This window comes from Manihot esculenta, chromosome 14 (genome assembly GCF_001659605.2).
Source record: "Manihot esculenta cultivar AM560-2 chromosome 14, M.esculenta_v8, whole genome shotgun sequence".
NCBI lineage: Eukaryota > Viridiplantae > Streptophyta > Magnoliopsida > Malpighiales > Euphorbiaceae > Manihot > Manihot esculenta.
In genome coordinates, this window is record NC_035174.2 from 4,587,967 (window position 1) to 4,660,055 (window position 72,089).

Below are 72,089 nucleotides of genomic sequence, written 5' to 3' on the forward strand. Positions count from 1 at the left end.
ACCAGGTTAGATTTCAGTACTGCCTTCCATCCCCAGACTGATGGACAGTCAGAGAGGACCATCCAGACTATAGAGGATATGCTCAGAATGTGTGTGCTAGATTTTGGCGGTTCTTGGAGGCAACATCTACCCTTGGTGGAGTTCGCCTACAATAACAGCTATCATGCTAGCATCGGGATGGCTCCATATGAAGCTTTGTATGGGAGGAAGTGCAGATCACCCGTCTGTTGGGAAGAAGTAGGAGAGAAGGCCCTGGCAGGGCCTGAGTTAGTAGAGATCACCAGCAGGGTGGTGCCCATTATCAGAGAGAGAATCAAGACTGCTACAAGCAGGCAGAAGAATTATGCAGACATCCGCAGGAAACAGGTAGAGTTTCAGGAGGGGGATCTGGTATTGCTTAAGGTGTCTCCGATGAAAGGAGTGGTTCGGTTCGGGAAAAAGGTAAGCTAGCTCCACGATACATCGGACCCTTCGAAATCTTGCAAAAGGTCGGGAATGTGTCGTACAAGCTGGATTTACCTGCTTCAATGCAAAGAATCCATCCGGTTTTCCATGTTTCCATGTTGAGGAAGTTTGTGTCAGATCCGGGCAAGGTTCTTAGCGAGCCTGATGTAGAGATCCAAGAGGATCTCACCTATGTAGAACAGCCAGTACGGATTCTTGACACTCAGATCAGAAAGCTAAGGAACAAGGAAATCCCGATGGTGAAAGTCCTTTGGAACCACCACAATATAGAAGAATGCACCTGGGAGACACGGGAGTCCATGCTCCAGCAATATCCCCATCTCTTTTAGAGGTTAGTATCCTTGTGTGCTAGGTGTTATGTATGTATGTTATGTTATTTTGCTATGCATGTACTAGTTGAGGAACATTCGGGGACGAATGTTCTTAAGGGGGGGAGAATGTAATACCCGGCTAGACTCTGGTATCGGAATTCCTACCGTCCGGTGGAATCTCGGATGTCAAAAACCTCTAGAAGGGTAAAAGTATGTTTTTTATGATATGTTTTCATGTTTTTAATAATTTTAAGTATGTTTTTACATGAGTTTTGTATGAAAAGTCTTTGGAGGAAAACCCAGGTTCGGCCGCCGAAAGTCAAGTTCGGCCGCCGAACATGCATGCGTTTTGGAGGCACGTTAGGCCCCCGAAAGCATGAGAAAAGGGGAGTCCAGGTTCGGCCGCCGAAACTCAAGTTCGGCCGCCGAACATGGCATGCATGCGGAGGCACATTCGGCCCCCGAACGTGGCCTGGCCAGCCACCTATAAAAGGGGCACTTAGCCGAAATGGGGGAGCTTTCTCCCATTTTCGGCCACAGCTAGCTTCCGACCTCCCTCTCCCCAAATCTTGTGTTCTTTCTTCAAATCTCCTCCATTTTTCTTGAGTTTTAACCTCACATTGCAAGTTTTGAGCATTTTAAACAAGTTTGGAGCTTTGGAAACTCAGGAGCTCATTTGCTTGGATCTCCGAGTTTTGGTCGTCTCTTTCTCGATCTTCAAGAGGTAAGAGTCGATCTTAAGCTCAATGTATGTTTTAAACAAGTTTTATGAAGTTTTATGGGGTAGAAATGCATGTTTAAGTTAGTTGAGCTATGTTAGGTTTTATGTGATTTATGGACAATGTATGTTGTTGATGTGTGTTTGAAGTGTTGTAGTTGGGGTATATGCTAGTTTGAGACCCCTAGGTGTAATGTATGATATGTATGCATGTTTTAGAACAAGTTTATGCATGATTTGAGGCTTGGGGATGCAAGAGGCTCGTTTGAGCCAAGTTTCTGCCCATTTGGGAGAAACCAGGTTCGGCAGCCGAAGGAACTTTCGGCCGCCGAACCCCCCCTTGTGGAGGCAGCATTCGGCTGCCGAAGCTTGCCCCCGAAAGAGGACTTTAGGATCTGTCTGGGACTTTTGGCCGCCGAAGGTGCCGCCGAAAGTGCCTGACTTTCGGATCTGTCTGGGACTTTCGGCCGCCGAAGGTGCCGCCGAAAGTGCCCTATTCAGCCATTTCATGCATGTTCTTCTATGGATGTTTCATGATGTTTTAGGGGGTTTTTGGGGACTATATTAGAGTTATGTTTATGTATGTTGGTCCCTCATTGGAGTCCACCTGTGTCGGTTCGGACCCGAGGAACCGAGGACCCCAGCAGTGAGCCAGCTGCTACAGAGTTGTCAGAGCTAGCCAGAGGTGAGTGGAATAAACCTTAAGTTTTTAAATAAATGAAATATAACTTTTTGAGCATGTTCATGCATCATATATGCCATGTGATATTATAGGGTGTTTGCATTAGTAATCACGAATGTGTTGCATTGCATAATATGATGTGGATGTGGATTGGTTATTGGATGATCCTCTAGTCCTCTTATGTTATGATATGATGATGTCATGGTAGAGAAAGACCAGTGAGGCCCATTCTACGCCCCTGGCACAGAGTAAGAGAAAGACCAGTGAGGCCCATTCTACGCCCCTGGCATATTGGAATGTTATGTTACGTTATGTTATGTAAGAGAAAGACCAGTGAGGCCCATTCTACGCCCCTGGCACGTTTGGATTATGTTGAGGACTACAGGTGACAATACCATCCTTATGTGATATGTTTGTGATGTGTTGCATTTCATGAAAGCATGAAATTTTAGTATATGTTTTCTTTATTCTGCTCACTGGGCTTTGTAGCTCACCCCTCTCCCCTAACCCCAGATGTGCAGGTACAGGGTAGACCAGGAGGTTAGCCAGAGTTTGAAGTATGATTGTGTAATAGCTAGTTTATGGACATGACATTTGTATTATGATGTAATGTAAGATATTATAGTATGTTATGTAATTTGGATATTGAGGATAGAGTTGTGCTTGACCAATATATGTTGTTATCCCACTTTTATATACATGATCCAGAGATATGTTTATGATGTTATGATTCAACCAAGCTTTATGTTATGATGAGATACCCCATTGGAGCTTTTGATGAGGGCTCCAGTGGTGGTTTATGTTTATGATAATGTAATGTACAGGTTGAGTTTGGTTGACATATGAGAATGTTTACAGAATTCTTTTGAGATTGTTTGATCATGTATGGGATTTACAGGTTTACAGATTATATGTCAGGCTTGCTACGGGTCCCGGCGGCCTTACGCCGATCTGGATCCTAGCGCCGGTAGCGGTCCGGATTTCTGGGCTGTTACACCCCTGTCACGGACTCACTACGTTGTATTTTTGGTGGTGAAGTTACCTTGAGTTACAGTGCCATTCTAGGAAGAACGATACTCTATGACTTTGAAGCAGTAATCAGCATTCGATATCTAACCATGAAATTTCCAACAAAGGCAAGGACTGGAGTCATTCGGGGAAGACATGAGGAGGCTAAAGTTTTATACCTGACCATAGTGGAGGAACAATGCGCCCAAACAGAAGAAATAAGCCCCAAAGTTATGGAGGTTCGAGATGAAAAGAAGGAGACCATAACTGAGCATGTGGACAAGTTAGAGACCTTCCCATTATCCAAAAAAGAAAGCGATAAGGTCTTCAACATATAATCAAGTTTAGAAGAAAGCCAGAAGGAAGCTGCGATGACCCTAATCTGGGGGCACGACTCAAGCTTTTCCTGGAAGCCTTCGGATATGTCAGGAATTGATCCAGAAGTAATGAACCACAAGCTGAACATCCTCCCCGGAGCCAAGCCAGTGAAACAAAAAAAAAAGAGTCTTCGGGAAGGAGAAATAACAGGCTACGAGGGAAGAGGTAGAGAAGTTAGAGGGAGCCGGGTTTATTAGGAAAGTGATGTATCCATAATGATTAGCTAACCCTGTGTTAGTGAAAAAAGCCAATAGGAAGTATAGAATGTGTATAAACTTCACTGATTTAAACCAGACGTGCCCAAAAGATTGTTTAATTCCCTCTCAGATATTAATAAAATAGTTGACTCTATGGTCGGTTTTGATTACTTATCGTCTTTAGATGCAATGTCAGAGTATCATCAAATCTCTATAGACAGGTTGGATAAAGAAAAGACTTCCTTCATAACTGAAGATATGACATATTGCTACAATGCTATGCCTTTTGGGTTGAAAAACGCTGAGGCAACATACCAACGGTTGATGAATAAAATCTTCAAAGATCAGATAGGGAGAAATGTGAAGGTATACGTTGATTACATGGTAGTTAAAAGCTAAATTTTCTAGCAACACCTGATTGACTTAGAAGAGGTCTTCCGGGTACTACAGCGATATAGAATGAGGTTGAACCTAGCGAAATGTGCTTCTTTATCAAAGAAGGAAAATTTTTAGGGTACATGGTCAATGGGAAATGCATAAAATCAAACCCAGAAAAGGTACAAGCCATTTTGAGTATGCTCGAGCCGACTTGTGTAAAGGATGTATAGAGACTTACGGAAAGAGTGGTAGCTCTTAACAGATTTGTGTCTAAGTCAACGGAGAGATGTGTACCCTTCTTTAGTAGCTACGGAAAGTCCTAAACTTTGAGTGGTCAGAGGATTGCCGAAAGGCCTTCAAAAGTCTTAAGGAATATCTCAGCTCTCCCCATGTGCTTAGCAGTCCCCTCGCAGGAGAAGAGTTGTTGATCTACTTAGTCGCATCCGAACAGACAATAAATGTCGTGCTAGTGAGGGAAAAGGTGGGGACCCAGAAGCCCATCTTTTACGTCAGTAAGGTACCTAAAAACACCAAGATCAGGTATATGAATATTGAGAAATTAGCATTTGCTCTGTTATGACTGATTAGCCCTTGAAATCAAAAGCGCAACATGTAGAGCAACAGGTGAAATCAAAACCGCAAGTTTAAAATAGGTAAAGGCGAAAAGGAGATGTTTTGACAAGAACTCTCTTAGAGTTGTGCAGTAATAATTGGAGTTTTGGGATTTACCCCCTCATTAATCATGAAATAATTAATGAGCAGATAAAAGAGCACTTGATGATAACCGGACCTGGACACCCTGGCTCAGGCTAGCCTCATGCTGGAAAGGCCAAACCTCAACTCTATTAAGACCCAACAGTTAGATCTGCCTCACGTATAAGCCTAGAACTCGCGTTGACAAGCTAGACCGGCCTCAAAGTTATGCGCGGGAGGCCTTACCCTGTTCATCTCTCTGGTCCCGTGAGATAATAAATCCCGTGACTTCGGGGATCGCGTCCACATGGCGCCGGATGGATTTAAACAGCCACCTGACGATGGAAAAATACATACAGCTTATGTGACTGTGGTGGGAGAATACAAACGCATTACTAGAAAACAAAAAAAATAAATAAATAAAGAAAATAAAGAAGACACACCCGACCAAACTTACCAAAATACCCCTTACTAATTTCAGAACATCACCACTAAAGCCAAGAAAAGTGAGAAGCATGCCATCCTTTGCTAGAGTCGAGGAAGAGAACGAGGAGAAAATTTTGTTGGTCATCGAGCCATCCATACATCTGAAGGATCGATCATTGGCCATCCATGCGCCTGAAGAATCGACTTCCTGGAAGAGAAACTACATGCTAATAATAGTAGTTAGTATTCTATTAATCCATCATTTCTTTCATTTTCCTTCTTAGGTAGGACTAAAGAATTTCTTTCCGCATAATAATTAATTATACTGTCTTCAAGAAGGAAACAGGTTGAACCTTATATGATTCTTAAATTCATATCTAATTTAATCACCTTGTATTAGATTGCCAATGTCATGAGTCTCAGTCCATAGAAAAAAAAAATAAAGGAAAAAATTGCTTGTCAAGTAAATTAATTGATTCTCTATGCATCATTCTCATAAGCTAGCAGGATATCCTCATTTTCCACCTTTAGCAACTCTTTTGCCATTTATATCCATGCAAAAATAAAGTATAAAATTAAAAATTAGGGTTTCCTTATCCAAGCAGGGAAGGGTAGATATATTTCTGTATTGTAGAATAGTGTCGTGTTCTACTGTTTCTAGATCTAGTCCAATTCTTGGATACGCAAAAGTTTGCACCAACCTAATCTAGGCATAGCGACCTTTGCAGAGTGAGATGCTCCAGCTGTCCATCAACACGTGGCAGAAACCCAATTAATTAAGGGGATTGAGAACAAGGTTCAAGGAGTGGTAAATATTTTAATATTTTGATGTGTTGGAATATGATTGGTTGCAGATGCTGAAATCATGAAATGGGGGACAACCTTCTAGCTAAATATGGGAAGCACTAACCTAAAATAATCAACAAAAGCTGTGCTTTTGTGTCCTATTCCTTTTGTTTAATGAAATATTTAAGGTTGGAATAATCAATGTCTTTATCTTACATATATGCATAGTATGAAACTTTTGCCTATATTTGACATAGACCATTTTTAAAATTATTTTTAACTTCTATTATTAGAATGATGGAGTATAATGTGATTTTCCTATAATAACTAAGATTATAGCTAAGAGATAAACTCATTTCATGGATTGATAGATAAGTCTGATCCTAGTTACTTCATGGGTCCTACCTAATGTTTTCATTTTTATTTTATTCTCAAGCATTAATCAATTAATTTCAAACCTAACCTAACTCTGTCCTATTTTCATGATAGATATACTATTTAATCAAATGTATTTTTTATTGTAATTCATTTATTTTTTTATAAAAAAAAAGAGTACCGAGAGGAGGTTTGATCCTGAAATCTCAAAATTAATATAAATGCCCGTTAGCCATCTAAATTAAAAGGCAGTAGGCTATTTTTCATTCACTTGAACCAAATTCAATCAGAAAAATAGGTAGAAAACCATACTCAAAACGCGAGACAAAGCATACCCACCAATTCATAAAAGTCATACAGATTTGATCTTAATTCAAGAAGAGGATGTTGATTGAAGATAACTAAGCTAATCCATCAACGTATGTATTTTGAACAAACACAACTCTTTTAAGTCTAAGATGCTTAGCTAAAAACATGGAGTGGCCTCCACAGTTAATTGCTTATGAAGCACGCAGTTGTTCTTCAATGAAGCAAACAAGGTCATGTATAAACAAGAAAGTGAATAGGAAACTCATTGGAAGCAAAATGAAGATTAATTGATGACTTTACTAGGGCACAGAAAAACTTGCTAATCATGGTAATTAAACAATTGAAATTAGCCAACTCAAAAGTTGAGGGACACAATCAAATGGGTGCCATGTGGGTGGCAAAGACTCGAGGACAAAGGTTGTTCTCATTCATCTAATTAAATCCACACATGATCAGATTAATTTAATTAATGCCCTTATCTTTATCATCATCTTCAGAGGTAGATTAAGCATTTTGGCTGTGAACATTGCTAAAGCGACCTGTACCAATTAGTATGGATTATTAGTTGGAGAGATTCATGTCCCTAGCCGATGCAATGCTTGCATCTTTGATGTTATATATATCTTCCTTTTTATATATACTTTATTATTATTGGAATTTCATACCAAGCTGTCTCTCTCTATAGGAAACTTCAATTATCTAGACCTAAGTATTTGAAAATAAATTTCTGTTATAATTAGTCCTTACTAATGGGCTACAATCTATTGGTATTCCCGTCGTTTTAAGGGTAATAAAGTCTCAAGTTTGAATTATAAATAATATAAGGTAGAAGTGTATGGCATTATTAAAGATTGATACCTCATGCTGCTGGGATGGGAATATAGAAAAGGAAAGGTTGATGGATAGATAGATCACAAGTCTTTCCCTTCCCTTTGGGGTGGACGAACCATTTATGTGAAAGGTGACCTAAATTTATTGGCACAAATTCTAAAGAATAGACATGGAGATGATCTTGTCTCTTCCAAATCTAAACATGTCATTATCACTTTTCTTTAGATGCCACTCAACGTTGGTCAATCGCATCCCCTTTTGTTTTTCAATAACAAGCTACTCCGTAATCATGGACTTTCTGATTTTTATTTAACTTGAATTCAGTTTAATTTTCATTTTTCAGCTTATAGTCATTATTAAATGATCTAATCTGATTTGATTGAATTGAATTGGGTTTTATAAATTAATATTAAAAATAATAAATTAACTAATTGAAATGTAAAATTTAACAATATTAAGTTATTTATTTATAAAATCTATTCATTACCAAAAGAAATTAAATAATACAACTATCATTCTTTTTCCCAATAGTTGTAATGGCAATGGTAAGGACGTTTTTCCTCTTAGTTATGCGTGATATGATAGAATCTTTGAATAATCATATACACATAATCAATGTAGGCAACCTACACATAATCAACTCTTCTTGGTCCTAATTAATTTCATTTTCTAATCAATATTGCTTAATTAAGTAAAGTTTTTGGCAAATAAAGGAGAAAAATAATATGGAGATTAATTTATGACTTTTTAATGGATTTTTTATATAAAGTTATCTAATCAAATGTCTATTCAAATATTTTACTGATTAATTAAAGATTTAATAATTATATATTTTAATTTTGAAAAAAAAAAGGTTGAAGTGTCTAATAATGGTCAAAAAAAGGCCTAGTATCAAAAACTGTTTTTGGCAGAGAAAATAATTAATCTAGATGTGAATGATGTTGAATGAGTGGACCAGATTGAACACATACATGACAGATCACGATCAGTGGCTAGCATTAGTTTCAAGGGTTGCAAGTTATTAATTTGTTTGCATACGTGTACTTCAAAAAGGGGTCCACCAGAAAATGTTTTTCCATACACGAATCATTGAATAAGGTGTGTGTGGCTGTGTTGGAGCAGAGCTCTTGAAAATTTCAAAAAGCTGATGTTACCTATACAAACGTGAGGGAGAGTTAATTTCCAGGGTGCCACCACGAGGACACGTGTTCATCTCAAACGTACGAATGATTCACATGACTTGGCTAAATCCCATTTGATGGAAGCAAAGGAATTCTGCTTTTCTGTTTGGAAGGAAAGAAAATCCACCCGAGTAGTCCTCATAGAGGTGGCCACTGGCCAGCACTCTCAAAATCATGGAGTGGTGGGAGGGTAGGGTAACTTTTTCTCCATATGCTTTTATTCACACAAGAAATAAAGCATTGGCCAAAAGAAAGAGGCACATAAAAATAACATGTGATTTGAAATTTTGTACCATATATAGTTAACAATGTCATAGTCTCCTAGATACATATAAATAAATAAATTTGAGTTTGTAACTTCCCATTATGTTGCATTGTATGATGGCATTTGCCTTTGCTAGATTCTTTGAGATCATGCATCAACTCTACCTGAATATATACGGTTTGTCTAATTATATAATAATTTTAAATCGCTCTCAAATTAAAGCTTGGTGTATGTTAGATTTTTTTAATGTAATAGTTAAATAAATTGATAGTCGACGTTCTCGTAAGAAAATAGAAAATTTATAATTTTTAATATTATAAATTGAAGGATATATTATAGTCAACCAATTAAAAAAAATCATTAATGTTAATATTTATGCATGTGGTAAACAACAATAATTAATGTTGAATGTTAATATGTATGGATAGATATTAAGGATTTATTAATATAGAAAAGTCATCAATAAGAAGGATGGTGGACTTGGAACATCAGGAGAATGGAAACGTGGATGGATAAATATTATGATATGATAAGGCATCAATGGTTGGATGAGTTCATAGCATTACCAATCACATTGCTTCCTTTCTCTTCTACTTCTAGCTTTGCTTGTAACGTGATTGACATTACATTCTTTATTCTTATTGAATTGCCAATTTATTATTATATATTTGTCCGTTGCATAATTTATGTATAATTTTCTTCCAAACACTAAAATATTAAAAGAAATTAAGTAAATTCAATAATTAAAATACATGTTAATCAAATGCATATAGATGTACGTGTTTGTGTATCATATACTTACATTCAAAGTTGTTTTTAGCAATTTTAAGCTTTTAGAGTTTGTGTATGTGTTTGTTCTGATGTTAGTTCAAATTTTTTACTTAATATTTGGAGTTTTAAGTTTGGTGTATATGGAGAAATCTGCTGGTTTTGGATACTTTTAAGTCTGATATGTTAATTTTTTTTTAGATTTTTATTAAATAAAATATATAATTTTTAAAAAATATATTAATAATATCATTAATCAATATTTTCATGAAAATATCGTGTACATATATTTATTTTTAAAATTTAATGGACAAATTTGGTAAATAAATGACAATATTAATAATTTAATTAAATTTGTGATTTTTATATAGCACAAGTTGATGGTGTTAAATGTGAATGTTGAATAAATGTTGACGCTCAACTCCAGAAGCAAGACCAACACATCAGCAATCGCAGGGCAGGCTAGCTAGGGAGCTGCTAAGTAATGGCATTTTCGTGAATGTGAGCATTAACACCAGGGCATTTACGTACTCCTAACACTGGGACTCCAGATAAATATCCACTTTCTCTCTCTTCCTCGTGATGACGTCACCGGTATCCCACGTCTCAGACCCGAGATCCGTGTCAACGCCAACCGTCCAGGTGGCGCCATCTTCATCCCTGCAAAATTAACATTCGTCTTTATTCATATCAAAATACAATTGGCCCACGTGTCTTCCTTCTCGAACTATCAGGGATAACCTATGTTCTTTGTTTGGTTGAAGTAAGAATGGTAGAAGAGAATGGAAGAGAAAAAAATGATGGATGCAAAATTTTGGTTTTTTTTTTTAATCGGATGAGTTGGCAAAAATATATTCTTTTTATTATAAAGAATAATGAATAAATAAGAGGAAATTATTACTTTATCTTCACATTTTTAATTTCATTTCAAAATCCATAAAATACATTTATAAATGTATAAAATATTTTCTTCTTAAAAAAACATATAATTATTTATTTACTACTTTATTTTTCATTCCAAATATATATTTTCTTCCTCCATCACGAGTAATACCAAACAAAATGTTTAAAAAAATAAAAAACTGAAAAACAGCAAAGAGAAAGCCCCCTCTGAAGCATTACACATAGCACGAGGTCAGATGTATACGTGCCCCCCTAATGGCGCCAGTAGTCGACACTCCTAGCGATCCCATTGGTTTTACGGTGGGGCCCATTCAGAAATCCTCACATTCAGCGGGTCCCGCTGGAAACCGCAACACCACGTTACTGATTTCAGCCAATCCCCTTTCTGTGCTGTTAAACCCTACTGATATACACGTGTCGGAGATCCACACGCGTCGAGCCCACAGCTCTTATAAATATAGTCCTTCTCTTGGAGCCTTTAGGCTGAACGTGTGCCTATCGTCGTTAAATTAGCGGGACGGAAAAAAATAGAGGGGAGGAGAGAAGGTAGAAGCTGAGGGTGTCGGGGGTTCACCGAGAGAGAGAAAAAAAAGTGCAAAATGGACGGTAGGGGAGGTTGCTGCATAGCGAGGTACGGTGGGGGTGCATATGATATGTCGAAAGTTGATCGAATAATGATGAGATTCCGGCCGATTGCTCCCAAACCGGCCAACGTCGGTTCAGTCTCATGTGGATCATCGCCGGAGATGAGTGAGGCTGGTTCCAGATCTGGCAGAGGGAGGAGAAGGTTTACCTCCGCAAACGGGAGTAATAGTAAGAGGTGTAACAATGGGAGCAATAATAGAAAAAGAAAAGGTTTGAGCGAGGAGAACGTGGATGCGGTGGTGACTCTTCCTCTCCTACCGGAGACTCCTGACTGTAAGGACAGTCCCGGAAGAGAAACACCGGTGCAGCTGCTTTCACCAAAGCAAGCAAAGAGCGTTCCCACCTGGCTTAGCTTTGGTACCAATGGGAAGGATCATGACCGGATGGTGATATCCGGAGGTTTTGGCATGTCAGATTATCAGACGGTTGTGACGCCACATGTGATGAGGGTGGTTGTTGGGTCATGTGTAACTGTAGAATGTATTACGGACGCGTGGGTGGATGCTGATGGGCTGGGGTGTACGGACGATGAGAGGAGGACGAATCTGGAGAGGGACACGTGTCCCGGTATGATATCTGATGGTTTTGGGAGGGTAACATGGACGAACGAGGCATACAGGAAGATGGTGGGAGGAGGAGAAGGCGGAAGGGGAGAAGTGGTAGTGTGGCTGGTGATGAAGGATAAAGCGCCGGTGACAGCGGCGCTAGGGAGCAAGCGAGCGTTCACGTGCAGGGTGAGGGTGCAAAACCACAAGGCTTGTGGAAATGGGAAGGAGAGAAGCTCTATCACAGTACCATGTGACGTGTGGAGAATGGAGGGTGGTGGCTTTGCATGGAGATTAGACGTGAAGGCTGCTCTTTCTTTGGGCCGGTAATAATAATAAGGGAAGAGAGGCGGCGGTTTCGTGGCCATCTGTCTATGCAGGTCACGGTATGATGGGTTTGGTTATGCATATATATTAGCTTATTAATCTGATAACATATCCTTAACCCCGACATTGTGAATATTAAGCTTTGCTTTTGAACTCTTCACTGTTGTTCATTGACGTTCCTCGCGCTCTCTCTGTCTCTGTCTGTGTCTCTGTCTCTATGTGCGGTTGTGGGGTGTGACGTTCAGTGATTTATAATTTGTTAAAAGATTATAAAAGCAAGTACGGTGAAGTAATGATATAAAGTTAAATGGTTACTTTTATTAGTGTTTTGTTCTTAAATTAGTTAAGAGGATGGATTGAAGAGAGAAAGAGAGGGGCAGAAAGACTTGAAGTTAAAATGGGAGGGGATTGATGGAGTATGGAGAGGTGGAGGGGACCAAACAGGGTTCCTCGTGTCTCTTAGAATTTACACCTCTGTGAGGAGCATGTATGTGGTGTTATTTGTGGTTGGAGACAAATGGGGGACATGTGTGGGCACAGGTGGAGAGAGGCGTACATTGATGACGAGTTGATATTCTTCCACTTTGTGTTTGGTATTATTGTCCTGGCTGTGATAGTAAATATCCTTGTTTAGCAGCTTTTGCATGCAGCAGCCCGAGTCCTGATCCCTGTGTCACAGCTGCTTTAAGAAGATGATTGCCAGGTGGAAGCCTCATTAAGAAACTCTGCTTACTATTGCTTTCCTGATTCGCTCGATTGAAAGTTAAATGTATGCCTAGGAGGCTGTCCTTCCATGTTTTAGCATTCTGGACCTTGTTTATGGGATAATATGTGCATTATCTTTTGTTCATATATAATTATAAATGGCATACAACTGTTCCAATTACCTCATTTGGATGTAAAATCATGGGGATATACTCCCTTTTATCTATTCCAAAAGAAGTGGCGATAAATGGGAATCGGTTGCATGTAGAATAATTAAATTTCGTTTATTTATGGAAAAATGGTTTAAATATTAAACATATTTTTTATATTTTTTTGTAAAATTATTAGATAAAAAATATTTATTAATTTCAAAGGTCTTGCATAATTAAGTTTATGTAAAAAATTATCTGAGAAAGAGCTGTAAAATGTTTTTTTAAAAATAATTTTTGAACCATAAAATTATTTTTTATAAATAAAAAATTTTGTTAATTATTGTTTTTTCGAACGTCATAAATATTTTTAGAAAAAAAAATTCAGATACTGATTATTTTTTACGATTCATTTTTTATATAAAAATTTACATAATAATATATATAATAATTTTTTGTAATTTTTTCTATTAGTGTTGGGAACATGTTATGTAATGTTTAATTGTTTATTCAATGATAAGTTAATTTTAATATAATCTCAAATGTAATGATCTTTTTTATATTTATTAAATTTTGTTGAGGTAGTTTAATTTATGAAGATAAATTTTTTATATTTAAGTTTTCATTTGTTACTTGAAAAAAGTTCTTTTTGATAACATTAAGGAGTTAATACAAATATTTTTTATTAAAAGAAATTTTAAATTTTTGAAATTTGAAATTTTATTCATATCAGTCGTATCTAATTTTATTATAAAATTTTTTATTTAAAAAATTAAAATAATTTTATTTAAATTAAAATAATTTTATTTTTTTTTATTTTGCATTTTTGCTTCCATTGAGCTGCTATCCTGAGATACAAGTTGACACATTTTTTTAGAAATAGAGTTTTTCTTTTTCTTTTTATTAATGATCAACGATTTGAAGAGAAATGCAAGAGAATTCCTTAATAAATTTATAGAGATAGAAGGTTCTTTAATTCTCTGCGGGAAATAATATTTTCAATGGTATTAATGGTCTAACGAGATCTAAGTAAATAGGAAAAACATGAGACTTTTTAATTATTTGGTTTTTAATTACATTGTTATTGAAATATCTCATTTCATAGTTGATGCAACATGATAACACTACGGATTCCAAAATATATTTGTTTAGATAACACATCTTTGTTGTACAGCACATGTTATGAGTGTCAGACAATCAGCAGTGGGACTGTCCAAATCTCCACTGTCAATAGCGGGTGCATGTGTATTGGAAAGGTTCAGTTTTGAACTTCTTAGACGTCTAGACTAGATTTGTAAAATTAGTGCAATTATTTCCTTTTTTTTTACTTTATTAGGGGTAATATTGTCTATTAAATTGCAAAACCCAAGTAATGTCATTTTAGTAGCAGAATCGTTCAATCTTATTACACCAGCAATAGCATTTTTACCATTTTGACCATACTTCGCTCATATTTGAAATCTTATTTATATACCTTTTTAGCATCAATGACTTCATTTCTTTACTTTAGTAGATCTTTCTTTACTTTAGATTATTGTTTTTTTTACTTTCTTTGTAATTTGGTTTTTCAAACTTATTTAGCGTGGAAGATCTTTTGAAAAAGCAAATCCTTAAAATGTTGTATATAAACATGCTTTTCTTAACCTCATCAGTATAGAAAGAAATCTAAATGAGATAAATACCAACATAGTTAAAAAAGATAACTACTTTCTTTATAAAAATTATTTTCAGATATTCAGAAATATTGTGGAACCAGTATGATCAGGTTGATATTTTTAATAAATTAATTAAAAAAACTTAATCAAACAGATTTAAATTTAACAAACCAAATTTGGTTGTTGACTCATTTTATAAATTATTTAATTAATTGTCATCATGACTGAAATTAAAATATTAATATGGAATATAACTGAAATTAATTATAAAAGGAGTGAAATCAATCCAAAAAAAAGCCCAATATAAAACCTAATTTAATAAATCAAATCCAATTAATTTGGATCAATCTAAATGGACTCGATTAATTTGATTTTTATTATTAAACATTTAAATTTTAATCATTTTAAAAATTTATTCTGCAAGTGCTTTGGGCTTCAGAGGGTGGCAAGCTGAGTTGCCAAAGGAGGACCAAGGGCCCAGGCGTTTACATTGCGAGGAACGCAAATTATAAATGCAAATTTCAAGTCCATTATCCAAGTTTTATTTAGCGAAAACAATCCATAGTTGGAAAACGAGAGGAAAAGAATATCAGCTTTGTTTTTATCCGTACAAACCAATAGAAAAGAAAAACACTTTATATTTTATATGCATTTTAGAAAAGGAAAAATGATTTTTTTTTTTGAAACTAGGAAAAATGATGTTAATTTGTGTTAATTTTTCATTCATATATTTTCTTTTTTGTTTTTATAACATTACAATAAAATAATAATTGAAGATAAAAGTACCAACTTACCCCTCAATTTTCCAAATAAAAAATAAATATATTTCCAATCGAATTTTTTATTTTCCTGTTATTCACACGCAAAAACATGAAATGAAGTGTAGAAACTAAAAATTACCTTCTTTTTATTATTTCCTTCCTCGTTAATCCAAGCATAGCGCGAACAAATAAACTACAGTAACGATGTAACAGTTACAGCGTTGCAGAATTATTGCCAACGCGGCTCGCCGATCACAAACCCACAAATCACAATCACCAAAGGAAACACGTGGGAAAGAATGCAACCTCATTAGCCGCGTCACGTGGAAGTAGATGTCAAATGAAACATGTGGTCTGCCACTCAATCGGTCACTTTCATTTTCTCCTCAAATCTTCTCACTCGCTCAATCGAACAATCACGTGTGTCCCGCTTCCAGCCATGCACCACACGACCTACAGTTGCCGCGAGTACGTATTTTGCCTAATCGAGCGCGTTCGGTACGTCTGTTCTGGAGGACTTGATTAATATATGCTCTCCTTCCTAGGACGCTGTAATAATTAATGAAATCCTGCGCGACCTAATTTTTTTAGGAAGGCAGCGAATAACCACATCCGTTAGATCCCGAAATTGACGGCGGACAAAAATTAAATAAAAATTTATGCATTGGATGTAATGGTCGGTGATGAACGGCTGGGATTGGTTCGAGGGAGGCGGGGAAAGAGGTCAAATTGGGCCTTTAAGTAGAGGAGCGAGGGAGCCCAAACATTTCAGGTTCGAAGCTCTTATTCTCTTGCTTCTGTTTTTCTCTTCTCGTTTCGCTCTTTCAGCGAAGAATGATAGCGTAGAGTTGTTTCTGTTGAATCCCTTGTTCTCTAGGTTTGTTCGAATCAAGGGTTCGGGCGCGAGATCCAGGTTTAGAATTGGAGTTCTGGTGAAGGATAAATCTCTTTAGTAGGGTTTTGTCGCACATTGTATTTGAGTTGTTCGCCCCGATGCATTTATTTAGCTTTGATTCGATCTAGGGTTTTCACTTCTGGTGTTTTTGCTCCAAGGAGCTTAGGTTGTTTCCTAGTAAGTATTTATTTTCCTTCTTCTGGGTGCTGTAATTTCCTGAATCCTTTTGAGGATATTTGTTCTTTCATTGAAATTTTGGGCAAGAGAAAAATAATATTTTTTTATTGTGGGGTTTTCTAGTCGCATTCTAGATTTCATGGTTTGTATTTTCGGCTTCGGGAGGGTTAATATTGCTTGAATCCAGTGAGCTCGGGGATATACAGCACCATTTAGAATTCTTTTGCTATTGGAGATGTTGATGAATTTGTATTAGCGATATCATTAAATGATATTGTTCAATTTTTGCCCTTTCGCATTAGTTTCAGGAGGGGGCTACTAAGGCGTATGGAGGCTTTTGGTTAAACTCCAAATACATTGAAAAGAGAAAAGATCCAATATTGTCCAAAGAAGGGAACTGCTGGTTATGTTGAGTTGAAATTTGTGTTCTATTGACCTCGATCCTGAATTTTTTTTAATAATTAAATAAAACATATGGCCTGTAGAAAATCAAGGCTAATTGTATTTTGAACCAGAATCTGGGAGTTGTCATGCTATTGCACCTTTTGGATATCCAAATTTTGTTGAAACTTAAGCTGAGAATAAAACTTGATTGTGGAAGTTGACATGTGCAGTTATTGGGAATTTATCTTATGGCACCTGCTGTTCCTATAAAGTTTGGACAGACGGAAACAAGGAAGTTTTGGCTTTCACAACCAATGGGGAAATCAAGGATGTACTCTAAAGGGCATTCCTCTGGTTTTATCCCTGACTACCGGCATGCTGTTGAGACTGTGGGTGAATCAGAGGGGCTTGGGAGTTCCGGGCGTGTTGATACTGAAATGATAGCATCAGAGGATTCATATGCTCCCAAGAGGAAATGTATGAGTTTGAATCTAGATGATTATGATAGTTTTGGTGTCCCAATCCAAGTCTTGTCATTGTCAAAGATGCCAAGGTTAGAGAGGAAGGACTTAGAATTCAGGTTGAAAAGAGAACTTGAGCAGGTCAGGATCCTTCAAAGGAAAGTGGCTTCTTTGAGTTCGAGTGCAGTTGTATTATCACCTTGTAGTGATATTAGGAGTTGCAGTGATGGACAAAAGAGGCCTCCACTAGAGGGCTTACGTAAGTCTTTGGAAGTATCAGCTCCACAGAGCAAGAAACGGGCTCCTCCAGGTCGTTATGGGGCCCCAATAAGAAAAGGTTCACATAAACGTCCCGAACCAGTAAAGCCAGCTGCAACGGCGAGTACTTCTAATGGTATGTTGATGAAACAGTGTGAAACCTTACTAAACCGTTTGCTGGCACATCAATTTGGTTGGGTTTTCAGTGAACCAGTTGACGTGGTGAAGTTGAACATACCGGATTATTTTACTGTCATTAAAAATCCAATGGATTTAGGTACAGTGAAGAGCAAAATTGCATCAGGTGCATATTCAAGTCCATTGGGGTTTGCTGCAGATGTGCGATTAACTTTCTCAAATGCAACGAAGTACAACCCACCTGGAAATGATGTCCATTTCATGGCTGAGGCACTAAGTAAATACTTTGAAGTGAGATGGAAAGTTATAGAGAAGAAGCTTCCTGTGACCATTAATGTGGGGTCTGAGCCTCAGAGAGCTGGCGTTCCCAAGGAAATGGAAATGAATATTGGTATAATTCCTGCGAAAAAGAAAAGTGCACTAAATGACAAGTTCAAGTCGGAGCCTGTCAGGCAGATAATGAGTAATGAGGATAAGCATAAGTTGAGCACTGAATTGGAAGCATTGCTGGGTGAATTACCTGAAACCCTTATTGACTTTCTAAAAGAGCAAAGTCATACTGCCGACCAGTCTGATGAGGATGAAATTGAGATTGATATTGATGCTCTGAGTGATGATACATTGTTTAAATTGCGAAAGCTTTTGGATGATTATTTACTTGAGAAACGGAAAAACCAGACCAAAGCAGAACAATGTGAAATAGAGGTACTTGCCTCTGTCTTTTTCTTTTCTTTTTCTGTGCATTTTGTTGTCATCTTTTTCTTGGGGGTTGTTTGTTTGTGTCTTTATCGCACAATCCTTGATTTACCCCAAATAATGGCTTGCCTTTGTTCATCCAGCTTCTTAACGAGTATGGATTTAGCAATTCATCATTGCAAAATTGTAAAGGTAACCATTCTTCTCAATAATTGTGTGTGGTAGGAAACTATGCAACATTTATTCATTACACGTGGTAGCTTTGTTGGCAATTTCAAATTATACGTCATATTTTTAGGCAATGAACCAGTTGATGAAGATATAGATATTGTTGGTGGAAATGATCCTCTTATTTCAAGTTATCCTCCAGTAGAGATAGAGAAAGATACAGCCCAAAAGAACAGTAAATTCAGTAGTTCAAGTAGCACTAGTAGTGAATCAGGCTCTTCTTCTGGTGGTTAGTGTTTCTTTTAACCTTTGATTTTGCCCATTTGCTTTACAATTTGTTTATAACATTTTAGTTACGCACCAAGTAACATCATTTCAGACATTATATCATCTTTGAAGTGTAGAAACTTTGTGCTGATATTAGTTAGGAGCCAATAGTAAATTCTCAATTTTTCTCCTTAGTTCTGTATGCTTGATCATTTGAATTCCGAAGTGCACTTGGAATATTTTGTTGCCATTTACAATTTATTTGGTATTTATGAAATTATCTTTTTCAATAGGGTGTCATTTTAACTCTATTATAAACAGTGTTAATCAAGTATTCAATCCGCCATGAAGCTTTGATTTGCATATTTAGTGATTGCTGGTACATATATATTGTGAACTATGTTATAATAGTCACTGTTGTTAACAAGCAATTGTAAAATTTTGATTGTTAACTTGTACTTTGTCTGTGGGTTTGTGTTGAACTGTTCTGACATGGACTTCTGTGTATAGTTAGCTTAGTCCTTAGTTCTCACATGAAGCATTTGTTGAAAGAAAATATACCCAAAAGGTTTAAATTTTTCTTTTATCTTTTTAGGTTAGCTTGTTTAATGTTGGGGTCTAAAATTTCATTGATCAGATGGACTTGAAGCATAAACTTCTTGTTATGTTTAACATTGGAACTTTTTTTATTGGAATTCTTTGTGAGACTGTTCTGACATGGGCTTCCTTGTAATTGAGCCTTATGTACCAGTACAGTCTGGTTTATTGCATTAAGGTATAGATAATAGTTTGGATTTACTATAAGGTCATAGGTGGTTTTCTCCAAGTATGGGGGTTTCCTCTGGATTTAAGGCTATGTTTGATATTTGAGGTCTATGTTTAGGTACAATCTGTTTCTTGCTTTAGGTAGCTTTAATAACTTAGATTTTACATAATGGTCAATGGATTTGGGCCCATAATTTTTTTGGTGGGGCCACTATGGTTAAAAACTTCTTTCAACATATTTTAGGAATATTTGAAACTAGCGGGCTATATTTGGGTCTGATGTGATTAATAATAGTGAAAGAAATTTGCAACGCGTGCATTATAGTAAGATATCCTCAGCATTGGAAAAAAAAATGAATAAATAAAGCTGAAATCTTATCCAATAAAGCTATTCAGCCCCGATGCAATTTTTACTGCTAATTTATAATCTAGGTGCTAAATCAGAGAAACAAACCTTTCGGGGATATTGAGAGTGTTACTGGTCACTTGACATGGAGAGGGAAGGTTGATTAAGATGCAAGATTTAGGTAGCGAAGAAGATAACTGTGAAACAGAGTGCAGCTTGGATCATTCAGTTCCTGAGAGGAAGAGGGTTACAGAAAAATCTAGAGAAGGATATGTTACATGTATATAAATTTTTTTGGTTTGTGAAACTGAAATATTAAAAAAAAAGGCAACCGAAACAAAAATTTTGGTAGAATTGCTTGATGGAGTTAAGAATTAAGGATTCTATGGCTCAAATTTGCAATGCTTTACTCTTGAGTGCATCATACTTGTGCAAATCAAAATTTGCAGTCATATATGGTCGAGTTCAATATTTAATTGTGGCAAGAAGTTTGAGCGATATTCATGTGCTTTCATTTAGTGAAATTTTATTCATCTGGCAATTTTATTCAACCTAAAAGACTAGGTATAGTAAGAGATCTAGCTGGTCAGAGAATGTTGATAGGAGTTTGACTGTCTCAGTGGGATAACTCAAGAAATGGTTGGATCTTGACTTCTTGATGGTCAGTTTTATGCTAAAACTCTCTTTTGCATACAACAAACGGATATACCTACATTTTACACACTTTCTGCAAACATGTCAAGCTTTGGAATGCAGAGCATGTGGCTTAATTGAATGCACAATGTTAAATTTTGAAATGGCCAAATACTATTCCATACATGTGGTATCTCTTTGCTTGATTCTTATTTGTCCAGATTAAAGCAAAGTATGTATAATGATTATAAAATGATGATCTTTGTTTTCGAGTTCCACTTTGGAGATTGATTGCATGTAGGTGCGAAATGCACCCTCTTCATAAGTGTTTCTTATAACTGATTTCAGCATGTAATTCAAACTTCATTGGTATGAGGCATTTGGTTCCTCACGTGTCTAATCTCATCAATAATTAGGAGAGGATGTTGTAAAATCCCCCCTTTGGTTGGCCAACGAAATTAGAGAATTCCATTTTGTTTGTGACACTGCTTCTTGTTAGGTTTCATTGTTGCAACGTGTGTGATTGTTGTAATAACTTGATATTTGTACATGTACATTAGATATGAAAACCTCTAGTGTGTGTAGAATCTAATTTCTTTGCTGTTTGTGTAACTTAATTTGCAGATTCAGATTCTGGTAGTTCAACCGACAGTGAATCAGATGCAACTAAAGCATCAGTTCCTGGTGCTCTGACCAAGGTATTATCTTGATAATGCTATTGCCTTGAGCCAGGGCACTCCATGGGTCGAATATTTTTTGGCCTTCATCACTTGCAGATGGGATTTGGTTGATTTTTATTTTGTTTTTCCTCTGCAATTGCAGAAACTTGTGGGATCTGGAGAAAATTTAGACCAAAAGAGAAGGATGGACGATCCAGAAGTCCGGAATCGTGAGTTTCTAGATCTTGTGATACATGCATGTGTTTTGAGACCCTTTCTTTCTCTTTTGGGCTAGTTTTATTCTGAAGTAATGCTTCCGATGTGTTGTTCAGAATCTGCAAATGGATTGGCCAAAACTGATCATAGTTTGCAGAGTAAGCCAATGTCTATGAAGATAGATGGCCAGCAAGAGGGTAAGCATAATCTTCAAGAAGAGTTACTGCTGTTACTTGGGGCTTCAGCTCACCAATATGCTATAATATTATAGGGGAGAGTGCTCCACCTGAGAGACAAGTCTCCCCAGATAAGCTCTATCGTGCGGCCTTATTAAGAAACCGATTTGCAGACACAATACTAAAAGCTCGAGAAAAGACGCTCAAAAAGGTTGGTATCCACTATATTTGATTATCTTGGCATTATTCATATTGTGGTAAATGCTTTCAACCTTTTGGCATTCTGGTTATATCGGCATTTTTAATTGTCATATTTTGATTGCAGGGTGAAAAGTGGGATCCTGAAAAATTGCGTGTGGAGAGGGAGGAGCTTGAGCAGCGGCAAAAAGAAGGTTTGGAATGAGTTTGATTTTGTTTTAAAGTCTCTGGCAGAGGATGAATTTCTCTATGATTTTGTCATCAGAAAAGGCTCGAATGCAAGCTGAGGCCAAGGCTGCTGAAGAAGTTCGAAGGAAAGCTGAAGCTGAAGCAGCAGCTGAAGCAAAAAGGAAGAGAGAACTGGAAAGAGAAGCTGCACGTCAAGCATTGCAACAGGTAAAATCCAGCAGATAATTTTATGCAAAGATTAACTCCAGACCTTATGGGAATGTGATTGAAGATTTTGTGGTCCTTTTCAGATGGAAAAGACTGTTGAGATTAATGAGAGCAGTCGGTTTCTGGAAGATCTTGAAATGCTGAGGACTGTGCATGATGAAGAGTTGCCAAGTTTCTTGGAGCAGACAAGCCCAGATTTCATGCTTCAAGGGAGTAGCAATCCATTGGAACAACTAGGACTATACATGAAGAAAGACGAGGAGGAAGAGGAAGTTGAACCACCCCAAAGTGTTTCTGAGCTGGAGAAGGATGTTGAGGAAGGAGAAATTGACTGATAAGCCTTTTGTTTGCACTATTCTGTCAATTCGATGATTTTAAGAAATGGCTCTTTTTGAAAGCTACGAAGCTGCTGTGCATTTCTGCTCTCTTCCACAGTTCAGTACTATAGGAACATTACGTTATACATTGTTCCTAACATCGGGTGCCAAATGCTATGAAAGTAAAAGATTCTATAGTTAATTGTCAGGCTCGGTAATGGGGTTGAAATTTGGGATATATGATCAGCCATGCGTGGGCTAGTAATGGAAGGCTTCAGATTGTGGTTTCTGTACAGGGAATTGTAGTTTTTATGGATTGATGCACTTTTTGGCGGGCTTGTTTGAGTTGGATTTGGGAGAAGGGCGTAATATGTAAATTCAATTTTAGGAATTGTAATATAGTCAAGAGTTGAGAAACATTCGACTCTGTTCTGTTGCTTTGTAGATTGTAGGTCTTCCTCAACATTTACACTTGCACCTTTCTTTCTTCGTCATCATCGTCGTCTTTTTTCTCTATCTGCTGAGACTTGCAATAGCAGTGTGAATTTTGTCAGTTTCTGAGGTTGCCGTTAGCCTATTTCCTAAAAATCCCCAGCAGCGATATTATTCCGACTAATTTAAATCACTAAAATGAAAATAAGTCTCTTATTCATCAACAAAAATAAGACTTTTTTTTTACATAGGAGTTTAAAATCACAGCAAAGTGGGAACTGCTGCTGCATACAAACTAGAAGAATCGTCAAATACCAGATGCTGATGTGTTGCAAGACATCTGAAAATATTCTTCTTTAGCATCTAAGCACATAGAGCTCAAACTACACGTCGATGGACCGACTTTAAGTTCTACGATTGTCCATTCTTTGTGCCAACAGAATATATAAACACACACACACACATAGTGAGAGTGAGATTAATCTTGCTACTTGCGATTCCGAGGAATTGACATTGCGATGCGAGCACTATGATCTGTTTATCATGCCAATAACTCTGGATATTACATAGTATTTTCTAAAGGTTCAATTCTCAAACATACCCTCATCTGATAGTCCAGGAGATTCAGTACCATTTACAAGTGGTTGATCTGAAATGTCGCCATCCAAGTCATTTAAAATGCTGAAATCAATGTCATCATCATCATCTTCATCCTCACTTTCATTTCTGTGATCCTCATCTAACTCTTCCTCATCCCCCTTTTGCTTGGCTTCCTTGGAACGAGCTTCTCTTTGCATCCGCTGCTCGATGGCATCTTCATATGACATCTCATACCAAACGGTACCCTTTCCCACTATAGATTTGTTGTGAGCATCCGTCATCCTCTCTTGCTTGCTCTTTTCTGAGTTCTTGGGTTCTCCCCAGTAGTCATACCTATATAAAGGATTATCAGGATCATACTGATCCTTTCCAAAATAGCTTGCTGGCTTATACCTCCCTGGTTCTTCCAATGGCAAACCAAGAGCTTGGCGGCTGCAAGAACAGATGACAGCCAGTAATGGTGTCAAAAAAGATGCGACTGACATCACAAGGAATGTAAAAAATTGTTCACGTTATAATTGCAGAAGTCAAACCATAGAGTTTCAGATAAATTACTTAAATATATGCTTAAAGAATCTCCAGCCCGTTAAAAAGATAATAAAGCTAGCAAGTTCAATTCTAGAAAGTGTAGAGCATTACAAAATTAACCCATTAGAGAATTGAGTTACCTGTAGCAATACCAACAAAATGATCGAAGCACTCAACTCAATCACATGTGGGAAGAGTAGAAATATATATAGCCAACATAACGTCAATTTTCACCAGTTGCAATTGTTCAAATTTATGTCAGTCTTTTTTTTCCTTTTCTTTTTGGAAGATGTTGTGTCAGTCAACTAAATTGACAAATTACTTGCTCACAAAACCATCTACTTCTCTCTTTTTTTTTTTTTTGTGGTGGTGGGGTGTGGGGCGGGGGAGGAGAGTAATACCAACTAATATCTCTGATCAATGCTTCTCTTTCCTCAAATGATCTACGCCAATGCATTAAATCATACTCATCCATTTCAATATTTCGCCTCAGCTTGGCAATTTTATACGTTTCTCCTCTTTCTTCTGCTTCCTTGTTTAGTTTATTGTGATGCTGCTTGCAGAAAAAAGATGAAATAAGTATTACTGAGCAGATACCAAAATGCAGTTTAGTTATGTTAGTTTTGCAACAAAAAGTCTATTTGATTGTGAAAATAGTTTAACAACCTTAAACTTCTATAATTAAAACGAAGAACTAATGCCATCAGAAAGTTTCCCCGCAGGCTTTATTTTCACAATTCACATGCAAAATTGATCAAATAAAGGCCAAAAAGGGAGGGTGGGAAAAAGAGCATATATGAGTCAAGTTTGAATGCATAGATACAAGGAAAGAAAAAAAAAAAAAAAATATATATATATATATATATATGCAGGCTTTATTTTCACAATTCCCATGCAAAATTGATCAAATAAAGGCCAAAAAGGGAGGGTGGGAAAAAGAGCATATATGAGTCAAGTTTGAATGCATAGATACAAGGAAAGAAAAAAAATATATATATATATATATATATCTGATATCCACAAAGAGAACTGATATCCTTGCTCTCTCAAAGCTAGAAGCTGAGTTACCAGATATTTGTCCCATAAAACCGAGTTAAACTACACTGTTAATAAAAGCTACTAAATGAAGAAAATTAAAAAGCAGAATGCTTTTATTTAACAGCAACAACAATAAAAAAAGAAAGACCTATTGTAAATGGATATTCAGCACAACAGACAAATGGATTATAATTTATATATGTATATATATATGGAGTCAATGGTATACCTCTCTCTCAGCTAACACTGCTTCTAAGTCAAGTTCTTTAACACTTTGCTTCTGCCAAAGATTATTAGAAAATATTAGGAGAGTATACTGAATATATTTTGATGCAGTGTCACGAGTCTCACCATAATAATTTTTGGCAATAAGGTTTTCTTGTAATAAGCTGTGGTATATTCAACACTATTTTCTTCATCAAAATCTTCATCATCAGTTAATTCAGATAGTTTTTTGTCCTTGTATTTCTCAGGATTAGCTTCCCAATCATCCAAAATCATTTGCTCAGCAACATGAATTTGCCACAACTGCATAAAACAGAAAAGATATTTACAAAGCAATCAATATGCAGTTCTGGAAAAGTTGGGACTATAATTGCATGAGTTATCAATTACTAGCTAAAACCAGGTCTGGGGGAAGGGGTGGCAGCGGGGTGGGAGGAAACAAAACAAAAAGCACCTTCTCAACATAAGGATGATTTGATAATAGTGGTTCCTCTTCTGGTTTTGTTCCTGGATCTTTTCTAGGAACAGGAGGCCTTCTACAATCACGCTGCAATAATAAGCACATTCAGTAAAAAAGCATCTGCAGAGACACAATTGTTAATAATGGCATATTGATAGAGCAAGAGTCAATATCAAAAAGAAGAAAATAGAATAACAAGGAAGAATGTCTATGGCAGCCAAACACTCCTTCAATTTCAATTTACTTGATGAAAAATATCAGGGAATAACACTTTCCTGACCCAGCCAAAAGGCCGTAACAACCTGCAGAGAATATCCGATATCCTGACATATGCATAACTAACTATATATATCCTCTCATACAATATTATGCCCTATTCTGCCAGCAAGGACACTATTCCAGAATCTGCTAATCTCTTTTCTCCCGTCTTTCTTCCTTGAGTAAACCTTCAGTTGTCTCGGCCCATCATCAATGCAGCCCACTCTTTCTGGATCCATAACACATATTTTAACAATTTCCTCTTGAATATAGTGGAAACCAAATGCATCAAACCCTATTACATTCAGAGACACTTATCACAAGTCCATCTCCCCACATTCTAATCACCCAATAAGGAAGGAGGGAAGGTCTGCCAGCAGACAAATACAACTTCTAATGCCCCAATTTTGTTCAAATTGATCAATTTAGGGAAGAACTTGACGGTTCTTTCCCTAATCACATTATAGGCTTATTGATTATCCATCCACAAATACAGATGTGATGCAGTCAAGCAATCAAAATGTTTCAAAATTATTTTGCTTTAATTTCTAATTTTTCATTCTAAAATTAAGAAGTTTAGGTTTCCATTAACTAGAAAATTTAATTAGGAAGTGGTATTTCCATTCAAGACTATTTAGAGACCTATCAGGCTTAATATTTCTTAGTTTGGGGTTCCTAATTCTAGAACTGGAGTAGTAGAATTATAATATAAATTCTTGAGCTTTCTTTCTGTTTTACATTTGGATGACTACATGATTGATTCACTGGAGCTACAATCCATAACTATCAATGAGATACATCAATATGGGACTTATACAGAAAGTTAAAATGCATAATTAAGATATGGAAAAGCCTAGTGTGATGTTGGTGGAAAAGATAAACGGGATAGATGTGTATGTTCAAGAGGAAGCATACATACCCGTAATTCATCTGGGTTGGTATCCTCGTCACGATGAAATATTGGGGGAAATTGAAATCTGTTGAAACTGGAACAAATAGAAATGTCAGAGAGTTGAGGCCTAAGTTGCAAGCAGGTAAGGAAGGATCAATCAACCGTAAATATCAACACTACTTAATTATGGACTAGCAAAAATAAACTGAATATTGCATTCTCATACACTTTTTTTTTTTGCGCTTCTTTTAAAATCTCTTTTGGCCTATCCTAAGATACAATGCATACCATGCAGTAAACCTAATTGTCAGCAAGCAGCAACCTCCCAGAAGTAACAAAATTTGGCCAAGCCACAAGCAAAAGTATCAAAGATCTTGAACAGAGAGATTACATACATAAGGTGATCTATGTTAGGATCTACAAAACGCATTTCAATTGGGAATCGAAAACGGTAAGGATCCCGCTTCGCCTGTCAAGAAATCAAACAAATTAACATAGATAAGTCCACAATGAAAAGTAAAACTCATACATTTGAAACAATAGTTATAATATATAAGGTCATTTCTATGCGTGTAGTAATGCTCACCAGAATTTCAACAAAGACATGCATGCCAACTTTTATGTGATGGCGGATCCAATACCAATCATTTCCTCTTATAGGAACCCACCTGAACAAATAAACATACATAAATCTAGCAGGAAACTTTAGATGTTTTAAAACATTAATTATTTCCAAGGAAATTTACGTGAAAATGTAGCAAATGAATAGGAAGTAAAAGATTAAATGCTAGGAAATGAAACAAACTATCCTTCCAAGTAACTATTTGATTAATACTATGAAATACCAAAAGAGTAAATGATACTTGCCCATCATGCACACCCCCAATGTCAACAAAGGCTCCTTGATATAGGTGTATAGTGGTCACTTTTCCCTGACAAATCTGCATCAACATTATCCAGAGTTTCCATTAGGATGACTTACAGATAGTATAATGCATGTGACCTTTTAGCAGTGCAGAAATGATTTATCTTCAACTTGTAGGCTATTTTCACTTGCATGTAGATCACAGTGGGGCAATAGAGTCATTCCTGACATAGGCTAAATGGCTAATGTACATGTGTTCCAGATAAAATAAGTCAATTTAGGGAGAATAACAAATGGATCCAGGTCAATCACGGTCCTCTAGTTTAATCTATATGAATTAAGTCATGACTGGCAATCATGCTAACTACTCTACACGCGTGGTATTAAAGCAAAGCTATGTTTCGTCATGGAACCTTAACTTATGCATAACAAGTAACACCACTGTGTCAGTAAGATACTGAATAAAGGAAATTCACATCTCTGAGGATGTTTGTGGGAAAATTACAAGAAAGGTACAATTATTTGATGCAAACTCCAAGAAAATATTCGACAAAAAAACTTCAAGAAAATATTCTTGAAAAAGAATCAGCCGGGAATGTACATGTACCTGCCCTGGGTAATAAAATGGAAGTTCGTACTGCAACAAGAACAAAGACCACCATAATCATCTTTCTGTAATTGGCAATCAACGGACAGATAAACATGTAAGCTGAACAAAGAAACTCATCCTACCATGCCCTCTTTGTAGTCTTTCCCTCTTTTCCTTCTACCAGGATAATAATCTTGGTCTTGCTTCATTAACACAAAATTTGAATATCAGTCACCTAAACTTTAGTCGAATAAAACAGTGTATTGAATTTCTGAAACTACGTAAACTGAATTTCTGTCGTATCCTGAATACCTTATAAGACTCCTTTTCTAACCTGTCCTTGTTTGCAGCAACCCATTCATTGTACTGCTTCAGAAACATCTTGTACCTATCCAAACACATCCCTTCAGTATCAGTAGTTTCCATACTGCCCAATTCGTCCACTGCCACTCTGACGGCCTGCAACTTGTGCGCTTCCCTTATAAACTCCAGCTCCTTCCTATCGACCTCCCAATCTCTGGGAGGCCAATCTCTAGGAGGTACGTGTCTGACAACCAACGGCTCAGTCCAAAGCGTCTCGAGCTTTTCCGGAATCTCCCCCTTGATCTCGAACTGCTTCCTGTACCACTCGTCTTCGGTCAATCCCATTTCCTTAATCTTTTTAAGACGGTATTTTGGAGAAAGCATTCTAAACGCTTCAATGGCTTCGGGCGACTGTAGCGGAACCTCTTCGCCTTCATTGAGGGATTTGCGAGCGAAGTCGGCTTCGGGAGTAAGGATTTCCTCCCAAGGGGCCCATCCGCGCTCAATCCAGTTCTTACGGCGCCATTCCTCCTCTTTTGCGTCGTCTCTGGGACCGAATGTTTGGACAAAGGTCTCGTCGACGGGGAATTCGTCGGAGCTGAAGCATTTTGGAGGTGTTGAGGAAGTGGTGGAGGAGGATAATATAGTTTGGGAGGAAAGAGGATGGCAGATGCGGTGGTGATGAAGATGAGAATGGCGGTTAGGTATAGGGTTTAGGGGTTTAGGGAAAGAGAAGAGATAAGAGGTCTGGAGGACTTGCATTTGGTGGGAAATGGCTGTGGATAAACTCTCTCACTCAGGACTGGGTTAAATAAAAGCGGGAATGGAATACATTTTTTAAGCTAAACGACGACGTGTCACTCTTTCTCACTCAAAATGTATGAATTAAAATATTGAGCTTTAAAAATTAAATAATCTATATTTTAATTTAGATAAATTTTAAAACAGAAAAATAAATTTTCTTTTCTGTAATATTATTTTCTTTTTAAAGTCCATGTAAATAGATAAATTATCTGTAAAAATCACTCAAACCCAATTAATATTATACCTGAATATATTTCAAATCTGAAAATTCATTTGCACTTTAGAAAATATAAAAGAAAGAGGTCCAACAAATATTCTAAAAGAATAATTAAGAAGAGAAAAATTTTCTCAATGATAAAGAAAGAGATGCAGATCATTGCCGACGAACCATTCTCACTTGGACTCATCAGAAATTCTATTTTTATACAAACACGTCGACGTGAATTATAGTTAAATTGTAATATATGATATTTAAGCTATACAGAGAAATTAGTGGAACTTCGAATTGGAAAATTGGATTACAACTAAAAGAACATTTGATTACAAAGCAAAAGACCGCCTGATTGAATTCTCTGTTGTTGACTCCATCTTTCAAAGAGAAAAGCTTCTTCTCTACGACGCTGAAGATAATCATCAACATCAGGCTGTGGCCTTGTTCCATCTGATGAAAATTGGTTATAGCAACTTCCAACTTCTGCAAATCTATTCCCTGTAACTTCACCAATGTTTGAGGAATGGCCATCTATAACTCTTGAGCTCCAACTCCCACGACTACTTATGGAATGGTTACTTAAATCTCGCATAAGGGTTGCGTCCTATAATATAAGTTGAAAATGAATGCACAGAGGAATAAAACACAGACGGACCAGTTTGCATGGATTTACACAATAGGCATGTAAGCAAGATAATGTGGTAAAACATGTTACAAAAGGAAGATACTGAGGGAAAACAACAAATCAAAGAGATTACCTGAGTTGCTTCCCATAAGTTAGTGGTTGGAGTTGCCACTGACTCCGATGTCTTGCTTGATAAAGGAGAAGCATCATTAGAAGTTTCCCATTGTAGCCAGGGCAGGACAATCCCATCCATTTCAACAGGAATGGACTTGGACAATACTGGACTTTGGAAAGTTAGCATCTTTGACATTCCTCCTAAACTTGAACTTGTATCACTCCTTTCCCCATCCAAAGATGAGACATCTGTATCTTCAAAATTTGAAATGAAACCTTCGATGTATCTCTCTGCCTCCTCAGTCAATTGATTAGACATCCTGCTTCTGTCACTACTCTTCTGGAAAACAAATTACAAATTACTGACTCAACAAAACAGTTTTGTGCCCCTTAGAACTAGCAATAAGCACATGCAAATTGCACTCTGAAAGGGCACAGAAGATAATTTCTACCTTCTTAGCCTGTAGTGATTTTTTGACAATATAGTCATTTGGATCACCAAGCAATTCCTTCACAGCCTTGGAAAGTTCCCTCCTATGCTGCTCCTCCAACAATATTTCTGACAGCATACCTTGTTTACGCCTCTCAGACTATTAATTAGAGAACAAAAAAATCAATAAGAAGCATTTAAAATTAACAAATATAATAAATATGACGGCATATGCAACAAGCCCATTCCTAAGAGAAGGGTTATAGGTGACTGATAAAATACCCATTAGTACTGGTTGCTAGTATCTAACAATATAACTCAATACACTCATCAAGAAGTCGGGCCTTTCAAGTTTTAAATGATATGCTCTCAGCGCATGTTACTAATATTCACTGAACAAATATTGCCCCATGGAATGAATTCAGACAAGATATTTATCTTATTCAACTTATCGTACCAGTTTCATTTTTGTTGCATAGTTCCTTCTAGTAGTAGAAACACCCTGAAGAACATCAAAATTTTTGGGTTGCTTGCAGTTATCACTTTCTAAAGAGGTATTTGGTTTTCTCATAGCCTGCATAAGTTTCAACAAAATTTGATAAGTTTCAGCGAACTAAAAAGAGAAAGCACCAAGTGTTCATGTAAGATAGGACACTAAAGACTTTAGAAACTAGTTTCACAAGATGCTCAATTACAGACATGTACGAGTTCCATTGTAATCTCTTCTACTGCAATCATTAGTGCTTTTCGCATGGGTTCATGCAGCCCACTGTTCATGTCATCATCAGTGGGATGCTCAGCATAGTGATTTGGGGTGGGGGTGGGGGGATCGTTCTAGTATGGATAGACAGACAGAAAGTATTAAAATGCTGCAGTAATGCTCATTATGCAACTACCATCATTATAAATTAAGCCCAACCTCTTTTTGTGTATAAAGTGCTTGAATTGTTCTCCCGATCCCAGTTACATTGGGATCAGAGTCCCCCCATTCATCATCCGTTAGCACTGAAGAGTGGCTCTGGGAGGACCAAAAGTGTGTAAACTTGGTTCAGTTCTGAGAAAAATTAGATGAAAAACTACAAACACAAACATTCTAAGATATCCACGAATTCAGAAAAGGAAAACAGCTTTTATATACAAAATTTACAGCAATTTTCTTAAATAAACAATAAACACTGAAGTTGAAATTTAAATTAGCCTCAAGAGATGATAAGGCTTACCGAGTAGCCATCCTGATACTTTAAATCTTTTTGGCTAAGAGACCTTCTAAGTCCTTGTTTATGGTTTGCTGTCTTATTTGATAATACCACCTGGCAGCTTCCACCACCATGACTCTTTAGAGTAGTATGATTTTTTGGATTCTGAGAATGATCTATATCACTCTGCCAAAATAGGGAAAATGTTAGAAAAAATATCAAGTATTTTCTACAATTACAACAAATGGTGTAAATCATTCTTCAAACATACATACAAGACCAATTTGTGCAAACATTTCTTAAATTGTCTCATTCATGCTGATTCAGTGTTTTCAACATATGCTCACAAAAGAATGTGCTAACTAGGCAAGAAAGAAGATCAAATGCAAACATGATCCAACTATTTAGTAAAGTTGCTTCCTATGCTGGAGATAGTCAGTTGCAATGAAAGCTAAGCCAAGAGCTCTCTCCTTAAAATCCTTTAACAAAGTTAAATGAAAAGAGTGCTTTGCTATTAATATTACTAATAATAGGAACACATTTTTGCAGAGGAGGTATAAACAATAACCAGCAACGTACATTTTTTGTTAATGGCAATTGATAGAACATATTTGAACTAGTTGTTTTTCCCCATGATGCAGGCGTATATGCCCTCATTTAAGTTCAATTTGTTTCTCAAAACAAGTTAACCAATATGAATTAAACACGTTTATGCATATTCAACTCTGTGCTCATAACTAATCAAACACAGCAACCAATAATTTAAAGAATCTCTGACTTGGCGGCATGCTGTCTTCAAAGGTTCCAAAAGAATCCATCAAAACTAGTAATTAAATTGGTAATATCTCTACTCAAAAGGAAATTATATGTTTCGAAGTTTTATAATAACTGTGATTCTCATAATCTCCAAGTGCATAAAGTCTGTAACCTCAAATGTGAACAATTGCTCACTAAAGAAACAATATGCAAGCTACCCCATTACACGTTTGCATTTACAATAAATTATTTTCTAGATTTATCAATTAGCATAGTTATTTGCACAATCAAATTTTAATAAAATAGAATTTTTTAATAACAGTAAGGCTTTATTTGGTTCACATAAAATATTAACATTTTCCCCATGTTTGAATGTTTGAGACACTCAAAAAAACTAGTTAGAACTCTTTTAAAAGAGCAAGTCTTATCTCAAATTCTAAAATTTTATTAGTATCATTTAACATTTTATACATAAATCTTATTAATGCCTTTTATTTTTAATATTTCAACAAAACATTGAAAAATAGTTACTTGGAAAATCTTTTCCATGCATAGAAGTTATTTTTAGCGAAACAAACCGAGCCTGAATTGCAAAATGCTAGAGTAGACACATCTAAAGCATAGAATTGAAAAGTTTGCCTCGTCTAACAAATCATAATCTAAAGCTAAAACTTTTGACACAGAAAACAATTTACAGGATGCTGAAGGCCATATTCAAAAGAAGGAGCATATCACAACTCATACAAAGGAAGCCGAGCAAAATTTCACCTCAGAATCACTAATTTGATATCGGACAACAGATACAGAGCGCCGCCTCCTTGAATTATTATCGAAATTAACCCGTCCCCCGACATAGCCATTTCGACCATTAGCTTTCCCTTCACCAACTCTCGAACCATGCCTCGATACGGACCTCCCTCTTCTCTGCGACACACTGACTTTATCCCCAGAGCTGACATCATCAATTCTCGAATAAGAACGGCCTCGATCAGCAGAACCGAAGAACTGAACAGCGAGATCATCGAGAGTAACATCCGGGAAACCCGATCCCCTGACATTGTTGACGAACCTCGCTCTTGGAAGGGGCGCGTCGCCAGATAAGTCATCCCCCGACGGAGGCAACGGCCGGGAGAAACGGCTGAGGCTCCGAGAGCGGCGGTGAGCAGAGGAGCTCCGATTGGAAGAAGAGGAGTCATCAGTGGACGAAGCAGAGGATTTCGCAATGGGGGTTCGCTTGGTGGTGGACCTGAACGCCGAAGTGGCCATTTGGGAGGAAGCAGGTGAGGTCAGGTGTAGAAGAGAAACAAGCGTCAGCTGGAGATTAAGGATGGAAGCTAAATTAAGGATTATAGAATCAGCGTACTAAATGCTAGATTATGGAAATTAGAGACATCGGTTTTCTAATACAGAAGAAACTTGCGAGGAATGTAGTTGAGATTGGTAATGAAGGGGCAAGAGCAACACTGTTTGAAGAAGGTGGGGATTGGCGGAGAGATACAGAAGAATGAGAAATTTGAAATTTTGAGAACTAGGCTAAGTTTATTATTGTTATTATTTTACTTTAAGAGCTTTTGGCCAAAATTGCGAGATTGAAAAATATTTTCTATAAGACATAGAAATGTTTTATATTCTTAGAATCACCTCCTACTACAGTCTGACATTTGAATTAATTCTTGGCATTCAAATTACGATTAGATATCCATTAATTCTCATAAAAATGCTTTTAAATAGGCCATGGTATTTGATTTTACAAAGAAGAGAAGTAATTGGCAACTCAATAATTCATTCCTACTATCAAACCAAAGTTGGAGCTCAGCAACCAGCAAGCTATCCTCACTCCCACAACTTTATATCCAATTTTTATTCCCAACATTTTCTCTCACTTATTCTCCATAATTCAATCACAAATCTCTCACTTCACTCTATTAAGCTAATATCATCATCCATATTTCTTTCTCTCTATTATACAAGATAATACTTTCAAAATATGAGTAATTTTTGCATCATATGCATATTCATTAAAGTTAATTGATTATATCAGTCATACCAAAAAATGGTTGTATTTAATTGTTTGTCTTAATTTACTTTTTTTTTGTTTTGTTTTGTTTTGTTTTTATATTTACTACTTTCATAAACCTCAATTTTTAAAACCATGATAAGCAAAGGGCCACGAGTCACAGATCAGGGATGATTAAAGAAAAGGATCACAAGAATATCACGAAATTGGTACGCCCATATTAAGAAGATTTCAACTGTATTTTATACCCTTTCTTTTTCAAACTAAGAAGATGAAGGAGAGGGCTAGGGAAGCAAGAGGAATAAAAAAATCGAGAAAGCGAGTGTAAATTGAGAAGGAAGGGAATAAAAGCTCAACCTTACTCGATTTACTTAAAATACGTTTATTATTAAATTAAATATGTGAGTGTAATAATTTTTTTTTTAAGTAGTAATAATATAACAATAATTAAATTAATATATATAAGTAATTCAATTTTATTTAATTTAACTATTAAAAAATGAATTTTTCACAGAACAATATTACATCTAAATATATATATAATTGATTTCTAAAATAGGCTAGATAAAGATAGACTAATGATATTTTTAAATTTATATAATATTATTAATTAATATATTTATAATAAAAAAATTTATTATCTTTATTATTATAATTTATATATAACTTTTTAATTTTTTATCGTTATTAATAATATGTAGGTCTATAATTTTTTAGTATAATATATTAATTGCAATAAAATAACAATTTTAATATATATATTTTATTTTTATTTTTAATAATAAATATTTTTAAAAAAAATTATAATCAACATTATTAATTAATTGATACTACATATTTTTTATATCTTATGTGAATAATAATAAATATACAATCGTTGAGTGTACAATTAATTCTACATAGTAAAATTTAATTTTTTTATACGTTTTAAATTTTATTTTTATATAAAATAATAATTAATATATATGTTAAACAATTTATTACTTTTATCATTATTATTAATATATGATTTTTTGATTTACTATTTCTTTTAATATAATAATTACAATTTATTATATTAATGGCTACTAACTTTTTTTCCTTTCTACTACTTTTTAATATAATATATTATTAATATTGTAATAAAAATTTTATTGTATTTTTTATTTTAATAATAAATATAATGTTAAAAATATATTTATAAAAATTGAATAACAATTATATAAAAAAATATTTAGATAATAAAATTAAATTACTGTCAAAAAATAAATATATATATAAATCTATTATGAAATATTATATTTTTTTTTTACTATTTCACTATAGTATTAATTTATTGATTTAATCATTTTTAAAATTTAATTTAATGTTTTTATTTTTTTAGTATAAATAATTATATAAAATAAATAAATATAATTAATTAAAATGATTATAAAAATATTAATTATCGTAAAATATAAAATAATTAATGAAATTAATTGTATAAAATATTATGACATTAAAATTTTATTTAAATAATTTATAAAAAAAATAAACATATTAAAATATAATAATATTTGTAATACTTTTAATTTAACGTTATAAATTTTGAATAAATAATTTATTAAATTTAAATTATTATAATTTATTATATTAATTATTATAATACTTCACATTTTAATAATTTTCGTATGTTAATTTATGAACATAATTTTCTTCACATAATTTTATTTTATTTTATTTTTAATTAATTTATATTTTAAATTTTTTTGTCTATTCTCTGTACGATTCTTACCAAACAACTCAACTCTCGACCCTCCTAAATAAATGGAATATATAACTCTAACTCTTATCAACCAACTAATCCCTCCTAAATAAATAGAAATTGAATAAGAATTATTCTCCACATCCACGGCCAACTGCCATCTACCGCCACCACAATTACTTCCACCGCTATTTACCGTTTTGTTATTAAATATTAATAATATAATAACATTAATATTAAAAATTAAATTTATTAATATATAATTTTATATTTATTAATATTTAAAATCTTTAAATTTTTTACTTTAAAATAAAAAATATGTATTAATTAAATTTTTAATTCTCCTCCATACTTATCAATAAATTATATATTTAATTAATAATTTATTATATTATTTTACATCCAAAAAATAAAATAAAATATTATAATTTGTTCTTCATAGTTTCAAGTTTTCAATTTCAAAATCTAAATATAAAAGAAAATATTTTAATAAATTCATAAAAAAATATATTATTTTATAAAATAATTTTATATAATTTTATAAAATAAAATTATACTATTTTATATAATAATAATACAAAATATTTTAACATCCGCACAAGCAAACAACTAGTTTTATAATACTAAGTGTGAGAGAGGTGTAACGGGTGCTTGTGCGGTTGATAAACCAGCAAGGAGAGATAAGAACCATGCAAGTCCTGAGCTCTTGTGCACAAAAGCGTGCAAGAGTCTGCAATTAGTTTCAGAGCATCTCACACATAGCAGCAAAACAATATTCAAATCCAGAAACCAGACCAAAAAAGAAAAACTAAATTATATTTGACATTCATCCTCAAAACATTGTCCTTCAACCAAATTTATTTTTATTTAGCCTCGTACTAACAGACACTGAACCAAGACGGCAGCTTGAGCAAACCCTCAAATATTGCTGCAAACTTACTGAGTAGATGCGATGTAACGGATCAAGTCAACCACACGGGTGCTGTAAAATTGTGCAAAGCAGAGAATTCGGCATCACAGGATGAAATGTTGGTGTAATTGTTTAAACTAGAAAGCAAAACAAGAAGATGGAAAATACCTGTAGCCCCACTCATTGTCGTACCAAGCAACGAGCTTCACAAAATTGTCATTCAAAGCAATTCCAGCTTTGGCATCAAAAATACTTGACCTACAAAATTGAATTGATCACACATTTCATCATTTGTAGCTTCTGAACAGTTTAAAACTAACACAAATATAGGTAAACAAAATATGTATGCTTTCCATTATGAAGAACATAATAAATTACTTCACAAATATGATTAGAAAATGACTTAGATGCATAAAAAAATCCTGTGTGCGTGCCAGAGTGCAAATTTCTCCAGTGTCACAATTGGGTCAATTTAACACACTTGTATACACACAGAGTCCGACACACACTAGGAGCTAACCTGTTGTCACCAATAAAATCAGTGGAAACCACATCATCCTCAGTGTAGCCCAATATTCCCTTCAGCTTTCCCTCAGATTCCTCCCTACATTTAAATACACAAAAGAGAAAATTAACACCATTGAGGAAAAGAATCAGTGACCACTTAATTTTAAACGTACAAGCATACTTGTCAAGCACTAGAAATCCCCTATTTACTCATATAAAGGTAACACATCAAGCTGCCATTAAGAAGCTTGATGTCTTTCTCAAGCATGAATAACACTAATTTTACTCACTTGATAGCAGCTTTTATTTGATCATAGGACGCTTTCTTCTCTAGTCTCACTGTGAGGTCAACCACAGAGACATCAACAGTTGGAACGCGAAAAGCCATTCCTGTAAGTTTCCCATTCAGAGCAGGCAGCACCTTCCCAACAGCCTAATAAAAAACCAAATTGACAGAAAGGGAAAAGAGTGAGCCTATCAGATAACCAAACGCAATCAAAACTCAGACATTGTGACAACCAACAGCTGCACAACTATAGGGCATCCAGCAACATTTTATTCACAGAACATAGATAATGCAATAATAGTATGCACACTTCATAAAGGTCCTCACCTTGGCGGCTCCAGTACTACTAGGAATGATGTTGAATGAAGCAGCTCTTCCACCTCTCCAGTCCTTCATTGATGGACCATCAACAGTCTTTTGTGTGGCTGAATTCAGAGTGGAAGCAGCACATTAAGGTCAGGAAATATGCTTTTGGGGCCAACAGGGTGAGATGAAAACAAATGAAGCATACCAGTAATTGAGTGGACAGTTGTCATAAGACCCTCAACAATGCCAAATCGGTCATGAATGACCTGCAATTTACCAAGTATAAGAAAGGAAGAAATAGGAGAAAAGGAATACTACACAGCTACTTACCAACTAAAAGAGTAACAGAGCAGTGGCTAGAAGCCAGGAACAAGTAAATAGCAATAGAACCTTAGCAAGAGGTGCGAGACAGTTGGTAGTGCAACTAGCATTTGATACAATGTGAAGATCTGGCTTATATTCCTTCTCATTAACACCAACAACGAACATGGGAGCATCCTTGCTGGGGGCAGAGATGATGACTTTCTTAGCACCACCCTATAAAAAGACATATTCACTCGAATGAGACAGCCAAATGATATGCACAGCACGCATTACTTGGACTTGAGCAAGTAATGCTTCAAGCCATAAAGATAGTAGTCCTATGGTATTCCATGGCTATAAAAAAACTTCTTAAAAAATGAATTTCAAAGCAATTTTGGGTTAAAAGTAAAACTCACAAACGCAACGAAATGTTACCACTTATTAAACAAAACATAATATAACTAGCAAATGGCGATGATAAAAAGTCGTGAATTAAATGGAGTTTCAGGGGAACCTTCAAATGAGCGGCGGCCTTGTCCTTGTCAGTGAACACTCCAGTTGATTCCACAATATACTCCGCTCCAGTCTCGGCCCATGGGATTTCCTCCGGGTTCCTGAAGTTTAAAAACAGTCATATTCACTTCGGTAACCTACCAATTATTACTTTAATAACCCAGCGAAGAGAGTAGCACACCTAACGCCAAAAACTGTGACAGGCTTCTCGCCAAAAAGAAGAGTCTTATCATCCTTAACCTTCAACTCATGATGCTTCCATTGACCGTGAACTGTATCATACTTGAACATGTATGTCTACAAAAACCAGCATCATCTCAATACAAGGCACTCACAGACAAACACAGTAGATCCAGGAACCAAACGCAAAATGGCGAGCCAAAATAAAATTAATGAAAAAAAAATATATACCATGTAGGGTTCGGAAGTTAAAGTTTTACCATGTACTCAACGGAAATGAAAGGATCATTGACTGCGACAAGCTCAACATCATCTCTTTGCAGAGCCACTCTGGCCACCAACCTTCCAATCCTTCCAAATCCTAGTTTTCCATTTCACTCAACACTGATCAGGACTTAATCACAAAGATCAAATCAAAACAAGTCCACGCAAAAGAATAAGAAGAAAAATTCATTACCATTGATCCCGATCTTAACCTTCCCTGGAAAACAAAAGCCAAAACCACCAGTCAGATCAGATCAAAACAAATACGAAATCTAAAAACGGAGATGCAGATCAAAGCAACACATAATAATTACCCATGACCGCAAAGATAAAATCAGAAAAGTAGTGAACTGCAGCAATGAATAGTGGGAGCAGTGACAGTGGATACAAGAGGCCGAAGAGTAAGAAAATGAGGTTTCATTTCATATAAAGAAAGAGAAAGGGATACCGGAACAGCCGGTGAGAATGGGGAATTGATGCTTTATCTGTTTGTTGAAATTAAAATGGTTATCAACCGTGGGATTGGATGATTAGGTAGAAAGAGAAGGAGGTGATGATACGTAGCCGTTGATTTGAGGAAGACAAAGGCGTGTTGATAACGTTGGTCCGAGCGACCGCTGTGGATTGGGAAAGGTCAAGTTGGTATTCTCTAGGAAGTTGGAGCTAGCAGTGATGTCTATGGAGAAAAAGCCAAGGAGCGATTAGTGGCCACGTCACCTATTTGTTCTTGTGGAGTCTTATTCTAGGCCACGTCACTTTGAGGGTGAGGATGATCGGGCTGGCCGCTTGACAAGTGGCCCATGACATCAGGCGTTTATAATCTAGAACCTACTACCCGGCCCAGAAAAGCCCAAGTTTTTACTAAATTAGGGCGGGACGAAGAATTTCATTTTCCCTTTGAAATGGTGCGGTTCCCGTTGGTTTTAGGACAAGTATTTAAGCTATTTGCTCAGTTTTTACTCATCTTGATATTAGAATTTGCCTCCTCTCCTATATTGTTATGCATAAATATTTACGTAAGCAAGTTTCTATATTCATATATGCATACATGAGTGAGCATGTTTTTATATGAAAATATTCATACTTGAAAAAACAAGTTGTTTCATATTAATTTTATATAAAATATTTTTGAGATCTATCTATTGTAAATAGGTGTGTGTAACAAACTGAGACCTATATACATACGTGATATTGCATATGAGTTTTGAGTTGAAATTCCTTCAAGATTATATCTTATGAACTGATTTTTCGAAATTTTATATCGAATATAGAAAGAGTTATGTAGTTGTATATTATCAAAAAATTTATCAAAATTATTTTAATTTAAATAGTAACGTGTATATATCTTTAAAAAAAAGTAATATCATATTAGATGAATCTATGAATCAGATTAATTGAAGCCAAATTGTCTACATAACCATGTGTACACAATGTGATTACTTTTTGGTGGATCCATTTAACTCATAATGGGTGCGAAAGTGATGAATTGAATGGTGTTTATTCAACCTAGTTAGTGGTTCAAATTTAGGCACTGGTTTGAGTTTTCCTGTGGTCAGCAAATCTTACACCTCATTCTCAACAATAACCCATGGCAAAACATTTAAAGAGAAAAAAAAAAAAAAGAAGGGAAAAAATCACGAGTTAGGTGTGTTCACCTAACGCTTATTTTTGGATGGTAGACATTAGGACAGGGATTGCAACTCGTGAACTATAACTCCAAACAGACAAATTCTGCCAAAAAAAAGCAGGCGTATAGTTGCATAGGTGGTACTTTCATTTTCTTGATAAATAGGAGATCAAATGTGTAAGTGTGACGCCGACCTTCACAAATATATTACTATTCTCTTAATTAAGAAAATAAAATCAACGACAGAGACTCATACTCAGATCATTGATTAAAAGGGAAAGAATCCGTTTTATTCTATTTGGTCTTTTGAAAGTGGAGCTATTCTCCTTTTAAAAGAATAGAGAATGACAAAAAAAAGCATGTTGTTTCTTCATTGGGTGGTTTGCAGTCTCAAAAGGAAACAATTTCTTCAACCAGTCAGCTCGTCGGATCGAGACCACATGCTGAATTGCGCAACGTGGATACAGGTGTTTTTGCTCAACAGGCTAAAACCAATTTTGACCAAATGATTTGTGATTTGGAGTTGTAGGAAGAGCTGCTGTTACTCCACTCATCCTGCTGAGGCCATGGCGTCTCCAGGAAGTCCTTAGCTGGTTGCTGCACTCTCATTATAGCAATGTGGAGAGGCACTAGAACAGTTAGATTCCAAATAAGTGTACCATGCAATTTGTCCTGCAGAATAAGACTGGACTCACTTTGATCCATTTATAACACTTGACAGATCGCAAGTCTTGTTTTGTCTCAAGGATCAAATCGGTCTTTATTTTAGAATAGGCAACAAGTTCAAAAAGGTCCAATAAGAAATTCAGAAACCCAAATGAAAAATTGTAATGAAATTAACAAATCCAGCGGCCCAAATTGAACAGTTCGGAATGAGAGATGGTAGTCAAAAGCCATGCCCTTGTACAAGCCTTTCCCTGTCCAGTGTTTGGCGGGCTTTCCTGTTCTTGAAGCTAACCATTTTTATTTATTTATTTTAATGCAAAGCAGCATGCCTGTCTTTTGTGTTGGAGATGATCGTTATTGGGAACAAAAAACGACATTGCGTACATCTCAACTGAATATGGATTATTATAAGGCTGACAAAACAATCAAAATATCTATCACATACATTGAATCTTTATAAAACTTGAGGAAATAATAGGTTCAATGGAGGGATCAAGCTAACCGAAAGTGGTGGTTGTCCGAATTCCCAACATCCCATTTCCTTAAGCTATGGCCCCTTCATGTTCAGAATTATGGGCTCATGCCCTCACCCTTCCCTTCATTATTCTCAATTTTATGTCATTCATCCTTTGTCCTTAATGTTCCATTACCTCAACTTCAAGCTCACTTCAACAATTTTCTTGTCACTGCTTGCCCATATATTAAAGGTTTTTTTTTTCTTTATCTTTTGACAATGCACTATTAAAAAGATTATTCACTGTCTCTCAAGAATTAATTTTTAGTGGACCATAAAATCAACATTGAAAAATACTCTTACAAATATATATATATATATTTTTTACTTTTCTCCATAAAAGATTTTAAAATTAATTTGTGGGAAGCTCTCAATGACTCTTGTCTAATTAACTCAGTAACATCATATTGGAGGAGCCAACGAGAGCACATGACATGCACGATGAATATGGTGATCGAAGACCCAAAGAGAAGCTTGTAATGACATTGGAAACTGCCCTACATGGTGACGACTCATCCAAGAGAAAAGGACGACAACATCACCACATGATCACATGGCTTTGCACATGAATGAAAAAATTGGAAGCCCCCACACACCCCCTTCTCAGGGGAAAACGACAAACACCTTTTGCTGCCCTCTGCTGCGTTAAGGGGAATTTAGACTACAATTTGACCATCATTAGTGAGAAGTAAAGTCCTCCAGCAATATCTGTTGATAATATTCTTTTAGATTTAACAAATAAGAAACTGAATTCTTTTTAAGTTCAAACCAGCTAATTAGAGAAATAATTATCCTGCTAATCCAAGAGTTGAACTGGACATCTTAAAGCATCCAATGCGCCGAATTGCCGCGACTTCCAGCTGGAGTAATAACATACAATACAAGTTCGTTAGGATGACTAATAATTTTTTTTGGAAAAAACTACATTAATTATTTTTAATGTAATCTAATGTATCACCTAAATGAAATAATAATAAAAAAAATGAAAAGTTGAAGGGAGTACTAGACAGTGATTATGACAAGAAATGAAGGGCATTTTTGGGTATGTGAACTATAAAATGGGAAGCATGTAGAGCAAATTTTCAAATCATGCAAAAATGAAAAAATATTTTGAAAATCATGCATGATCCGAAAAAATATTTTCGGATCCTGTGTGTCAACCTAGCATCTGCACTTATGATGCCGAAGAAAGGAAGGTTCGGCATGAAGAACAGTTAATGGAGCTTGTTCGGCACTATGGGTGCCGAACAAGCCCCATCCATGCCACGGGAGCAGAACAATATGCCCCCGTGGCAGCTTGGTCTTCGGCACTTATAGTGCCGAAGACCTGTGGCAACGTGCATGGCCAACTGCTCTGGCCATGCAAACCTTAAATAAAAAAAAATAATTTTTGAATAATAAAAAAAATAATTTTAAATATTTTATTATTATTAATTTTATTATAATAAAAAAAATAATTTCAAAAAATTAATTAGTAAAATTAATAAAATAAATAATTTATAATAAAATTTTTAAAATTAATTTTTTAGAAATAATAAAATTATTTTTTTGAAATTATTTTTTTTATTATAATAAAATTAATAATAATAAAATATTTAAAATTATTTTTTATTATTTGAAAATTAATTTTTTTATTTAAGATTTGCATGGCCAGAGCAGTTGGCCATGTACGTTGCCACAGGTCTTCGGCACTATAAGTGCCGAAGACCAAGCTGCCACGGGACCATATTGTTCTGCTCCCGTGGCATGGATGGGGCATATTAATTTTCAAAAAATTAATTTATTTTATTAATTGTTGTATAATATAAAAATTAATTAAAAATATTTTATTATATTTTTATTAATTTTATTATAATACAAAAAATAAATATTTTATTACTCATATTAATTTTATTATAATACAATAAATAATTTCAAAAATTTAATTAGTAAAATTAATAAAATAAATAATTTATAATAAAATTTTTAAAATTAATTTTTTAGAAATAATAAAGTTATTTTTTGAAATTATTTTTTTTATTATAATAAAATTAATAATAATAAAATATTTAAAATTATTTTTTTTATTATTCGAAAATTAATTTTTTTTATTTAAGGTTTGCATGGCCAGAGCAGCTGGACATGCACGTTGCCACAGGTCTTCGGCACTATAAGTGCCGAAGACCAAGCTGCCATGGGAGCATATTGTTCTGCTCCCGTGGCATGGATGGGGCATATTAATTTTCAAAAAATTAATTTATTTTATTAATTGTTGTATAATACAAAAATTAATTAAAAATATTTTATTATATTTTTATTAATTTTATTATAATACAAAAAATAAATATTTTATTACTCATATTAATTTTATTATAATACAATAAATAATTTTAAAAATTTAATTAGTAAAATTAATAAAATAAATAATTTATAATAAAATTTTTAAAATTAATTTTTTAGAAATAATAAAGTTATTTTTTGAAATTATTTTTTTTATTATAATAAAATTAATAATAATAAAATATTTAAAATTATTTTTTTTATTATTCGAAAATTAATTTTTTTTATTTAAGATTTGCATGGCCAGAGCAGTTGGCCATGCACGTTGCCACAGGTCTTCGGCACTATAAGTGCCGAAGACCAAGCTGCCACGGGGGCATATTGTTCTGCTCCCGTGGCATGGATGGGGCTTGTTCGGCACCCATAGTGCCGAACAAGCTCCATTAACTGTTCTTCGCCGCTCATGGTGCCAAACCTTCCTTTCTTCGGCATCATAAGTGCCGAACGATGCTAGGTTGACACACAGGATCCGAAAATATTTTCGGATCCTGCATGATTTTCAAAATATTTTTCCATTTTTGCATGATTTGAAAATTTGCTCAAGCATGTATGGTTGTTTCCCATGCACAAACCTTAAGCTCTCCCACACGACTCAGTAGCCATAGCGAGTTTCTTTTGTTTCCCTTGTTTCTAGAGAGTAATAAGAGTAACCATGAAGAAGAGGCAGCAGCAAGAACAGCAAAACGGCAGCAAAGAGAATTGCAACTATCTTCACCAGCAGCAGATGCAGAAGCAGATACAATGCAATAAAGCCAAAGTCTGCAAGTTCAAAAGGAGCAGCTCCAATCTTGAAGATGATGGTGCTTCCTCTGCTATTCTCTTGCTCGCTTGTATTGCCTGCACTCCCTCTTTTTGATTCACAAGTCTCTGATATTAGTTAATTAAATTACATATAGATAGTTCAACGGTCTCTCTCTGTGTGTGGTCTGTAAAATAGTTTTATATCTTCATTACGCTTAGCTTATCTTTATGGATATTCTTGCTAATGTTAATTAGCACGTGCACTGTTCTTCTCCTGATAATCCTAAATTTGTAACCAAATCTCTGTGTTCATCGATCAGTATCAGTATATTTGTACTAACTAGGTAGTAAGAGCGAGTTGCAATAATGGATAACAGAGAGATGATGAATTGATGTATGAGGTAGATCAAATTGTAATGGTATTCTTCTTTCCATTTAATTTTTGAATAATTTTATAAAAAAAAATTTAAAAGACTTATTATAAAATCATATATGATAAAAAAATCTTAAACTAAAAAAATTAATTAGATTAAATTTTTGTAAAATTATTAAAATGGAGGATAAAGGATGATTCGTTGGATTTGAAACTTTAAATTTCTCAAAGAATATGTTAATCCTTAAAAAAAAGGTAAATAAAAATATTATTAGTTACTAGGTGAATTGCTATGAGGAAAATAATTGCCTTTTTCTAATTGTTTTGGAGGGTAGTCAAGACATGTCACATGTGGTAAAGGTTTCCTTCCGCTGACACAAATTATACGAATGAGGTTAGTTTCACGAAAGATAATAATTTATATGTGATAAAAAAAAAAAAAAGCTACAATGTTATTTTTAGTGGATTCATGAAATATAATAAATTAAAAAAAAATAAGTGCAATGTTAATAAATATAATATATTATAAATTTATGTGTGAAACTTTAGTGGCATTAATAAGGCTTTTAAAATTAATTAGACAATAATAAATATTTTAAAAAATTTCATTTTTAAATAGTTTAATAAATATAAAAAAAAAATTTTTTTTATTTAATAAATGGAGCCAATAACTTTTTTTTGTTTTGGAAAATCTCTTTTGATATTTGAAAGAATTTAGATAAATTAAGTTATTTTTAAAGATTTTTTTCTTAGAATTTAGATAACGTTATTATATAGTTGAGATTAGATTGATGATTCAGTTAGAATGGAATTATGTTGTGATTGACCGGAACCTGTAAGAAAAAAAAAAAGGGAGATGGTTGTAGCTACCCACGGCAGCCACTTCGACACTAAAGTTAGTATCGTGACAAAGAAAGAGTGCAAAGAATTGCTTAGAATTTTAATGCTCGAGAATAGTGTAACTTTGTTTCTGGGATCGTTCTCCTTTTATACTATAAAACAATGGAGATAAATATAATATTTCCTGTAAATCCGGCGATGATGTAACCGGCTGCTCGATAATTGCTAAATACATTAGTAATCCCGCAATCTTTGGTAAAATGGAAATGTGCCTGATAACAGTAACTTTGTGTCAAGACTCGGCCGATCGAGGAATGGTGAGTCTTGACAATAGTTCGGGTGTTAAAGCGTTCAAGTCTCCTTTTTCGTAGTGGGACTGCGTCTCCCACTTGTAAGATCCTTACCACATGGCAAACATACAAGTAAACCAGATATAGAGATGGCGACTAGGGTTGTTGTTTCTATTATTATATAATTTCCAGACCACAATGCATCTATAATAAAATCATTTATTGATAACAGAATGGTATACAAAGTCAACACATCTTAATTAATACAAATAGGATTTGACAATTCATAACTTATTTTAGGCGGATGTTATGTAACATTAGAGGTCTCTTCGCTGGTCTTCGACTCTTTTGGTTCGAAGGTGGTCATTTGCCTTTCCGGTTAGGACACGTGACATGATCTCAGTTGTAAGCGTTGTTTCGCTTGCCTGTGGTCATCTTATCTTTTATGATGCATTCAAAGCTTTGTCGGCTATTTCGTTGTATAAGAACTCTTCTTTCTTCTTCTTGGTTCACAATAGTTTCTAATGGGAGAGAGGAGTAGAGGTTCTTCTTCTTCTGTTCTTGAGAGTAACCAAATCTGTAGGGAGGATATCATCATGGTCTTCGAAGAGTTACTGAAGGCGGGTCTTCCTGAAGGTACAAGCATATTACTTATCTCTGTGCATTGGCCGAAGACTGCAATCAGCCCAACTATAATGGTTTTTCAGTGTCGTGACCCTTGGGGGTTGGATTGTGTGAGATTGGTTCCGAGGGCAAGGTCAAGAAGATAGTTCGAGAGACAGCTCTTCTTATGGCCTTTCAAATGGCTTCCTCCCATAGGATGGAATAGATTTTAAGGATTCTGATATAATAGAGACTTTTGATGTAATAGTGATTTTATTCAAGTCCCTTTCTTGACTCCTTGTAATTTTTTGTAATGAAAACATATATTTTGTATACTTTTGTGTGCTTCCTTTGTTGTTATTATTTTTGCCGAATGAAGGGGGCTAAAGCGTATCTTCTTTAATGCCCGTTTAGTCATAAAATAGTTACTGAAAAATATGATTAATACTTCTCTCTATGTAACTCTCTCGATTATACTCGGCTCTTATATACATTTGAATAAAAAAAATGAATATTATACAACAATAACAATAATTATAAGAATTTCTAGATGCTACTATATTTATATACATACACTTTACATTCATACATTATAATGGAAAGCAAAAGTTTTAAATTAGAAATTATAAATACAAAATAATTTATCATAATTTTATAAAATATTAATTAAAAAAATATGATCGTGTGAATGTTATAGGAATTATAAAAATTTAGATGAGCTCCAAATATAATATAAAAATAAATTTTAGAATATATAATACCACATATACCAATTATGATTAAGGAGGTGAATATTTAATTCTAAAAAAAAATTTGATGAGCATTGTAAAAATAAGTTTTATAATGGTATAACTTGTTTGAAGGTTTCTTTGTAGATAAAAATTAAGATTCTTTTACTTATTTGGAAATCCAATAATTAACTTCTTTCTTAACTTAATTCTCTCTTAATGAAACAGTTACATATAAAAATATTGTAAATATGAAAGATTTACTTATTTAAAAATCTACTAATTAAATCTTTCTTTTAACTTATTTCCATGTAAGAATCTTGCAAATATCTACTTCTTCACTTTTTTCTCGGCTTCTTTTCCACTCGGAGCAGAGGCCTCCCCACCGGGAGCAGGGGCCTTTGCAATGTCTTTTAACCCAGCGTCTTGTAACTCAGCTTCTTTCTCAGTGGCAGGATCGGCTTCTACTTCGCCTTTTATCTCGTTGGCAGCAGCGAGTTTTTTCTCTTCAGCTTCTGCGCTCTCTTTCTTTTGAGCATTTGAAACAGAAAAGAAGGAAAATATAATCAATAGTGAAATACAACATATGAAAAATCCAAATTTCTTCATCTTGTAAATTCAACTATGAATTTTGCTTTTTTCTCCTTTTGTTTGATCTTTTTTAGGTTTTGGAAATAATTGTTTTTTTGTTTGCTTTTGAATCGATGAATAAATATACAGAGCTCCAAACCTTTTATACTTCTCTTGATGCTAAGATTTGGAAGTTAAATTCCATGATTTAAGGAGGTTCAATGAGCTAAATTAGGGAGAAAATTTTTACTTCTATATTCTTCATAAGACTCGGTATTTGCTTTTAAAATTTTTGACTAAAATTATCAACAATGCATAATTCTACGACATCTAGATATTCAACCTTCAATATAATAACAAGATTTGAACGTTTAAGTTAGTTTTATTTATTTTTTTAATTTGTATATGCTCTTTATGATCTATAATTCTTAATGATGTAAATAATGTTTCTATTATAGAAAAATTAAGTGGTTCTTAATAAATTTTTGCATCTCTAAGAGAAGAGTTAGATATAAAAATTCTAACTAATTATAAACCAAACAGTTATATTATGAATAATATTTTAGTATTATTTATTCAACACAATAAATTTATGTGTGAAACTTTAGTGGCATTAATAAGGCTTTTAAAATTAATTAGACAATAATAAATATTTTAAAAAATTTCATTTTTAAATAGTTTAATAAATATAAAAAAATATTTTTTTTATTAAATAAATGGAGCCAATAACTTTTTTTTCTTTGGAAAATCTCTTTTGATATTTGAAAGAATTTAGATAAATTAGTCGATTGAAATATAAGAAAATAAGTTATTTTTAAAGATTTTTTTCTTAGAATTTAGATAACGTTATTATATAGTTGAGATTAGATTGATGATTCAGTTAGAATGGAATTATGTTGTGATTGACCGGAACCTGCAAGAAAAAAAAAGGGAGATGGTTGTAGCTACCCACGGCAGCCACTCCGACACTCAAGTTAGTATCGTGACAAAGAAAGAGTGCAAAGAATTGCTTAGAATTTTAATGCTCGAGAATAGTGTAACTTTGTTTCTGGGATCGTTCTCCTTTTATACTATAAAACAATGGAGATAAATATAATATTTCCTGTAAATCCGGCGATGATGTAACCGGCTGCTCGATAATTGCTAAATACATTAGTAATCCCGCAATCTTTGGTAAAATGGAAATGTGCCTGATAACAGTAACTTTGTGTCAAGACTCGGCCGATCGAGGAATGGTGAGTCTTGACAATAGTTCGGGTGTTAAAGCGTTCAGGTCTCCTTTTTCGTAGTGGGACCGCGTCTCCCACTTGTAAGATCCTTACCACATGGCAAACTTACAAGTAAACCAGATATAGAGATGGCGACTAGGGTTGTTGTTTCTATTATTATATAATTTCCAGACCACAATGGATCTATAATTAAATCATTTATTTACAACAGAATGGTATACAAAGTCAACAGATCTCAATTAATACAAATAGGATTTGACAATTCATAACTTATTTTGGGCGGATGTTATGTAACATTAGAGGTCTTCCCGCTGGTCTTCGACTCTTTTGGTTCGAAGGTGGTCATTTGCCTTTCCGGTTAGGACACGTGACATGATCTCAGTTGTGAGAGCGTTGTTTCACTTGCCTGTGGTCATCTTATCTTCTATGCTGCATTCAAAGCTTTGTCGGCTATTTCGCTGTATAAGAACCCTTCTTTCTTCTTTTTGGTTCACAATAGTTTCTCATGGGAGAGAGGAGTAGAGGTTTTTCTTCTTCTGTTCTTGAGAGTAACCAAATATGTGTGGAGGATATCATCATGGTCTTTGAAGAGTTACTGAAGGCGGGTCTTCCTGAAGGTACAAGCATATTACTTATCTCTGTGCATTGGCCGAAGACTGCAATCAGCCCAACTATAATGGTTTTTCAGCGTCGTGACCCTTGGGGGTTGGATTGTGTGAGATTGGTTCCGAGGGCAAGGTCAAGAAGATAGTTCGAGAGACAGCTCTTCTTATGGCCTTTCAAATGGCTTCCTCCCATAGGATGGAATAGATTTTAAGGATTCTGATATAATAGAGACTTTTGATGTAATAGTGATTTTATTCAAGTCCCTTTCTTGACTCCTTGTAATTTTTTGTAATGAAAACATATATTTTGTATACTTTTGTGTGCTTCCTTTGTTGTTATTATTTTTGCCGAATGAAGGGGGCTAAAGCGTATCTTCTTTAATGCCCGTTTAGTCATAAAATAGTTACTGAAAAATATGATTAATACTTCTCTCTATGTAACTCTCTCGATTATACTCGGCTCTTATATACATTTGAATAAAAAAAATGAATATTATACAACAATAACAATAATTATAAGAATTTCTAGATGCTACTATATTTATATACATACACTTTACATTCATACATTATAATGGAAAGCAAAAGTTTTAAATTAGAAATTATAAATACAAAATAATTTATCATAATTTTATAAAATATTAATTAAAAAAATATGATCGTGTGAATGTTATAGGAATTATAAAAATTTAGATGAGCTCCAAATATAATATAAAAATAAATTTTAGAATATATAATACCACATATACCAATTATGATTAAGGAGGTGAATATTTAATTCTAAAAAAAAATTTTGATGAGCATTGTAAAAATAAGTTTTATAATGGTATAACTTGTTTGAAGGTTTCTTTGTAGATAAAAATTAAGATTCTTTTACTTATTTGGAAATCCAATAATTAACTTCTTTCTTAACTTAATTCTCTCTTAATGAAACAGTTACATATAAAAATATTGTAAATATGAAAGATTTACTTATTTAAAAATCTACTAATTAAATCTTTCTTTTAACTTATTTCCATGTAAGAATCTTGCAAATATCTACTTCTTCACTTTTTTCTCGGCTTCTTTTCCACTCGGAGCAGAGGCCTCCCCACCGGGAGCAGGGGCCTTTGCAATGTCTTTTAACCCAGCGTCTTGTAACTCAGCTTCTTTCTCAGTGGCAGGATCGGCTTCTACTTCGCCTTTTATCTCGTTGGCAGCAGCGAGTTTTTTCTCTTCAGCTTCTGCGCTCTCTTTCTTTTGAGCATTTGAAACAGAAAAGAAGGAAAATATAATCAATAGTGAAATACAACATATGAAAAATCCAAATTTCTTCATCTTGTAAATTCAACTATGAATTTTGCTTTTTTCTCCTTTTGTTTGATCTTTTTTAGGTTTTGGAAATAATTGTTTTTTTGTTTGCTTTTGAATCGATGAATAAATATACAGAGCTCCAAACCTTTTATACTTCTCTTGATGCTAAGATTTGGAAGTTAAATTCCATGATTTAAGGAGGTTCAATGAGCTAAATTAGGGAGAAAATTTTTACTTCTATATTCTTCATATGACTCGGTATTTGCTTTTAAAATTTTTGACTAAAATTATCAACAATGCATAATTCTACGACATCTAGATATTCAACCTTCAATATAATAACAAGATTTGAACGTTTAAGTTAGTTTTATTTATTTTTTAATTTGTATATGCTCTTTATGATCTATAATTCTTAATGATGTAAATAATGTTTCTATTATAGAAAAATTAAGTGGTTCTTAATAAATTTTTGCATCTCTAAGAGAAGAGTTAGATATAAAAATTCTAACTAATTATAAACCAAACAGTTATATTATGAATAATATTTTAGTATTATTTATTCAACACAATAAATTTATGTGTGAAACTTTAGTGGCATTAATAAGGCTTTTAAAATTAATTAGACAATAATAAATATTTTAAAAAATTTCATTTTTAAATAGTTTAATAAATATAAAAAATATTTTTTTTATTAAATAAATGGAGCCAATAACTTTTTTTCTTTGGAAAATCTCTTTTGATATTTGAAAGAATTTAGATAAATTAGTCGATTGAAATATAAGAAAATAAGTTATTTTTAAAGATTTTTTTCTTAGAATTTAGATAACGTTATTATATAGTTGAGATTAGATTGATGATTCAGTTAGAATGGAATTATGTTGTGATTGACCGGAACCTGCAAGAAAAAAAAAAGGGAGATGGTTGTAGCTACCCACGGCAGCCACTCCGACACTCAAGTTAGTATCGTGACAAAGAAAGAGTGCAAAGAATTGCTTAGAATTTTAATGCTCGAGAATAGTGTAACTTTGTTTCTGGGATCGTTCTCCTTTTATACTATAAAACAATGGAGATAAATATAATATTTCCTGTAAATCCGGCGATGATGTAACCGGCTGCTCGATAATTGCTAAATACATTAGTAATCCCGCAATCTTTGGTAAAATGGAAATGTGCCTGATAACAGTAACTTTGTGTCAAGACTCGGCCGATCGAGGAATGGTGAGTCTTGACAATAGTTCGGGTGTTAAAGCGTTCAGGTCTCCTTTTTCGTAGTGGGACCGCGTCTCCCACTTGTAAGATCCTTACCACATGGCAAACTTACAAGTAAACCAGATATAGAGATGGCGACTAGGGTTGTTGTTTCTATTATTATATAATTTCCAGACCACAATGGATCTATAATTAAATCATTTATTTACAACAGAATGGTATACAAAGTCAACAGATCTCAATTAATACAAATAGGATTTGACAATTCATAACTTATTTTGGGCGGATGTTATGTAACATTAGAGGTCTTCCCGCTGGTCTTCGACTCTTTTGGTTCGAAGGTGGTCATTTGCCTTTCCGGTTAGGACACGTGACATGATCTCAGTTGTGAGAGCGTTGTTTCACTTGCCTGTGGTCATCTTATCTTCTATGCTGCATTCAAAGCTTTGTCGGCTATTTCGCTGTATAAGAACCCTTCTTTCTTCTTTTTGGTTCACAATAGTTTCTCATGGGAGAGAGGAGTAGAGGTTTTTCTTCTTCTGTTCTTGAGAGTAACCAAATATGTGTGGAGGATATCATCATGGTCTTTGAAGAGTTACTGAAGGCGGGTCTTCCTGAAGGTACAAGCATATTACTTATCTCTGTGCATTGGCCGAAGACTGCAATCAGCCCAACTATAATGGTTTTTCAGCGTCGTGACCCTTGGGGGTTGGATTGTGTGAGATTGGTTCCGAGGGCAAGGTCAAGAAGATAGTTCGAGAGACAGCTCTTCTCATGGCCTTTCAAATGGCTTCCTCCCATAGGATGGAATAGATTTTAAGGATTCTGATGTAAGAGAGACTTTTGATATAATAGTGATTTTATTCAAGTCCCTTTCTTGACTCCTTGTAATTTTTTGTAATGAAAATATATATTTTGTATACTTGTGTATGCTTCCTTTGTTGTCATTATTTTTGCCGAACGAAGGGGGCTAAAACATATCTTCTTTAATGCCCGTTTAGTCATAAAATAGTTACTGAAAAATATGATTAATACTTCTCTCTATGTAACTCTCAATTATACTCGGCTCTTAAATCCATTTGAATGAAAAAAATGAATATTATACAACAATAACAATAATTATAAGAATTTCTAGATGCTACTATATTTATACACATACACTTTACATTCATACATTATAATGGAAAGCAAAAGTTTTAAATTAGAAATTATAAATACAAAATAATTTATCATAATTTTATAAAATATTAATTAAAAAAATATGATCGTGTGAATGTTATAGGAATTATAAAAATTTAGATGAGCTCCAAATATAATATAAAAATAAATTTTAGAATATATAATACCACATATACCAATTATGATTAAGGAGGTGAATATTTAATTCTAAAAAAAAATTTTGATGAGCATTGTAAAAATAAGTTTTATAATGGTATAACTTGTTTGAAGGTTTCTTTGTAGATAAAAATTAAGATTCTTTTACTTATTTGGAAATCCAATAATTAACTTCTTTCTTAACTTAATTCTCTCTTAATGAAACAGTTACATATAAAAATATTGTAAATATGAAAGATTTACTTATTTAAAAATCTACTAATTAAATCTTTCTTTTAACTTATTTCCATGTAAGAATCTTGCAAATATCTACTTCTTCACTTTTTTCTCGGCTTCTTTTCCACTCGGAGCAGAGGCCTCCCCACCGGGAGCAGGGGCCTTTGCAATGTCTTTTAACCCAGCGTCTTGTAACTCAGCTTCTTTCTCAGTGGCAGGATCGGCTTCTACTTCGCCTTTTATCTCGTTGGCAGCAGCGAGTTTTTTCTCTTCAGTTTCTGCGCTCTCTTTCTTTTGAGCATTTGAAACAGAAAAGAAGGAAAATATAATCAATAGTGAAATACAACATATGAAAAATCCAAATTTCTTCATCTTGTAAATTCAACTATGAATTTTGCTTTTTTCTCCTTTTGTTTGATCTTTTTTAGGTTTTGGAAATAATTGTTTTTTTGTTTGCTTTTGAATCGATGAATAAATATACAGGGCTCCAAACCTTTTATACTTCTCTTGATGCTAAGATTTGGAAGTTAAATTCCATGATTTAAGGAGGTTTAATGAGCTAAATTAGGGAGAAAATTTTTACTTCTATATTCTTCATATGACTCGGTATTTGCTTTTAAAATTTTTGACTAAAATTATCAACAATGCATAATTCTACGACATCTAGATATTCAACCTTCAATATAATAACAAGATTTGAACGTTTAAGTTAGTTTTATTTATTTTTTAATTTGTATATGCTCTTTATGATCTATAATTCTTAATGATGTAAATAATGTTTCTATTATAGAAAAATTAAGTGGTTCTTAATAAATTTTTGCATCTCTAAGAGAAGAGTTAGATATAAAAATTCTAACTAATTATAAACCAAACAGTTATATTATGAATAATATTTTAGTATTATTTATTCAACACAATAAATTTATGTGTGAAACTTTAGTGGCATTAATAAGGCTTTTAAAATTAATTAGACAATAATAAATATTTTAAAAAATTTCATTTTTAAATAGTTTAATAAATATAAAAAAATATTTTTTTATTAAATAAATGGAGCCTATAACTTTTTTTCTTTGGAAAATCTCTTTTGATATTTGAAAGAATTTAGATAAATTAGTCGATTGAAATATAAGAAAATAAGTTATTTTTAAAGATTTTTTTCTTAGAATTTAGATAACGTTATTATATAGTTGAGATTAGATTGATGATTCAGTTAGAATGGAATTATGTTGTGATTGACCGGAACCTGCAAGAAAAAAAAAAGGGAGATGGTTGTAGCTACCCACGGCAGCCACTCCGACACTCAAGTTAGTATCGTGACAAAGAAAGAGTGCAACAAATTGCTTAGAATTTTAATGCTCGAGAATAGTGTAACTTTGTTTCTGGGATCGTTCTCCTTTTATACTATAAAACAATGGAGATAAATATAATATTTCCTGTAAATCCGGCGATGATGTAACCGGCTGCTCGATAATTGCTAAATACATTAGTAATCCCGCAATCTTTGGTAAAATGGAAATGTGCCTGATAACAGTAACTTTGTGTCAAGACTCGGCCGATCGAGGAATGGTGAGTCTTGACAATAGTTCGGGTGTTAAAGCGTTCAGGTCTCCTTTTTCGTAGTGAGACCGCGTCTCCCACTTGTAAGATCCTTACCACATGGCAAACTTACAAGTAAACCAGATATAGAGATGGCGACTAGGGTTGTTGTTTCTATTATTATATAATTTCCAGACCACAATGGATCTATAATTAAATCATTTATTTACAACAGAATGGTATACAAAGTCAACAGATCTCAATTAATACAAATAGGATTTGACAATTCATAACTTATTTTGGGCGGATGTTATGTAACATTAGAGGTCTTCCCGCTGGTCTTCGACTCTTTTGGTTCGAAGGTGGTCATTTGCCTTTCCGGTTAGGACACGTGACATGATCTCAGTTGTGAGAGCGTTGTTTCACTTGCCTGTGGTCATCTTATCTTCTATGCTGCATTCAAAGCTTTGTCGGCTATTTCGCTGTATAAGAACCCTTCTTTCTTCTTTTTGGTTCACAATAGTTTCTCATGGGAGAGAGGAGTAGAGGTTTTTCTTCTTCTGTTCTTGAGAGTAACCAAATATGTGTGGAGGATATCATCATGGTCTTTGAAGAGTTACTGAAGGCGGGTCTTCCTGAAGGTGCAAGCATATTACTTATCTCTGTGCATTGGCCGAAGACTGCAATCAGCCAACTATAATGGTTTTTCAGCGTCGTGACCCTTGGGGGTTGGATTGTGTGAGATTGGTTCCGAGGGCAAGGTCAAGAAGATAGTTCGAGAGACAGCTCTTCTCATGGCCTTTCAAATGGCTTCCTCCCATAGGATGGAATAGATTTTAAGGATTCTGATGTAAGAGAGATTTTTGATATAATAGTGATTTTATTCAAGTCCCTTTCTTGACTCCTTGTAATTTTTTGTAATGAAAATATATATTTTGTATACTTTTGTGTGCTTCCTTTGTTGTCATTATTTTTGCCGAACGAAGGGGGCTAAAACATATCTTCTTTAATGCCCGTTTAGTCATAAAATAGTTACTGAAAAATATGATTAATACTTCTCTCTATGTAACTCTCAATTATACTCGGCTCTTAAATCCATTTGAATAAAAAAATGAATATTATACAACAATAACAATAATTATAAGAATTTCTAGATGCTACTATATTTATACACATACACTTTACATTCATACATTATAATGGAAAGCAAAAGTTTTAAATTAGAAATTATAAATACAAAATAATTTATCATAATTTTATAAAATATTAATTAAAAAAATATGATCGTGTGAATGTTATAGGAATTATAAAAATTTAGATGAGCTCCAAATATAATATAAAAATAAATTTTAGAATATATAATACCACATATACCAATTATGATTAAGGAGGTGAATATTTAATTCTAAAAAAAAATTTTGATGAGCATTGTAAAAATAAGTTTTATAATGGTATAACTTGTTTGAAGGTTTCTTTGTAGATAAAAATTAAGATTCTTTTACTTATTTGGAAATCCAATAATTAACTTCTTTCTTAACTTAATTCTCTCTTAATGAAACAGTTACATATAAAAATATTGTAAATATGAAAGATTTACTTATTTAAAAATCTACTAATTAAATCTTTCTTTTAACTTATTTCCATGTAAGAATCTTGCAAATATCTACTTCTTCACTTTTTTCTCGGCTTCTTTTCCACTCGGAGCAGAGGCCTCTCCACCGGGAGCAGGGGCCTTTGCAATGTCTTTTAACCCAGCGTCTTGTAACTCAGCTTCTTTCTCAGTGGCAGGATCGGCTTCTACTTCGCCTTTTATCTCGTTGGCAGCAGCGAGTTTTTTCTCTTCAGTTTCTGCGCTCTCTTTCTTTTGAGCATTTGAAACAGAAAAGAAGGAAAATATAATCAATAGTGAAATACAACATATGAAAAATCCAAATTTCTTCATCTTGTAAATTCAACTATGAATTTTGCTTTTTTCTCCTTTTGTTTGATCTTTTTTAGGTTTTGGAAATAATTGTTTTTTTGTTTGCTTTTGAATCGATGAATAAATATACAGGGCTCCAAACCTTTTATACTTCTCTTGATGCTAAGATTTGGAAGTTAAATTCCATGATTTAAGGAGGTTTAATGAGCTAAATTAGGGAGAAAATTTTTACTTCTATATTCTTCATATGACTCGGTATTTGCTTTTAAAATTTTTGACTAAAATTATCAACAATGCATAATTCTACGACATCTAGATATTCAACCTTCAATATAATAACAAGATTTGAACGTTTAAGTTAGTTTTATTTATTTATTTAATTTGTATATGCTCTTTATGATCTATAATTCTTAATAATGTAAATAATGTTTCTATTATAGAAAAATTAAGTGGTTCTTAATAAATTTTTGCATCTCTAAGAGAAGAGTTAGATATAAAAATTCTAACTAATTATAAACCAAACAGTTATATTATGAATAATATTTTAGTATTATTTATTCAACACAATAAATTTATGTGTGAAACTTTAGTGGCATTAATAAGGCTTTTAAAATTAATTAGACAATAATAAATATTTTAAAAAATTTCATTTTTAAATAGTTTAATAAATATAAAAAATATTTTTTTATTAAATAAATGGAGCCTATAACTTTTTTTCTTTGGAAAATCTCTTTTGATATTTGAAAGAATTTAGATAAATTAGTCGATTGAAATATAAGAAAATAAGTTATTTTTAAAGATTTTTTTCTTAGAATTTAGATAACGTTATTATATAGTTGAGATTAGATTGATGATTCAGTTAGAATGGAATTATGTTGTGATTGACCGGAACCTGCAAGAAAAAAAAAAGGGAGATGGTTGTAGCTACCCACGGCAGCCACTCCGACACTCAAGTTAGTATCGTGACAAAGAAAGAGTGCAACAAATTGCTTAGAATTTTAATGCTCGAGAATAGTGTAACTTTGTTTCTGGGATCGTTCTCCTTTTATACTATAAAACAATGGAGATAAATATAAAATTTCCTGTAAATCCGGCGATGATGTAACCGGCTGCTCGATAATTGCTAAATACATTAGTAATCCCGCAATCTTTGGTAAAATGGAAATGTGCCTGATAACAGTAACTTTGTGTCAAGACTCGGCCGATCGAGGAATGGTGAGTCTTGACAATAGTTCGGGTGTTAAAGCGTTCAGGTCTCCTTTTTCGTAGTGAGACCGCGTCTCCCACTTGTAAGATCCTTACCACATGGCAAACTTACAAGTAAACCAGATATAGAGATGGCGACTAGGGTTGTTGTTTCTATTATTATATAATTTCCAGACCACAATGGATCTATAATTAAATCATTTATTTACAACAGAATGGTATACAAAGTCAACAGATCTCAATTAATACAAATAGGATTTGACAATTCATAACTTATTTTGGGCGGATGTTATGTAACATTAGAGGTCTTCCCGCTGGTCTTCGACTCTTTTGGTTCGAAGGTGGTCATTTGCCTTTCCGGTTAGGACACGTGACATGATCTCAGTTGTGAGAGCGTTGTTTCACTTGCCTGTGGTCATCTTATCTTCTATGCTGCATTCAAAGCTTTGTCGGCTATTTCGCTGTATAAGAACCCTTCTTTCTTCTTTTTGGTTCACAATAGTTTCTCATGGGAGAGAGGAGTTGAGGTTTTTCTTCTTCTGTTCTTGAGAGTAACCAAATATGTGTGGAGGATATCATCATGGTCTTTGAAGAGTTACTGAAGACGGGTCTTCCTGAAGGTGCAAGCATATTACTTATCTCTGTGCATTGGCCGAAGACTGCAATCAGCCAACTATAATGGTTTTTCAGCGTCGTGACCCTTGGGGGTTGGATTATGTGAGATTGGTTCCGAGGGCAAGGTCAAGAAGATAGTTCGAGAGACAGCTCTTCTCATGGCCTTTCAAATGGCTTCCTCCCATAGGATGGAATAGATTTTAAGGATTCTGATGTAAGAGAGACTTTTGATATAATAGTGATTTTATTCAAGTCCCTTTCTTGACTCCTTGTAATTTTTTGTAATGAAAATATATATTTTGTATACTTTTGTGTGCTTCCTTTGTTGTCATTATTTTTGCCGAACGAAGGGGGCTAAAACATATCTTCTTTAATGCCCGTTTAGTCATAAAATAGTTACTGAAAAATATGATTAATACTTCTCTCTATGTAACTCTCAATTATACTCGGCTCTTAAATCCATTTGAATAAAAAAAATGAATATTATACAACAATAACAATAATTATAAGAATTTCTAGATGCTACTATATTTATACACATACACTTTACATTCATACATTATAATGGAAAGCAAAAGTTTTAAATTAGAAATTATAAATACAAAATAATTTATCATAATTTTATAAAATATTAATTAAAAAAATATGATCGTGTGAATGTTATAGGAATTATAAAAATTTAGATGAGCTCCAAATATAATATAAAAATAAATTTTAGAATATATAATACCACATATACCAATTATGATTAAGGAGGTGAATATTTAATTCTAAAAAAAAATTTTGATGAGCATTGTAAAAATAAGTTTTATAATGGTATAACTTGTTTGAAGGTTTCTTTGTAGATAAAAATTAAGATTCTTTTACTTATTTGGAAATCCAATAATTAACTTCTTTCTTAACTTAATTCTCTCTTAATGAAATAATTACACATAAAAATATTGTAAATATGAAAGATTTACTTATTTAAAAACCTACTAATTAAATCTTTCTTTTAACTTATTTCCATGTAAGAATCTTGCAAATATCTACTTCTTCACTTTTTTCTCGGCTTCTTTTCCACTCGGAGCAGAGGCCTCCCCACCGGGAGCAGGGGCCTTTGCAATGTCTTTTAACCCAGCGTCTTGTAACTCAGCTTCTTTCTCAGTGGCAGGATCGGCTTCTACTTCGCCTTTTATCTCGTTGGCAGCAGCGAGTTTTTTCTCTTCAGTTTCTGCGCTCTCTTTCTTTTGAGCATTTGAAACAGAAAAGAAGGAAAATATAATCAATAGTGAAATACAACATATGAAAAATCCAAATTTCTTCATCTTGTAAATTCAACTATGAATTTTGCTTTTTTCTCCTTTTGTTTGATCTTTTTTAGGTTTTGGAAATAATTGTTTTTTGTTTGCTTTTGAATCGATGAATAAATATACAGGGCTCCAAACCTTTTATACTTCTCTTGATGCTAAGATTTGGAAGTTAAATTCCATGATTTAAGGAGGTTCAATGAGCTAAATTAGGGAGAAAATTTTTACTTCTATATTCTTCATATGACTCGGTATTTGCTTTTAAAATTTTTGACTAAAATTATCAACAATGCATAATTCTACGACATGTAGATATTCAACCTTCAATATAATAACAAGATTTGAACGTTTAAGTTAGTTTTATTTATTTTTTTAATTTGTATATGCTCTTTATGATCTATAATTCTTAATGATGTAAATAATGTTTCTATTATAGAAAAATTAAGTGGTTCTTAATAAATTTTTGCATCTCTAAGAGAAGAGTTAGATATAAAAATTCTAACTAATTATAAACCAAACAGTTATATTATGAATAATATTTTAGTATTATTTATTCAACACAATAATTTTTTTGACACTAAAAAAAGTTATGTGCACTTTGATGTGGATAATATTTTCATCGATATCAAGTATAAATAATTTTTTTTAAAATATTTATCAATCAGTTATTACAGTCTTTTTCAAACCATGTAAAGAGAAATGGAATAAAAATACTCATTTTTTAGTTTTCAGAGCAATGAAGATTTCATGTTCTCTTGTAATTTAATGGTTTAACTAACCATGACCATCTAAAAAAATAGTTTAGAGTATTTCTTAGATTTAATTATTATATATGTTAATATATATTTTACTAAATTATTTAGGAAAAAAATATATGTATACGAAGCTACTAATGTTACTAATATTTGGTTTTGATTAAGATTAAAAATATTGCAATTCATTATTATAAATATGTTTTTAAATTAAAAAATAAATTCAATATATATGTTTGTTGAAAAATTCATAAAAACTAAAAATCTTAACTAATCTTATAAAGATTTATATTTTTAATTTATTATTTTTCATTTTTTTTGTGGCATAGCATTGATTTTTTTTTCTTCTTTTATATATATATATAAAGTTGAACTTAAGATTTAGTGATTTGGCCTGGCGGACAGTTGTCCTTCCATCGTAAAACGCTTGAGAGGATTTGTTAATAAGGATTTTTTACCTGATCTAGTTCTTTGTTTGACGCCTTCATCTTTTGTCTTTTCGAGGGTTGGTATATCTGCCTTTTTTGACTGTGGCATAGACGACTCAATTAATGGGGCCACCACCTAAATTTGTGGTTTGGCGAGAGTCGCCTCGTGGCCTGACCTGGCGAAAACTGCCTTGTGACCTTACTTAGTGGGACCAACGCCCGAATGACGTGGTGAAAACTGCCTTATGGTATTGCTTAGTGGGACCAACATTTGAATGGCTTGGAAAAAACTTCCTTATGGCCTCGCTTGGCGAAAACTGCCTTTTGTGGCATTTCTTGGTGGGACTAACGCCCGAATGGTCTAGCGAAAATGGTCTTATAGCCTTGCTTAGTAGGACCAACGCCCGAATAACCTAGTGAAAACTACCTTATGACCTAACCTGGCAAAAACTACCTTGTGGCCTTGCTCGATGAGACCAATGCCCGATTGGCCTGACAAAAACTGCCTTGTGGCATTACTTGGTCGGACCAACTCCCAAATGGCCTAGAAAAAACTGCCTTGTAGTTTGGCCGGATGAAAACTGCCTTGTGGCCTTGCTTGGTAGGACTAATGCCTGAACGACCTAGAGAAAACTACCTTATGGCCTGGCTCGGTGAAAACTGCCTTATAGCCTGGCCCGACGAAAATCATCTTATGACCTTGCTTAGTGGGACCAATGCCCGAATGGCCTGGTGAAAACTGTCTTATGGCCTTGCTTAGTGGGACCAATGCCCAAATAGCCTAGTGAAAATTGTCTTATGAGCCAGCCTGATAAAAACTGTCTTATGGCCCGGCTTGACAAAAACTGTATTGTAGCCTTGCTTGTATTAACTCAGGGAGTAATAAGGACGAATCTACCCCTCAGGAGAGATAAGGATGCTGTGTTTAGGCTTGAGTAAGGGAGTGATAAGGTGTAATTTGTAAATAATGTTATTTGGATGAGTCTTTGTGGTTGAGATTCTTTGGGTGATCCGTTCTCTTTCAAGTGAGGTTTTTCATTATTTTTCTCCACTTTTCTAGCAAACTTAGTTATTAATCTTTTATTTAAGCTGAATGTATACTGATATTCTCAATCATGAAGTCTTCACATTAATAAAGAATACTTCTTCTTCACTTTGTTATTGTGGTATCAAAGCTAAACGATCTGCTCGCCATGGCTTCTACTCTAAATGTAGCCAATTTTGTAACCCTCAAACTCAAGCAATCAAACTATCCCTTGTGGAGAGAACAACTTTTGAGCTTAGCAGAAAGTCAAGAATTGTCAGATCACCTGACTACTGGCTTCCCTGAAGATCAAAAATTCGTTACCCCTCCCAACCCAATCCCAGAAAATTATCAACCACAACACTCAGACGTCTTCAAAGCATGGCAAAAGTCTGATAGATTACTTCGTGGGTGGATTTATGGCACCCTGAGCGAGGAATCACTCGGGCTTGTCATCGGGCTAGAAACAGTTCGAGCTGTTTGGAATGCATTGAAGGATGCATATGCCCAAAATTCTCAAGAGAGGGAGTTTACTCTCAGACAGCAATTGACCTATTTTCGCAAAGAGGAAAATCGGTCCATCCCTGATCATCTGCGCTTGTTTAAAGAACTCTGCGATAGTTTAGCCGCAATCGGGAAAAAAGTACCGGACGAAGAAAAAGTCTTTTGTCTCCTCACAAGTCTGGGACCCCAGTACGAGACGTTTACTACGACGATGCTTAAACCACCGCGACCCAGTTTTAATGAACTGGTCTCTCAACTCAAGAACTTAGACCAGCGTCGACAGTGGTTCTCCACACAAAGCGAAACGGGTCTCGAACAAATATCCCATGTCGCTTTTTATGGAAATCAAAGAAATTCTTCCAGTAAGTCTTCAAATCGGCAACCCAGGTTTAATTCCCAAGGGCGTGGTTTCCAAGCCCAGCAAACACAAAACTCTTTTTCAAACAAGGATTCATATTCTTCCCAACGACGACCTCCCCCGACAGGTCGTAGACGGATGACACAAGCAGAATGAGAGCAATACAAGAACGAAATATGCCAATACTGCAACAGAGAAGGTCATGTTGCGAAGATCTGCTGGTGGATTCCACAAGAAAAAAAAAGCACACCTGCCCAAGCACTTTCGGCACTCACATTGGATACAGACGTCATAGATACAGATTGGGTTGCAGACTCAGGGGCGTCAAACCATATGACAGGTAACAAAGGTTTATTACATAAATTAACAGACTATTATGGACCAGATTCCATAACCATCGGCGATGGAACATTCCTCTCCATCGATGGTGTTGGAAAGTCGTCTATAGAACAGAAACAAAAATTACCACTTTCAAATGTACTCTCTGTTCCAGCTCTTCAAAAAAATTTACTTTCTGTAAGTCAATTAACAGACGATTATGATGTGAATTGTGAATTTTCTAACGTTTCGGTTTCTGTTAAGGATCGACAGACGGGACAGGTACTGCTACAAGGGCCACGAAAAAATAACCTTTATATCTTGTCAGGAAACCCAAAAGCATATTTCTCCAAACGGTTTAGGGCTGGCACGGCGGACATATGGCATCAACGATTGGGACATCCACAATCTTCAGCGATTTCACTTTTGTTTAATAAGAACCTTATAGATGTCAAAGGTTCCTTGCATTCTAAATTATTATGTGATAGCTGTCAGTTAGGCAAGTTGAGCAAATTTTCTTTTAGTTTGTCTTCCAATAAACGTACCACTGTGTTTGAGAAAATCCATTGTGATTTATGGGGACCAGCCCCTGTTTTATCTTTTGCTAAGTTTAAATATTATGCTTGCTTGGTTGACGATTACTCTAAATACACTTGGCTAATACCACTAAAGAAAAAATCTGATTTTTTTGTTGCTTATAAAGCCTTTGAACAGTTTGTGCTACGACAATTTGGGAAGACAATCAAAGTATTTCATTCTGATGGTGGAGGTGAGTTTTTGAATAATGCATTGTCATCACATTTTCTTGCACAAGGTATAAAACACCAAGTGTCGTGTCCTCATACACCTGAGCAAACAGGTGCTGTCGAACGACGACACCGGTTTATTCGTGAATTAGGGATGACGATGATGTATCACAGTCATGTACCATTGTCTATGTGGGTAGATGCCTTTCAAACAGCAGTTTTTTTAATGAACAGGTTGCCTACTACTGTGCTAGGAAATGAAACACCATTTTTTAAATTGTTTGGCAATGATTTTGACTATAGCTCCCTACGTGTTTTTGGATCAAAGTGTTTTCCATATATATGGGACACAAGACAACATAAATTCGATCCCAAGTCTTGTTTATGTGTCTTTATAGGATATAGTGAAAAACACAAAGGTTACAAATGTTTCAACCCCAAAACTAAGAAAGTTATAATATCTCGACATGTGAGCTTTGATGAAAATGTGTTTCCTTATAAATCTGCATCTCCAAATAAACTGTTTGTTGATACACTTATGAATTCTTGGTTACCAGCTACTGGGATTACTGATTCTCCAATAAGTTCTGATGAAAGTGCAGGTTCAGCAGTGTTACCACTGTCAATTCCAGCAACACATGACAATCGGAGAATAGAACCTGTTGACTCTATGCCAGCAGATCAGCAGGGTACTGCAATTGACACTGCACAACAAACTGCGTCTGCACCAACTACAGAACAAAATACCGAACATGATCCAACAAGTGACGATCCACAAGCAGCTCATCATTCACATTCTGATGCTGGTTCAAATGACGGACTGCCTCCAGAACAAATAGAACAGGAGCAGCAGTCTCCATCTCCGTTGTGTAGGTCCAATAGAGTTGCAGACACAGGCCAAAATACCTTAGCAGCAGAGGAAAACATTGGTGGACACACTGTTGTAACTACATCAGACTCGGCATCTCTGTCACCTTCAGCTACTGCACGAGTTTCTGGTACCTCAGTGAGTGATAGTGTTGACAGCAGTCTACAACCAGTTCAAACGGATCACAGTGAGATGCTTCCTGACGTTCGTTCAGCACCATTGGCTTCCGAACCAGCAGAACGGATACAGGCCGAAGCATTGCAGCCTCGTCACCCGATGGTCACCAGATCACAGGCTGGAATAGTGAAGCCAAACCCGAGGTATGCGTTACATGTGTCTATTTCACCCGATATACCTACAGAGCCAAAAACTGTTAAGAGTGCACTTGCACATCCAGGCTGGAAACAGGCTATGTTAGATGAGTATCAAGCTTTACAGACAAACCACACTTGGGAACTAGTTCCCCGACCATCGCATGTGAATATAATAGGGTGTAAATGGGTTTTTAAAACAAAATTACAATCTGATGGCCATTTGGATAGATTGAAAGCTAGACTAGTGGCCAAGGGGTTTCATCAACTCGATGGCATTGATTACATCGAAACCTACTCCCCTGTTATTAAACCTGGAACTATTCGCTTAGTTATTTCTGTTGCTCTAGTGGAAAATTGGCCAATTCGACAATTAGACGTAACAAATGCGTTTTTGCATGGGTTTATAACCGAGGATTTATATATGGATCAACCACCTGGAATGAAAGATCCAAAATATCCTGATTATGTCTGCAAGTTAAAACGTGCCTTGTATGGTCTAAAGCAGGCTCCGAGAGCTTGGTTTAATAGGTTGAGCTTGTTTTTAATTGATTATGGTTTTACTTGTAGTTTAGCTGATTCATCCTTGTTTGTTATGCATACAATCTCTGGAATATTGGTATTGTTAATTTACGTGGATGATATGTTGCTAACAGGATCTTCAACACCACTAGTTCAGAATTTTTTGCAGGTCTTAAGCAAAGAGTTTTCAATGAAAGACCTAGGACCATTGCATCATTTCCTAGGCATTCAGATTCAACCAACAGACACCGGGTTACATTTGAATCAAACCCGTTATGCCTATTCGATTTTGGAAAGAGCTCAGATGGTGGATTGCAAACCGCAGCCCACACCACTAGTTCAGCGAAATGATGCTGTTACAGACTCGACACCTGTCCCAGATCCTACCTTCTTTCGTGGGCTTGTGGGTTCGTTACAGTATTTGACACTAACCCGACCAGATTTGTCGTTTAGTGTCAACTATGTCTCTCAATTCATGCACAGTCCCACATTGTCTCACTTAAGAATTGTCCGCCGTATATTACGATATCTCAAAGGAACGATTCATTTTGGCTTATTATTTAATAAAGATACCTCACTTGTTCTTAGTGCCTTTTCAGATGCAGACTGGGCGGGCTGTCCAACCACACGGCGGTCAACTACAGGCTATTGTACGTTTCTTGGTAGCAATATCATTTCCTGGTGTGCCAAGAAACAACACACAGTTGCGCGTTCGAGCACTGAGGCCGAGTATCGTTCCATGGCACACACAGCAGCCGAGCTTACATGGCTTGGATATCTTTTACAGGATTTACAAATTTATCCAAGGCAGCCACCAGTCTTATATGGCGATAATATTAGTGCACTACATTTGACAGTCAATCCAGTATTACATTCACGCAGTAAACATGTAGCTCTTGACTATCACTATGTTAGAGAGCGTGTTGCTCAAGGAGTTTTGATCACAAGATATATTCCCTCAGCCTATCAAGTAGCTGATATATTTACAAAGTCAATGACAAAGGCTCGCCTAGCACAATTTCGACGCAAACTATGTCTTCACCCTGGACAAAGTTTGAGGGGGGATATTAACTCAGGGAGTAATAAGGACGAATCTACCCCTCAGGAGAGATAAGGATGCTGTGTTTAGGCTTGAGTAAGGGAGTGATAAGGTGTAATTTGTAAATAATGTTATTTGGATGAGTCTTTGTGGTTGAGATTCTTTGGGTGATCCGTTCTCTTTCAAGTGAGGTTTTTCATTATTTTTCTCCACTTTTCTAGCAAACTTAGTTATTAATCTTTTATTTAAGCTGAATGTATACTGATATTCTCAATCATGAAGTCTTCACATTAATAAAGAATACTTCTTCTTCACTTTGTTATTGGCTTGGTGGGACCAACGCTTGAATGGCTTCGCGAAAACTGCCTTATGGCCTACCTTATGGCTTGGTGGGACCAATGACTTGACCATTTAACTTGGTCAGCTTATATGACTATGGGCAAACAACCTCCGAGACCCTGAACGATTCTTTTAATTCTCACTCAACTTACAAGACTCGGCGTTGCCACCCATCACATTTGTTCTTTTAAGGACTAGATTGTAATACCCGGCTAGAGTTCGGCATCGGAATTCCTGTCGTCCGGTGGAATCCAGGATGTCGACAGTCTCTAGACGGGTAGGAGCAGTTATATAAACAGACCATGTATACAAAAGATTTACAACATAAAAATAACTAAGTCAAGCACAAGTCTAACTTTATACACAACTGTTACATCTCTTTAATTTACATGTCCACAATATGCTATTACAAAACTCTTCTCTCTTCCTGTACTCTGCTGGACTTCCCATGTACACTGTACACTGAACCTGCAAGACCGGGGTTAAGGGAGTGGGATGAGCTCTATAGCCCAGTGAGTAGAATAGTAAAACAAGTCATTCATGACTTAAAAAAAACATAAATCCTACCCGTCTAGAGACTGTCGACATCCTGGATTCTATCGGACGATAGGAATTCCGATGCCGGACCCTATTCTACGACCTGGCACGGCACAATTACTGGAATTATGTGGTGACAGGTTTACCCTTGGTGTGACTTGTCTATGATATGATGCATTCCATAAGATCATGTTTGAATGACTTGTTTTACTATTCTACTCACTGGGCTATAGAGCTCATCCCACTCCCTTAACCCCGGTCTTGTAGGTTCAGTGTATAGTGTACAGGGGAAGTCCAGCAGAGTACAGGAAGAGAGAAGAGTTTTGTAATAGCATATTGTGGACATGTAAATTAAAGAGATGTAACAGTTGTGTATAAAGTTAGACTTGTGCTTGACTTAGTTAATTTTGTATTGTAAATCTTTTGTATACATGGTCTGTTTATATAACTGCTTTACAGAGTATGTGAAAAACCAGGCTTAACAGGTATGAATTAACCCATCTAGAGCAAGGGCAGAATGCAGCATATGGAGCACTTGTTGCAGCTGCTGGTGGACCATTTTTCTGCCCACAGACCATGACAGCCAGTAATTTGGCCGGGTGATTTGCCCAAATCACCTGCTCAAATCACCCACATCCCAGGCAGTCCCTTTCCTTCTCCTTATTAATTTTTTCATATTTATGTTTAAACATTGAGGACAATGTTTGGGATAGGTGTGGGGGTATTTACTGTTAGGTTTAGGTTATATTTTTTCCGTTTACATTATCTTTTTGCTTTCTTTTTGTTTCTTTTTGCATCTTTTCACCCCATAAACACACACCAAAATTTTTTCACACATTTTTTCACTTTTTGCACACACACACACAGAATTTTGACTTAGCTTTTGCTCTACTCAGTATAGATAACAAGGTTGAAAGAGCTTCCTATCTCATGACCCCATTGATTTTCCACCCCTTTAAGCCTAAATTGAATCAATTATAGTGTGCTACCTTCACTTTGGAAGTTCTTTTCTTGAATTGAATCTCTAAATTTGCATTGGTCAAGGGAAATAAAAATATAAATACATGCAAATAAAAAGTTAGTGTAACTCCCTATGAGGTGATTTGCCCAAACTGTAATGAAAAGAAAAGAAAAAGAAAAAGAAAAATCAGCACAAAGCACAAATCATAAAACCTGTTCCTATGGCCAAATAAGCTATGAACAGAGCTAGTAGCCACTTGAACAAGTGACTAACTGAGTAACCGGGGGTGGGTATCACCAATATGCACCTTCGCGTAAAAAGGTTAGTGACTTTTTCAGGCAAGAATAAAAAAAAGTACTGCTGAATAAAATAAAATAAAACACTCAAAGAAGGGCAAGTCACTCTTAGAGGTTGCATTGAGCTCATATAAAGAAAATAAGCATGATTAAATCAAAAACCTTTTTCTTGACCATGGTAGGTGAGGGGAAACAAGGAAAAGAAGAAAACAACCTTGGTGCATGTAGTCTACACTGTGTTGCTTCAATTTAGGAGTCTAGGGGGGCTGATTAAGTGGTACTTAGACTCAAAAGAAAAAGGGGCTTGATTGACTAAGTTGTTTGTTGCTTGAGGACAAGCAAAAAGCTAGGTGTGGGGGTATTTGATCAAGCATAATTTAGCCACATTTTTATTATATTTATTACTGTTTATTTACACATTTTTCTAGCTTAATTTGTGTTTTTGTCATGTTTTTGCAGAAAAGGAAGAAATTGGAAAGTTGGAGAAAAAGTGAAGAAAAAGCTGGAAAAGTGATTGGGTCTGAGTGATTTGGCCAAATCACTCGTAGGAACTGGCCAAATCACTCGCAGAGACAGAGACATAAACTGGACTGAATCCCAGAAAGCGATTGGGGCAAATTGGGCAAGTGATTTGCCCAAATCACTCGCAGAAACTGCCCAAATCACCTTGACAGCAGAAGTTGACAGCAGAGCGGGAAAAGTGCAGAAATTAGAAATTCGAATTATCAGAAGTCCAAATCTAACTCAATCACTACCAACATAATTTCAGGAGCCACGAGACAATTTCTCACCTAAGGAATTCCTTTTACAATTAAAATCCACATCCAAAGAGGAATCAAAGACCAAGTCAAGAAGGGATTTCAAAACCCTAGATGGATGAGATTCTCCAACTATAAAAGAGCAACCTCCAAACCAGCAAAGGGACATCTCTTTCAGCATCTGCCATCCTCGAAAATTCTCCAGCAACACAGCAGAAACTTTCCTTCTTTCTTTTCTTCTTTATTTTTGTATTTTAGTCACCATGAGTGGCTAAATTCATTATTTTCTAGTTGAAGTTGAGAATATTCAGATTTGTGATGAATTGGGAGGTTTAATACTCCATTGTTGAACTCTTGCTTGTTTCAATATTTATGCAATCTGATCTTTTCCATAATTATTACTTTGCTTTTAGAATCAATAAGGGCCCATTGCTTTTAAATTGCTTAAGTGATAAATTGTTTGAATGATTTAGGTCCGTAATTGCTTAAATTGTTTGAACATAAATATAATCAGTTGCATAACCTAGCCTTGACCACGCGGTTGGCAAGGATAGAATTGGGTTTCTCTAAGTCTTAATGCGATCAACGGTTGTTCGATGCTAAATGCCCCAAGGACGTTCCTTGGCAACTTGTTGATCAGTGTTTGATTAGCGAACG

General features: G+C 34.7%; 5 protein-coding genes across 7 annotated transcripts; 2 read left to right on the plus strand and 3 right to left on the minus strand.

Annotated features, from left to right (window-relative positions):
* Window positions 1–11,145: 11,145 nt before the first annotated feature.
* LOC110630753 lies at window positions 11,146–13,082 on the plus strand. The gene has a single exon (XM_021778319.2). It carries the CDS (start codon window positions 11,274–11,276, stop codon window positions 12,192–12,194), a length of 921 nt encoding a protein of 306 aa, XP_021634011.1. The 5' UTR covers window positions 11,146–11,273; the 3' UTR covers window positions 12,195–13,082.
* A 3,133-nt stretch (window positions 13,083–16,215) lies between these two features.
* Window positions 16,216–23,127, plus strand: LOC110599616 (transcription factor GTE8). Of its 2 annotated transcripts, XM_021736086.2 has the most exons (10): window positions 16,217–18,479; window positions 18,614–18,662; window positions 18,769–18,927; window positions 21,274–21,347; window positions 21,472–21,538; window positions 21,641–21,721; window positions 21,796–21,911; window positions 22,026–22,092; window positions 22,164–22,294; window positions 22,378–23,127. In XM_021736086.2, exons 1-10 carry the CDS (start codon window positions 17,166–17,168, stop codon window positions 22,627–22,629), a joined length of 2,310 nt encoding a protein of 769 aa, XP_021591778.2. In that variant the 5' UTR covers window positions 16,217–17,165; the 3' UTR covers window positions 22,630–23,127. The 2 variants fall into 2 exon arrangements, with proteins under 2 accessions (XP_021591780.2, XP_021591778.2); XM_021736088.2 differs by lacking the exon at window positions 18,769–18,927 and having other exon boundaries at window positions 16,216–18,479.
* A 110-nt stretch (window positions 23,128–23,237) lies between these two features.
* Window positions 23,238–29,592, minus strand: LOC110599966 (protein PLASTID TRANSCRIPTIONALLY ACTIVE 10). Its single transcript, XM_021736614.2, has 12 exons — window positions 28,811–29,592; window positions 28,642–28,701; window positions 28,517–28,546; window positions 27,912–27,985; window positions 27,631–27,712; window positions 27,440–27,513; window positions 27,072–27,138; window positions 25,889–25,981; window positions 25,561–25,737; window positions 25,439–25,489; window positions 24,573–24,724; window positions 23,238–24,075 (listed from the first exon to the last, which is right to left on the minus strand). Exons 1-12 carry the CDS (start codon window positions 29,561–29,563, stop codon window positions 23,628–23,630), a joined length of 2,061 nt encoding a protein of 686 aa, XP_021592306.1. The 5' UTR covers window positions 29,564–29,592; the 3' UTR covers window positions 23,238–23,627.
* Window positions 29,593–30,080: 488 nt separating this feature from the next.
* Window positions 30,081–34,518, minus strand: LOC110599895. Of its 2 annotated transcripts, XM_021736502.2 has the most exons (7): window positions 33,706–34,518; window positions 32,206–32,367; window positions 31,905–32,003; window positions 31,443–31,559; window positions 31,008–31,145; window positions 30,575–30,895; window positions 30,081–30,420 (listed from the first exon to the last, which is right to left on the minus strand). In XM_021736502.2, exons 1-7 carry the CDS (start codon window positions 34,201–34,203, stop codon window positions 30,130–30,132), a joined length of 1,626 nt encoding a protein of 541 aa, XP_021592194.2. In that variant the 5' UTR covers window positions 34,204–34,518; the 3' UTR covers window positions 30,081–30,129. The 2 variants fall into 2 exon arrangements, with proteins under 2 accessions (XP_021592194.2, XP_021592195.2); XM_021736503.2 differs by lacking the exon at window positions 31,905–32,003.
* A 2,865-nt stretch (window positions 34,519–37,383) lies between these two features.
* Window positions 37,384–40,397, minus strand: LOC110599896 (glyceraldehyde-3-phosphate dehydrogenase, cytosolic). The gene is made up of 12 exons (XM_021736504.2): window positions 40,261–40,397; window positions 40,140–40,163; window positions 39,943–40,043; window positions 39,684–39,799; window positions 39,504–39,603; window positions 39,077–39,223; window positions 38,892–38,952; window positions 38,708–38,805; window positions 38,385–38,527; window positions 38,108–38,191; window positions 37,756–37,845; window positions 37,384–37,659 (listed from the first exon to the last, which is right to left on the minus strand). The coding sequence occupies exons 1-12, from the start codon at window positions 40,262–40,264 to the stop codon at window positions 37,614–37,616; spliced, it is 1,014 nt and encodes a 337-aa protein (XP_021592196.1). The 5' UTR covers window positions 40,265–40,397; the 3' UTR covers window positions 37,384–37,613.
* Window positions 40,398–72,089: the final 31,692 nt, after the last annotated feature.

Bases quoted from the DNA above. Each gene is read 5' to 3' on its own strand.
- LOC110599896 (XM_021736504.2), bottom strand. The intron at 39,604-39,683 runs GTGTGCTACTCT...TTTAAACTTCAG, and splicing joins GTCACAGTTTTTGGCGTTAG to GAACCCGGAGGAAATCCCAT. The intron at 38,192-38,384 runs GTGAGTAAAATT...ATTTAAATGTAG, and splicing joins CAAATAAAAGCTGCTATCAA to GGAGGAATCTGAGGGAAAGC.
- LOC110599895 (XM_021736502.2), bottom strand. From the start codon at position 34,203: ATGGCCACTTCGGCGTTCAGGTCCACCACCAAGCGAACCCCCATTGCG. The intron at 32,004-32,205 runs GTAAGCCTTATC...TGGTCCTCCCAG, and splicing joins AGTATCAGGATGGCTACTCG to AGCCACTCTTCAGTGCTAAC. The intron at 30,421-30,574 runs GTAATCTCTTTG...CTTATATTATAG, and splicing joins ACTTATGGGAAGCAACTCAG to GACGCAACCCTTATGCGAGA.
- LOC110599616 (XM_021736086.2), top strand. From the start codon at position 17,166: ATGGCACCTGCTGTTCCTATAAAGTTTGGACAGACGGAAACAAGGAAG. The intron at 18,928-21,273 runs GTTAGTGTTTCT...CTTAATTTGCAG, and splicing joins ATCAGGCTCTTCTTCTGGTG to ATTCAGATTCTGGTAGTTCA. The intron at 21,539-21,640 runs GTGAGTTTCTAG...TGTGTTGTTCAG, and splicing joins CGATCCAGAAGTCCGGAATC to AATCTGCAAATGGATTGGCC.
- LOC110599966 (XM_021736614.2), bottom strand. From the start codon at position 29,563: ATGCAAGTCCTCCAGACCTCTTATCTCTTCTCTTTCCCTAAACCCCTA. The intron at 27,514-27,630 runs GTGAGCATTACT...ATTTCTTGACAG, and splicing joins ATGTCTTTGTTGAAATTCTG to GCGAAGCGGGATCCTTACCG. The intron at 24,076-24,572 runs GTATTACTCTCC...CTGTTCTTGCAG, and splicing joins TTGATCAGAGATATTAGTTG to CCGCCAAGCTCTTGGTTTGC.
- LOC110630753 (XM_021778319.2), top strand. From the start codon at position 11,274: ATGGACGGTAGGGGAGGTTGCTGCATAGCGAGGTACGGTGGGGGTGCA.